The 71,892-nt window shown below is 42.1% G+C and overlaps 1 protein-coding gene across 3 annotated transcripts; it reads left to right on the forward strand.

Moving 5' to 3' along the window:
* The first annotated feature begins 20,798 nt into the window (after window positions 1–20,798).
* AZIN1 (antizyme inhibitor 1) lies at window positions 20,799–48,579 on the forward strand. Of its 3 annotated transcripts, XM_032467530.1 has the most exons (13): window positions 20,799–21,153; window positions 25,360–25,497; window positions 32,070–32,215; window positions 37,329–37,526; window positions 39,021–39,194; window positions 39,998–40,170; window positions 41,644–41,778; window positions 43,161–43,242; window positions 43,679–43,753; window positions 44,346–44,508; window positions 45,365–45,480; window positions 45,805–46,019; window positions 46,246–48,579. In XM_032467530.1, exons 4-13 carry the CDS (start codon window positions 37,425–37,427, stop codon window positions 46,355–46,357), a joined length of 1,347 nt encoding a protein of 448 aa, XP_032323421.1. In that variant the 5' UTR covers window positions 20,799–21,153; window positions 25,360–25,497; window positions 32,070–32,215; window positions 37,329–37,424; the 3' UTR covers window positions 46,358–48,579. The 3 variants fall into 3 exon arrangements, with proteins under 3 accessions (XP_032323421.1, XP_032323420.1, NP_001278680.1); XM_032467529.1 differs by lacking the exon at window positions 32,070–32,215; NM_001291751.1 differs by lacking the exon at window positions 20,799–21,153 and having other exon boundaries at window positions 46,246–48,565.
* The last annotated feature ends 23,313 nt before the right edge of the window (window positions 48,580–71,892 follow it).

Raw genomic sequence — 71,892 nt, forward strand, 5'->3', positions numbered from 1 at the left:
CAGTGGCCCAGCAGCGCCTAGGGTGACCTGTTGTGCTGACATCAGGACTGGAGCAGTTACAAGACTATGGGTGAGCATCAGTGTGTCAGGTCCCTGAGCCTGCAGCTCCCTAGTGAACAAGCAGCACATAGCTGAGCCCAATAGAACTGGAAAAGGAATAAAAAAGGAATCCAGAGTCTCCCCATCCACAAGTCCTTAGGGACCTTCCTTAAGAGGTGGGTGAGTGGGAGCTTCTCCCCAAAGAGGGGCTGGGCTGCATCCGACAGGCTCCCTACCTTGAGGGGAGACACAAGTCCCCTTGGTATGCAGGGAAGCAAGATCTGGAATTTCCCTGGGCCTTCTCCTGGGTCACTCAGTCTGCCTTGGCTTTGGCACAGGAGGGGAGACCCCAGAATGGTGTGAAACCCCTTCCCCGCCTCCATGGGGTAAAACACCTCCTCCATGCATGAAGGGGAAACCTTTCCTTCTCTTACCTGCGGGAGCCTTGGACACGAGAGGTTTTAGCTTATCTGTCATCTTTGTTTTTCTGTAAGTGCACAGGAACCAAAATAAAACAAAACCAGCATGGTTGTTATTATTGCTATGGAAACTTTTTTTTTAAGTTAAACAAAGGCATAGAAAGATTTCTCTAAATTGTTTGCTTAGAGGACCAAACTTGAACTTCTACTTTTGAAGGATTCCTGGAATGCTGTTTAGGTGAGCACAGAGTCCCCGCTTATCCCACAGGGGTTTTGAATTTTGCTGCCTGGCCCCTCCACACATGCCAAATAGACAACGTGTCCTAACCCCAGAAGCTGAAAGTCTCGTGAAGCTCGGTCAGAAAATCGTCTGAAGGAGGCTGAGAAGAAACAGAGAGTAGCAAGGCCGCAGATGGGCCGTGAAGAATCTCACCGAAGGTAGCTCACATTGTTTTGCCTGCAGGCACCGTGCCGCTGCAAGTGTATTCTCCCACTTGAACATCACCACACCCATTACATTTTGCCCATTTAACAATTTGTGAATCAGAGGCAGAGAAAGATAACGGCCCAACAGTCAGTTCCTAGAGTCACACAGCCAGGTTCAAATCCTGACTCCATCACTAACCAAGGCAGCGTGACTTCAGGCAGACCACCTAACTGTCCGTGCCTCAGTTTCCCCATCTGTACATCGGGGATAATAAAAGAACTTATGAGTTGCTGTGAAGAGTAAGTGAGATAAGAGACACCCTGAGCAAAGTTCACAGTGAATGATGTTTTATCATTGTGACCTTTTTCGCCCAGCTGGGAGCCAGAATTAGACCCAAGTTATCTGGCCACCAAGGCCTCTGGCTCCAGATTGTGCAGGTAAATTCTAGGAAGCAAGAAGCCAGGGCCCAGCTGGCAAACCCTTGAGGCAGAGCCTGACTTCTCCAGCCTCAGGTGCCTCCTACTCAGGCAGGCCCAGGTTTTCCCTTTCACACGAAGGCTGAGCAGCAGCTTAGACACCCTCTGACACGTCCACCAGCAGTGAACCTCGAACACACAGACAAAACCTACAAGTACCCATCTTTCCCCGCAGCAGCTAGTTTGTGATGCAAAACCCTGCTCTGAGTACCGATACTGAGAGGCCTTTGCTGTACCTTTCAGCCCCAGTGTCCTGCCAAGCCCTGTGCTTAAGGTGGCCTCATTCTCCAGCTCTGGCCTCTCAGGCACCACTCTTTTCCGTGAACAATTCAATGAGCTCTTTCTTCAGCCCAGCCATGCATCAGCGAGGCCCGACGTGGGCTTGGCACCACCTCCAGTCAGTGGGATTGCTGGACTCCAGTCACCAGTAGGGGTGGCCCCCCTCCCTCTGTGGGCTGCTCTTTCTTGGGTCTTCCCTGGGCTGGTACCCTCACCCTGGTAACTATTCTGAAGGGACTTCTGTGATTGTTATTAAAGTAACTGCCCCCACTACTATCCCCACACTCCACCATTAGGCAGTGCCTCCCTGATCTTAGGGAAATAGACCCAGACTTCAAGCTCATGTTGCTGCTTCACGGAGAGGCTTGAGGGACTCCAAGGAAAACACAGCCTCTCAAGGTGGTTGTGAGGCTTGGGGATATTTCTGTAAACTGTTTAGCACAGGCCCAGCAAATTACAGACTTCCGTTAAGTAACCCATATGCTATTGTTATTATTTGCCATGCAATCAACCTAAAAGCAGTCCCACTAAAACCGAGCTGGAAGATTTGGAACTGCAACTCCCAGTGTTGCTGTCTTACTGTGCTGGACTTTTCCTCCTGTAGGCTGCCTGTGAAGTTCAACGTCAACTGGGCTCTTGGCATGGGAGGGAAAACACACAAGGTGGTTTGTTCTACAACTCCATTCGGGTCATCCTTTCTTAGAAAATAAGGCAAATAAATCGAATGGGTTGGGGGCAGCACTAGCTGTTTGGGAAGTGTCTATCATGTTGCTGACTGCAGAAAGTGGGGGTGAGGCAGAGAGGTGGCAGAGCAAACATGAAAAATGGGAAGGATGTCCCAAGGGCACCTTCATCTGCTTTGCAGTATTGTGCATGATCAAGATGACAGCTCCAGTCCCTCTTTCATCCTCAGAAAGTCCTTTGAAGTAGAGTATTATTAACTTATTTTCACTTGAGAACCCTGAGGGGAGCAGTCGGATAACTTACCTAGGGTTCAGCAGCTGTTGGCTGAGACGCAGCACTGAGCGCTGGGACTCCCCTCAGCTCTGCCTAAGCCAGAGCTTACTGCACTCTTCCCAGCTGGCTGCCTTTACCATAGTGGTCCTGGGGTAGGGAAAGCAAGAAAAATCTGGAATGAGGTAGCCTGGTTTCCATTTCCTAACCCAAGCTAAAAGAGGTGGGACAGCACTGGGATCCCCCCGTCCTAGGGCCTGGCTACCGTAGGCTCCCAGGGGACACTGAATGGGGCCAGTGAGGACGGAGGTCAGGTCAGTTCTAGCCAGGCCGTGGCTGTAGGGCAGACAAATACCCAAACTGGAAGTACCATTTGCATCATTCCTAAATGTTCTTCACTTGCTTCTTCCACAGGGATCTTGAATCAACAACCCAGAGAAAAACATAATTATATATTTTGCTTGGGAACTATTATTTTTCATTTATTCATCTATTTTAAATAGTGTAGACAATATAAGAGTGCCCATGAGATACTTAAAAAAATAAGGTTGGCCTAAATAATGTATATATAATTTATAATTCATGCTTAATGACTTTTCTTTCATTCTAAAATATTTAGAATGTATTCTTACATTTGGGGGCTGGAGGGGATCTTGGCATTTTTCTGATCAAATCCCCCATTTTTCAGATGAGAAAGTTAAGACATTATCTTGTGGCTTGTCTAAGGCCAGGCTCTATGGGGCAACAGGGCTGGTTGGAAGGCCAGGGCACTTCCTACAGGCCATAAGTTTTCAAACTGTGGACAGTGAACCATTAATGGGTAGTAAAATCAATTTTGTAAATTACAACCAACTTTTATTTTTATTTTACTTTTTAAAAATATTTTTGATAGATTTCATTTTTTAGAGCAGTTTTAGGTTGACACAAAAATTGCACAGAAGGTACATCTGTGTACTTTTGATGAACTGATACTGATACGTGGTTATTAAGCCCACAGTTTATGTTAGGGTTCATTGTGCTGTATATTCTATGGGTTTTAACAAATGCATAATGTCCTGTGTCCATCATTACCATATCATACAGAATAATCTCACTGCCCTAGAAGTGTCCTGTGCTCCACCTATTCATCCCTCCCCTATTCCTCCTGGACCTCCGGTTCCATTATTTATATATAAGATAGAATAGAACAAAAAATCATAGCGCCTACCTCACAGTATGGATACTTTTAGATATTTAGATATGAAACTTTTAGATATTTATAAACATATGTGTATTTAGGTTAAAATGTAAATATATTTCTTAGTATGAATTGGAGAGGAAAAGAAAGTTTGAGAAACACTGCTCTAAGCTGTCTCTTACTTAAAATTCTAGGGAATAAATCCAGAAAATGAATTCACAGATGGAACATTGCATATATGAAACCAGAACAAGAAAAACACATAGCCAAGAGACATTAAGAAAATAAACAATACAAAAATGCCTGGAAGAGAGTACAAAGAGGTCAGAAAGTTACTGTTTTTCCCTCAGATCAGTTTTGATTTTAGTTTTTCTGTTGGGATTGCAAATCATTCAGATTTGAAGACTTCAATGTTCTCAGAGTATATGATATGGAATGTGTGTGTGTGTGTCTGCGGGAGGGGTGGGAGCAAGGATTTCATCCTTGCAAATTGATTCTGTTCAAAGTTTCCAAAAATATTATCTCTAAATGGTAATCAACAATAAAAAATTTCTTTTCAGGAGGGTTTTTGAGGTTTGTTTGGCTCTACAGCTTCACACTTTTTCATCAGAAACATCATGGAACTAACAGGGATGCTATTGTTTTTAACTTCATGTCATGCCACATGTCTGAAGATTTCTAAAAAAAATGAACTTATGCTTTCCATCCATTGATATTGATGCTTCATCTGTCCAGGAGACATGTGGAATCTAGATACACCAGAGTGTCCCAGAGAAAATCCTGGTTTCAAACTTGGAATCGCATTGGCCAATTATGTATATGGCAGGTGGACGAGGGTTTGAATCCTAGGTTCTACTACTGATCCATGCATGAGCCTCAAAAGGGATTCTCTCCTAGGATTCTTTTTCAAGAATGATATATAAAAATTCCATGTTAAATGATGCCAAGGCTATATTAAGAGCTTCTCCTTGTATGAATAATGTGCTGGGATAAGCCCTTTGCACGTGCTTCTAACACCATCAAAAATTCTATGACACAGAAATTACTGTACTCAATTAACAGGTGAATAAATTTAAGCTCGGAAAGCTTAAGGAGCACGCCCAACACACCTGGAAAGAGAGTGGTTAAGCTAGACTGGAACCCATGCCTGAAACAGCAGGGGCCTCTTCTTCTGTGTGTCTCCAGAGCCTAACCAGTGTTTGGTACATAGTACATGCTCAGGAGATGTTTCCTGAAGGAATGACTGATGGAAGAGCAAAGGCTTAGCAAAGATTTTGGGATGGGATAAATAAGATACTACCACTACTGCTGCAATATTACTTAATTAAATAATATACTACTACTACTTCTATACCTGTCATTCACTGAACCCTTCTTTGTGACAGGCACTATGTTAAAGGCTTTACATGTGTTCTGTTATGTACACAATGTACGTAAAAGAATTAACACAAAGTATGGCATATAGGAAAACAGTGCTCCTAACATTATTACACGTCTCTGTAATGGTAGCTAACATCATGTAGCAAAAGAGCTGAAAGGTATGATCTCTTCCCACCCACACACTCAGTGCTCCTCTCAGAGCTGTATGGAATAGGTCCCACGGAGGGTCCGCCCTTTCAGCAGTGAACCAACCCCAAACCTGGTTTCTTCTTCCATCTCTCTTTCAGGTGGGTGCAATTATAAAATGCTGCACTGGTGAATTCCTATATTTCATAAGGAACCCCCAGTGTGCCTTTTGGTGTGAGGAGGAAGAGGGTTCCGTTTCTGTGCTCACACCTAGTTTGCATAACGGGCTCTTCTCTTTCAGGCTGAGCTGAGAAATAAGCCACGTGGTCTGGTGGCGGCAACTGGGAGGAGTGGTGACTCAGCAGGGCCCTGTGTGGAACAGTGCGGGGCAGCTCTGGGGAGCAAGATCAGCCTCCCCCTACCCACATGGGGGTGCGAGCTCTGAGCAGAATCATCTGACAGGCAGCCCTGGCAGGGAGGAAGGAAAGGAAGACAGTTGCTCATGGGGGCCTCTGGTGAGGCTGTGTCAGTGGCCTTGGGGACACTGTGAAAAAGTTCTGGGGAACAGGACCCTGTGGCATCATCCTAGTACTGAAAGTTCTCTGTGACCTGAGCTAGCATATTTCACAGTGAGAAAGTACCAGGTATTGCTCATGGGTCTAGATAAGTCTTAAGCCCAGAGCCTTGAAATTCAACTTCCAGACGGTAATTGGAATCCTTCAAGAAGCACATGCCTCAGGCAGGAGTATTCTGCATATTTTTAGAAATAGAGCTCTTTATCACAACAATAGGTCTTCAATCTAGTGGTCCTACTATGGAACTCAGTATCAATATATTTTGAAATAAGACTCATATAAATAGAATACAATAGAAGTTATTGTTGCCTCTAATGGCTTGAAAGTCTTTCACAAAAAATTCTTAAGGAAGAGAACTTAGAGTTCATTCATTCCTTCAATCTACTGTTTAAAATTCTTTAAAAATACATATATTCTCTGATGTAAAACTGATGGTGATGTGAGTAGATAAAGATCTTGGGAAAGTCTGTAAAATGTGTATTAAAATTCTTTGTATTCTAATAACTTTAAAAATTCACATGAGACAATGTACGGAAAGTGATTAGTAAGTGGTAAAGCACCATATGAAATTATTGCGTTTTACCTATTAAAGAAACTGAGACATGGAGTAAACAAAAAATTTACCCAAAGGTATAATTAGCTAGTTAAGGGAGGACCAAAGATGAGATGTAAAGTCAGGTGACTTGACACATTGCAGGCTGGAACTGACTCAACAAAACAATTTCCTTTTTGTAGTCAGGATGTGCGTGGTTGTAAGAAACATTAGTCCAACTAAGGGAAAAGGAGTACTTACTGAGAATACACAGGATCCAGGGACAGAAAACAAAGTGTTCCTGGGCTTCACTCAAACTGGCCAGAGAATTGGGGAGCCCTCAGGAACAGGGTGGCTCTCTCCTGTGTCTGTCTTTGCTTCTGAGCCAGCTTCAGCCCTTCCTCTGTTTTGCCATCCTTCCTCTGCTCCTTCACTCTGTGAGAGGCACAACATGGCTGATCATCCTGGACCTAAACCATGAACACTAGCTCCGGCATCCACCCTCAACTGACAACGCACACTTAAGTTCTGCAGGGAGGGAGGAAACAGCCTTGCTCTTCTGAGAGAACCTGGCCACAAGGCATTTCTGAGCAAGTAGTTGTTTCCTGCTGGGTCAGGTATCTGCTCACCCCTGGTCCAATCAGCTATGAGTTTCCCCGCCCTCATCAACACCACCACTCATCCCAAGAAGTCACATTATCTTACATTAACTTGTGCAGCTCTATCTTCCAGAGAGCTGTGGGTGGCAAGGGTGCTAAATTGCCAGGCTGGATGTTATCACATAAAGACAGGAACTATTTATAGGGAGACTGTATTTGAAATGATTTTATGATGCATTTCAGTTATGAAATCTAAGACCCAAATTTCCTGATTCAAAAAAAAATCAATTTAATAAATATTCTATTGGGCTCTGAAGATAGACATATATATCCAGAAGACACATCCACAAATAATTGTAATACAAGACAGTCTCTGAAAGTTTCTTGGAAAACTTTCAAGAAACTTGTAAAGTTACATAAAGTTACATGGAAGCATATTCAAGGACTGCAGGGGTTCAGAACAGGCCTCCCTAAGATGCGCTGCTTTGGCAAGTGGATTATTTTGAGCTAAACGCAATGGAGACCTTGCAGGCTCGAGAGAAGTCACTACCCATCCCTTAAATACTGGAAGAATGAAAATTGGGGATTTTTCTCAGGAAAAGAGTTATTACTAGAGATAAATTTTATCTAAGTGGCCCCATCTGTAGGGCAGGGTAAGCAGCTAATCCCCAAATGTCTTCTCCTCCTCTTATCATCCTGGAATGACCCTCCTGTCCTTGGAAGCTGCAGGCCCCTATCCCACTCTTAGCTCAGGATGGCGTCTATACCTCATTTTATCTTCTGTCTCTGAACCTCTCATGTACGTGGGGTTTCCGTCTGTACAGATTAAAGTTTGATTTTCTCCTGTTCATCTATCTTATGTCAATTTAATTCTTAGACCAGCCAGAAGAACCTATAAGGGTAGAGGTAAGCTTTTCTCCCTCCCTGACAGTTTTAAATCTCCTGGGGGTGGGGGTTTTGGGGTGTCAGAAAACTTTCACTGAATAAGTGCAATTTGAGATATGTCGAAGTGTATATTTGTTTTTTGTAGAGGGAGGTTGCAGGAGGACACACGTGAAGCAGTGGCGAAAGAATGAGCAAAAAACTGGAGGAGTGAAACTACGTCTATGCGCGCAGGCAGTGAAACCTCGGGTGTGGCTGAAGAGCGGGGTGCAGGAGGGAGCAAGAGGAACCAGCGTGAACTGACTAGTCTCAACAATATGCCAGACATTTTCAGATGTCTTCTCATTTCATCCTTTCAGCGACCCTTGAGGTGGTGTCTATTGCCCCTATTTTACCAAGTTTTCAAAGGCAGAGGCCGTTCCCTCCATTGTCCCGGGGGCAGGATGAGGCAGAGACGGTGGCAAAGAGCAGAGGGAGGGAGGTCGCCCACCATGTGACCAGTCTCCACTCAACTCAGAAGGCACGGGGAGGGAAGCCACCCAAGAATTCTGAGCAAAGAATGGCATGATTGCCTGTGAATTCTAGAAAAATAATGCCGGTGGTAATAGAGTATTCTTTCTCTCTCCTTCATTCATTTAATTAAAATATATATATTTAAAACTTACTGTGGGCCAAGACTACCTACCAAGCCTGTGGGAAAAAAATGTTTGAGGCCAGACACAGCCCCAAATCTCATGAAGTTTCCAGTCTCTGGGTGTGGGCATATAATACGTAGCTTATATATGCCTTTCTCTATGTATATATTTTATAATATACACATATATGGGATGGTACATAACAGGAGAGTAAATATACAATATATAACAGGAGAGTAAACTTTTAAATTTTAACTATCTTTTAGCTCACAAAAATAGTATGATAACATTTTTTCTTTTAAAATATTATCTGTATAGTCTGGATATTAATCCCTTATTAGATATATAATTTGCAAATATTTCCTCCTATTTTGTGAATTGCCTTTTTATTCTGTTGATAGTGTCTTTTGATGCACAAAAGCTTTAAATTTTCATGAAGTCCAATTTGTCTGTTTTCTCTTTTTATGACTATGTCTGGTGTCATATCCAAGAAACCACTGCCAAACCCATTGCCATGAAGATTTTTCCTATTGTTTTCTCAAGAGTTTTACAGTTTTAGGTCTTTGGTCCATATGAGCTATTTTTTTTAAAACAATCTTTTTATTTTTTCTTTCATTTATTTCATTTTATTTGATTCTATTTTGAGGAGGAGGTAATTTATTTATTTATTTGCTTATTTATTTATTTATTTTTAGAGAGGTACTGGGGATTGAACCCAGGACCTCACATATGCTAAGCATGTGCTCTACCAGTTGAGCTATATCCTTCCCACCATTTGAGCTAATTTTTATACATGATGTAAAGTAAGGTCCAACTTCATTCTTCCTCAGGTGGATATACAATTTCCCCAGCAATATTTGTTAAAAAGACTGTCCTTTCCTCATTGAATGGTCTTGGCACCCTTGTTAAAAAATCGCTTGACCATATATTCAGGGTTTATTTCTGGGCTCCCTATTCTCTTCCATTGGTCCGTATGTCAGTCCTAGGCCAGTACTGTATTGTTTTGATTACTATAGCTTTGTAGTAAGTTTTGAAATCAAAAGATGTCAGTCCTCTGACTTTGTTCTTTTTCAAGGTTGTTCTGGCTACCCCCCACCCCGAGATTCCATATGAATTTTAGGATGGGTTTTTCTACTTCTGCCCCAAAAGCCACTGAGATTTTGAAAGCGAATCTGCAGATTGCTTTGGGTAGTATGTACACAGCATTTTGAATGCACTAATTGCCACTGAATTGTACACTTTAAAATGGTTAATTATATGTTATGTGAATTTCAGCTCAATTAAAAAAAAGATTGGGCAGTGACAGGTATGGGGGACACTGCATGAGGCAGCTGAAAGGCAAAGGAGGTTGTGATCAGAGGGAGGAATGCTGGAGTTGAAGACCCCAAAAGCAAACACTTTAGGGTAGGTAAGGGCCCCTGGAGTAAAGCCGCAAAAATGCTTGACAGCTAAGGTGATCCAAAGGTTGTCTACAAAGACACTGACATTACAAGAAGATTCAAGATTACAATTTCAGAAGGATACATGCCCAGCTAAGAATGGTGATTATCACTGGAATGGGGTGGGTATAGCTAGAATTACAGGGGAATTTTATTATTATGGTATCTTTTTAAGAAAGAAGAATTAAAGTTGTTTTAAAGTTGTAATAAAGGAAATTTAATTTAGGAAAATAAGACAATGAACTAAGTGCCTTTTTTTTTTTTTCAAATCACCGTGGGAGTGGCAGGAAGGTGTTAAATGATACAGGCACGGATAGGGAGTAGGCATGCCAGCTGGCTTAATCTCTTATTTATTTTCAGAGTAATGGTCTGGCAGTAATATTGTAGAGCTGGGAAATGGCCAATCCTGCCTCCCAAACTTGAAGTATACGAGTCCTGGTAGAGTAAACACCTCTCAATTCAAGACTGAGGCAAGGGAAGCTCTGTTCCTGTATGATAGCCAGGTTTCACTTAAGGCAAGGAATGGGGAGTCAGGCTGGTGCCAGGGAAGGATTTGTTCATCATGAAATTGGGGTTCCAGAGAAAACAGAAAAGTGTGAGAAGGAAAGGAACAGCTGCAGAATGAGTGTGGAAAGGCACAAGGCAGCCTGGGGACCGGTGTTCAGGATATGACAGAAGACCAGAGGCATTTACATTTTAGGTACTTATGTAGTATGGGAATAGGTGGCTCAGTGAGGAATAGTGGCCTTAAGGGCCCAGAAAGACCTGTGTTGTCAAGATTAATAACAGTGGAACAGGCCTCCTGGGGTCTAAACAGGATATTGGACTTTAGCAGACCACTATGGGTAGTAGAATTTGGGTAGACAAGAAAACAACAGTAAGGAGTCCCAGAGGCAGCCAGTAGCACGGATAACTCAAGGACGCATGAGCAATCCAGACAGACTAAAGTTGAAGATTTGTGTGGGGGATTAGAAGGCTGGCTCCCAGGGGTGGGGCTGAGTTCTGGAGAACCTCATAAGCTAGCAGAGGAGTCCAGACATGATTTGTAAGAAACAAAAATTCATTATGGGTTTTTATCAGTGGAAGGATGGACAAAAACCACATTTAAGGAAGATTAATGTTAGAAATATCCATGCAAAGTGGACCAGAGCAGGAAAAATTGGGCTTGCTTCAGATTCTGCAATTATCCAAACATGATGTGGGGTAGAATTAGACTAGGGAGGAGAAAAAGAGATAATTGCAAAATAAAAACAAACAGAACTTGCTTTACATATGGGAGAGAGAAAGAAAAGAAGGGATTACAGTTTTTCAAAAATTTGAGCCTGGCTGAGAGTTGTATCAAGCATGGGCAGGGGAGACCTGAAAGAGGACAATAAGTTTAGGGTGAAGGAGTGGATGGTAATGAATTTAGGTTGGGATCCAGATTCCTTTGAATCTTACACTAAATGAGACTTTGCATCTAGATAAACAAATCTTGAGTTTGAGATAGACACAGGACATCCTAGAAAAAAATGTCCTAGAGGCAGCTGGCCACTCATAGCTGCACTTGAATGACAGAACAAAACTAGTGATACCAATTTTGGAGTCATAGGAATAATTTTGTCAAATAATTCTGTAAGAATGGATGAATTATCCAAGCGAGAGGAAACAGAGTGAGAAGACTAAAGACCTAGGAGGAGATCGCAGAGAACTGAATCAAGAGGCAGAAAAGAGCCAGGAATTTTGGCTTTGCTATTTCCTAGCTATATGAACTTGACAATATATTGATCCTCTCTGGGTCTCAGGCTGAAGTCATATCAAGGCTTGATGGGGTGGAGGTAGGGTGGGGGTGGGGTAGGATCTGCTTCCAAGCTCACTCACATGGCCTCTGGTCCTTGGCTTTGGCTGGAGATCTGGGTATCTTACCATGTAGGCTTCTCCATAAGGGCACTTACAACATGGCAGATGGTTTCTCTCCAAAAATGGGTGATTAAGAGAGGATGTTTAAGACAAAGCTACAGTCTTATAACCTAATCTGAGAAATAACATCTCATCACTTTTGCCAAATTCTATTCATTACAAACAAGTCAGTAAGTACAGCCCATATTCAAGGGGGAAGCAGACAGGATGGAAGAGGGCAGGGCACAACCACTCAAGTAATGACAGCAATTTAACACCAAAATGGTGGAAGATTCACCTCCTTGCTGGCTTTAAGGATTAAGACGTTTAACTTCTAGTAAACCTTGAGCTTCATTACATGCTCATTGTAACAGTGTGATCAAATAACATGCCCGCAGGCACCATGACAGCCCCAAGGCTAACCACAAAAGGCCAAAGAGTGGGCGTGGCCCAATTCCTGGTAATCTCAGCACCTTCCCTAGGGCAGTTAGAATGGTTTTACCTATAGGGGTGTGAAGCTACTGAGCCCATAAAAAGTGGTAACACCATGCTTAGCAGACTTTTCGCTCCCTCCTCTTTGGAGATGGCCCGCACTCTGTCTATGGAGTGTGTACCTACTTTTACTTTAACCTGAGCACCTAATTCCCACACCTCTCTCCTTGCCTTTCTCTTGCCTTACACTTTATGCAGTATGTTATCTCTCTAAATAAATCTACATTTACTCAATGGTGGCTCGCACTTGAATTCTTTCCTGCACGAAGCCAAGGACCCACACTTGGCGTGGCACATCCCAGGGGCTCAACCGAGACCTGGGACACTGCCCTCTTCATGCCCCACATCCGTTTTCCTGCATTATCTGGGTTATACAAGGGTGTGAATACCAGGAGGCAGGTTTACTAGAGGCCATTTTACAGACTGTCTGCCATAATATCTAACATTTATGTTCTTAGACACTTATACTCGTTTCTTTACTTTTGTAGCTAGTTCACCTACATTGGCAATTCAATAAATACCGAATCCACTGCCCTGGCCACAGGCACAGCTGGGGCACAAAGAATGCAAAAACCAATCTTACTTAGAGGGAAAGACACAGAAATTTCCAGGAAGGAAATTATGCTTGCACTGATTCATAAAGAATAAACAGGAGTTTATCAGGAGACAAGATGGCCAAGGTAAAAATTACCCGATAATTATAATTTTGACTGTGGAGTTCTTACATAGTGATTTTAAAGCTGAGTGGAAATTGGCAGGCATGAGTAAAATATTTCATAATTTGAAAAATCTCCAATCTTATCAAAATGTAAAACACTGAGTGAGTCACAGGATTTTATCATTTGATTTCAAATACATCTTCAGAAACCCTAATAGTTTCACTTCATCTCCCAGAGCTTGATAGCATTTACAGAATCAGCACTCTTCAGCTTCATCTGTTTTCTAAAAATATTTTTATGAGCATACTGATCAACTAAAAACTTGCATGAAATAGTTCAGAAATTTCTTTAAGATTACAATTTAGAATGCACCTAGGAAAAACACAAAGGCTATTCTCCCATTTTCAATGCTATTATTCTTAAAAATAAAGCTGAAATTCTAGTTTTAGTATTCATTGTTCATCTTGCTAATTCTGGGAACTCTGTGGGGCCTCCATAGTTGACCCACATTCTAGTACCTTCTTGCTTTCTTCACCTATACATTCAATATTTTGGATGCTTAGGGTGAGGAGTATGGCTGAACTTCAAATAAGCTGGTTTGGCAGTTTCCCAAAGTGGCAAAAATGACAGAACACTAAGGAAGTTTCCCAAGGGCTTCTCTCCCCATGACTAGGGCCGTCATTGTAGAAGAGGTACTCCCATATTCTTCACTGTTAAGTCTGGATTTACTCTCTGGGGCTGTCTGATCACCCAGCCTTTGGCCCAGTCTCATCCGACTCCCCCAGATCTAAGTAAGTAATGAGAGGGCAGAACAGTGATGGGCGGCCCTAAGTAAGGCCAACTCATCATATTTGGAAGAATATTGATTTTGCTTTTCTGACCATTGTTCTCTAACAAGTGAAAGGTTTGGTTCATCATTTTACTGTAGTATCAGCAACCAAATGTTGGATCCCAGTGCTTGACAGTCATGTGACTCTGCTGCCAGTGGGTACGGTGCCTGGGAAGCAAGAAGCATGCCACAACACAGACTCTCTGTGTTCAGTCATCTCCCACTCAAGGGCTGCTGCTGGCAGCTGGAAATTTGATTCAGGAATCAATGCTCTGTTAAGCACTATTGTTTTCATGTACAAAGAACAATGGCTGAGATTGTTTTTTCTTTTTAAACCACTCTTGATGTTATACTATTATAGTGTCCCTCGTTTTCTATTCCTTCACTCTCTTTGAAAAGCAAACACTCTTTTCTTGGTAATTAGGCACACAAATAAACATGAAACATTCTGTTTTTGTTTGACAGTTATCTCCACTTTCATGACTACAGTTTAAAAAAATACTATTCATTCCTCTCAAATTAGATACAGGCATTTTCTTTTTCTTTTCTTTTCTTGTTTTTTTCCTATTGTGGGCTATTGATTTCTGTGGGGAGGAGGAGGAATCAATAATGGCCAATCACAGATTTTAAAAATCCTAACTTTAGTATGAACAGGTAAAGAATTATAAAGAAATAGAACGTTTTAATATATTAATATGCAATCATCACATTTAAAGTTAAAGTAATGCTAAATTTTGCTAGTTTTAAAAAATAATATTTAATGACTAGAAATGAATATGTTTCACCTTTCATTGTGGTTAAAAAAGGAAAGTGTCTAAGAGGTCCCTCTTCCCCAACATCCTCCCAGGGCAGAAATCCCCTCTCTCTGAGCAAGTCCAGTGACAAGATAGCTTTCTGCTCTATGAGACAACCTAGGCATTGCCAGTTATTATATTGATAGGAAGTAATTAGAGGTCTATTGCAAGGCACCGTGCTGAGTATTCTGTGAGATTAAAAAAAAAATAAGAATCAAAATCCTTGCCATAAAGCAGCTTAGTATCTTGTTCACAAAGTTCAGACAATAATTACAATAACATAAGAGAAGAAATTAAGAAGACACAAACCAAAGCTTGTGGAAGCTTAAAGGGAGGAATGAGACAGCACATCTAGTCAAGGGAACCCACTGGTCCTAGCTCTGCCATCTGGACTGACACTGTAGTTTCTCTCGTCTACTTGTAGAGCTGGACGTAGTCTATGGATGAGTCCAAAGAAGCTGAGGGGTCTGAAGCTGGGTCTTGGGCATTCAACATTTTTGGGTATGAATCTGGACCTTCTCTTTTTTAGCTGGGTGATCTTTAGCAAGTTACATTCTTCACTGTACTTCTGTTTTTTCATTTGTAAAATGGGCATTGTCAGAACTACATGAAAAGCTTTTTGGAGGGTTAAGCAGTAATAGAAAAGGCTTTAGCATAATGCCTGGCACTTAGTGCATTAAAAAATAGTAGCTTTTGCTTTTACTTTTTTTTCATTTTCCGTCTTTTTTTCCCCCCTAATCTATCTCTAACTTTTTTTATCATTCCTAATAATACATGGTTTTCTAGACCTTCTCACCTTTATGGCTATCCTCCTCCAAACTATCTAGTTTTCATTCTTCTGTACAATGTGCTACCTCAAACTTTATAACAAACCTTTCCCCCAAACAGAAGACTACAGTTGGTGTCTGATCAAAATAGTAAATAAAACTGTGACCTCCCTCTGACCTGTACTTTTATTAATGCAGCCCCAAATTATTGCATTCAAAATTTTTTTTGGTTTTGATTTTGTTTTTTAGCAATTCCATGCCTTTGTTGGTTCACGGCAAGTTTGTGGCCAACTACCTTCTCTAGGTACTATTCAGATAATGAACAATCAGGCCTCTCCTGTCTTGTGCTTGTGCAACTGATTTTCTGAACCTAAATGAAGATCTCCTCCTTTCCCTCTCCTGTGGAGGCCTGGATTCTTGGCTGCAAGTAACAGAAAGCTAGCTGAAACCAACTTAAATAAGAAAGACGAACTTCTTTGTTGGTATATCTGAAGAGCAAGAAAAATGGGACAACTGGAATGCTGACTCTCTCTTCTTCGTGATGCGCAGTGGCTTCATTTTCTCATAGAGATCTCTTTTGGGACCCCTATGCTGGCAGCTCCTGGCTCATTCTGTCATAACTTGAGCCACAGGAGAAATGATTCCCTCATCCAGTCCTCCTCCTTCCAACCAAGGAAAGAGTGATCTGAATCAAGCATGTACCAATCGTTATTGAGCTGCCTCTGCCCCCAAGATAGGGTGAGAAGTTGTCAAACCTTAAATCGGTTACTGTGTCCAGGGAAGCTACGGTTGAGAAAATGGTGGTTCCCAGCAGAATTCAGGGTATGGCAGGGGAGACATTCTCCCAAAGGAATGAGGAATACATTTTCTAAAAGAAATGGAGGTTGCTTAGAGTTAAGTGACTTAGCCAAGTAGGGCCAAGACAAAATGAAGGTTTTCAAACTACTATTAAATTATAGATTGTTGAATGACACAAAAAGCTTAATCATTTTTGTGAAATCAAGCAATTTATATTTCTTCTCCCTATTTTAGTAAAGAAAGAACTAATCTTTTATTGTCTTTACTGAGTGCACTTTTCTCCTTTTAGTTAATATTAGGTAAAGCAAATTTAGATTGATAAAAATGTTTATAAGAGAACTTGTAAAACTTCAAATTAAATGACAAAGAAATCCAAAAATTCACATTAAATAAAATGAACCCCAAGTTACTGTTACTAACAATCATTTACGTGCTCATGTGACAGCACTTAGGCTAGGTTATTTATTAAAACAAACAAACAAACAAACAAACAAACAAAAAAACCAGAGCAAACCGTGATTCAAACTGGACAAGAATAGATTTCAGAGCTCCTATTTTCTATGACCAAAAAGTTTAGGATATCTGCCAGGCAGTTGTTTTGGGATAGAAGAATACAAGCCTATCTTGCCATGTATTACCCAACATACAAAACACTACTATCTGGTAATGCCTGGCAGCAAAATGAAAATGAGGTTAATTTTCCAAGGATTTCCAAACTTCCAAGGATTAGATGAAAATATAAGGGAGCAAATTCATGGGTTATATCATGTTTATTCTAGTCATGCATGTTATATTTATTTGTAAAACTGGATCATTGCTTTGCCCTCTTACTTAGGTTTCAAAATAGTCCTCCTAAATTAACAGTGAGTAATCTGTTATTTTTCAAAGTAATAAAGATGTCAGTGTATTGCTTATGACTTGCTTATCTAAGAAATCATGCAAATACCAGCGAGAGGTAAAATGTTGACCTATATATTCAATGACATACAGAGGCGGTGAAATGAAAATAGAAAACAAATCTTTTCCCTTATACCTGGGTTTGTATCTGGGCTCTATCACACCTCTACTTGCCAGACATACCACTCTATAGTTCAAATTATCCTGTGGACAAAGATAAGGGTGATAGATGTGAGCGACTTCAGGTCAGTGCTGGGATACAGGGCACTTTGTCTGGAATGTTGCATTACCCTGCTGACCTAAATTTTGTGAGAAGAAGAATTAACCATGACAATAAAAAGTCTCCTTCCAAATAAAGTGATACCTCATCTGAGGTGAAAATCAACCTAGGTAAAGGAATTACAACTCTAAAAGGTTATAGCAGATTCTTAGCAAATAAAGGATAGCCCTTTATATCAATTCTGTTCAAAGAAAGAATGGTATATAATCTGAACTCTGTACTTAGCAAAGTAATTCAAAGACACTCATTTTTACTAGCACGTGAAAGTTATAGCAGCAGATTCCTGATATGAAAGTTAGGTTTTTGGAAGATTATTAGTGCACAAAAAGATGTAGTGGACAACTGAAATACCACAACATTTTAAAAATGTGAATGTTTTAACTATTCAAAACCTATATATTTTGGTTTTCTATATAAGGAGTACTCTAAGAATGTACTTTAGTAGTAGAAATTCTTATTAAACTCTCTTTAAACATTCTCACTAAATTAGGGTTTTCTCACTCAATTACCATTGGACTCTATTTTGTCACATTTATATATGTGACTACAAGATATTTCTATTATAAACTAGTGATTTTAGGTTTGCCTATTGTCTTTTGAGTGACTTTATCAACAATCTAATTTATTCAGGCCTTTATACCTACTGGCACAAAAGCAAACAAGTTTCAATCAATACATCAGGATGATCTAAGTGTAAATGGTATTATCTCATTTTATCTTAAAGCTCTCTGTTTAGTGATAATACTTCCTCTGGCACTACCTGTGTTTTTGTGTATGAGTAACCTGACTTGGCAAAAGAAACAAAACCTCAAACCCCAAGCACAATTAAATCTGCTGTTCTCATTAGGAAGATATCACTCTGTTAAAGTTACATACTATGTTGTCTAGTTCACTGCAGTACAGTTTTTAAGATTCAACTGTATTCATTAGAAGCTACCATATTCTTTAAATCTGAATAACAAATACTAATTGTGAGGGCACATAGTTCAAACAATAAACTGTTGAGTTGCTTTATGGTGTAGTCCCATACTCTCCCCTTTTCTAAAATCTAAATCACTGGGAGTTTACCCAGGACTTGCCATTTGCCAAAAACAAAACCCTCTTTTCAGCCCGTTTCTGGCGTACGACATCCTGATCATTCATTTCATCTTAGAACATCCTCCTTGGATGGCTTGCCATTGTACTACTCTGATTTTCCTTCTGCTTCTCTGGCTGGTCCTCTTGCTGGCCTCTTTTCTCTCTGGCATTTCTCTAGGTCCTGTGCTTATATCCTTTTTCCTGTAGACCTTAACATTTCCTTAATTATCATGTCTGTAGGAAAGGATCCCAAAGTCACAGCCAAAAGGGCTCCAAATTTCCCCATTTCCAGGAGCCTATGAACCATCTTTACATGGGCATCTCATCAACAGCTCAAACTATGCTCAAAGAAGGCTCATCTTCCCTCCAAAATAGGTCCTTCTATTTCTATCTCTGTCCATGATTCCAGAATTCTCCCTGTTGATTACTTTGATATCCCCAAATCATGACACCTTCTCCTCTCCCTTGACATTCAAGATGACCTTTACCTGTTCTATGCCTTTTCCCTCCCATCCATTCTGAATCATCTTGTACTCTTCTTAACTGCTGTTAAGAGTCTCCTTCACTATTTCTCTCCCTTTCTATCTTCAATCGTGTTGATGCCAGAGTAATCTTTTAGAAGTATCTTTGAGTGTATCATGTCCCTGATTAAATGGTTCCAGACTGAAGTCCAAGCTCTGACCCCTTCTTGATCTCACCCTAACCCACCTTTTCAGTCTCATTTGCAACCATGCCCTATGTTGGAGCCAGAAAGCTCACTCACAGTTCTCTGCACTTCTCTCACCTATTTCCCTTGTCTGGAATATCTGCTGTCAAAATCATTTATTTCCTATGTCTGTAACGTCTGCTCTCAAAATCTATCTCTATGTTTCCCTAGCAGCCTTTCTCTCACTTAGCTGCAATCATTTCCTCCTTTACCAGGTTCCATGCAGCATTTGATCTATTTATCTGTCAACAATTTAGTTATTTTGTGTACTTGTCTTATTTTCCCTGCTAGACTGTAAGCAAGATTTCAAGTGGTGTATTCATTCCTAGCCCTCCTCTCTCCACCAGGGGGTCTAGTAAAGTGCTGTGCTTATAAATGTTCTGAATTGGAAATGATTTTTAAGGAATGAAAGAGAAAATTAAGAGATAGCAGAGTGAAAAAAATGTAAATACAATAGCAGGAATAGATTTCACAGCTCCTGATTTCTATCTAATACTTTCACCCCAGGTTCCCCATTTCAGCGTTGCTACCTTTCCACTCAGGAATGCTCTCTCGCTTCCTTTTTAATTCGATGATTTATTAATCAACCATAGTGCTGTCTACAAAGTAAACAGACGGTGGGGAAGTATGAAAGTGAAAAAGTCAGGGTCTTTATTTCAAAAGATCTTGATTTTGATCTCGACGGGTGTGTCAATACACATTTCGTTTGTGCCGCTGAGTCTCAGTCTCAGTTGCAAGGCATTAGCCCGGGAGGACTAAAGGTTTCTATCAGCAGTGCGAAGACATCTTAAAAACATGAAAATAAATTAAAATCTATGTAGGTCGTCCTAGGTTCGCCAGTAAAAATAAGTTTGTTATAGAGTAGTAAAATTAAAATGACCACAAAACAAGACGTAAGGGGATTAAAATAATCCCCTGGTAACATCAGTAATGCCCTCTCCAACACAGGTCCTTCACCAATAAGGACTGGGTCTGACTGCACCAACCCTTTCAAAAACGAAGACATAAAAAAATTTCTACTGCACCATACTGCAACGTTCGAGCACTGGGGACATTCCCACGCGGTCACGAGCCTCTGCAACACCCGAGCTGTCCTGGCCATTAGGAACTCACTTCCAAAAACGAGCGCCGCATCCCGTGGGGGATGGAGTCTCATCCTGGGAAGGCAGTCCCCAGGCGTACCCCACAGAGTTCTCACAAAGCAGAGAGCTCTCGACAGGGGAAACTCCGAAGATCGCCCACACAGGCCGCCCTTCTACCCTCTCTAAGCAATGCACGCGTCGCGCCGCCCCTAGCCCGGGACTGCGATCCGCGCCGCGACCGCTGGGCCCAGGTCCTAAAGCGCCCAGGCCGGCCTCAGGAGCGAGCGTAGGCGCCGGAGGAGCGGCCGCGCAGGCAACACCGCGCTCCGTGCGAGCCACCTCCCTTCTTCCCCGCCCGCCCCCGACCGCGTCGCTGGGGAGCTATGGAGGGCGGGAAGCCGCGGGGTGGCGGGCACCTGCACCGCGGGGTCGCCCCGCCCCGCCCCCTTTAGCTCCCTCCGCGCCGTCTACCCTTCTCTTCCGCCCCCTCTCTTTCGGAGCCGCAGCCCCGATCCCTCCCGCTCGCGCGGCAGCCCGGCCGGTTGTGACGTCCCCAGACCCCGCCCCCTTACTATAAATACTGGCGTCTCCGGTGCCGCCTTCCCACACTCTCTGGCTCTTTGCTAGGCTGCAGTGTTTCCTTTTTTTCGCCTTGTCTGCCTCTTCTCATCCTTTCTCGCTCCTCTGCTCTGCGGTGTGACGAGGCCGAATCCTCTCCCCACCTAGCCCTCGCCTTTCTTCTTGTACCCGCGCCGTTGTTCTATTTCTCTCCTTCGGCTGCCGCCGCCACTGCTGCACAGCTGGTGTCGGTGCCGCGTTTTCCCCCCTACGTCTCCCCGCAGCCTATGGCCCAGGCCGCCTTGGGTATTTCTGCTCAAGGTAACCACATCCCTCTTTAAAAATTCCGCCGAAAAAGAGAAGACGCTTTACCCGACTCTTTGGGCCGTTATCTCACGTGAGTACCGATCTGACGGGCGCGGGCGGGCCGGGTCGCGGGACTGGCCTCAGGGAGCCGCCGGGGACCTCGGGTTGGGCCCCGCCGCCCGGCCGGAGTCCCCTCAGCGACCCGGAGCCGGCCGAGTCGAACATGGCGGACAGCGGCGTGTGTGGCGGCTGCCGGTGCCTCGGCGGCGGCGCGGCGGCGCGGCGGGCTGGGGCGGCGAGCACGCCTCGAGCCCTCGGGCCGGACCGAGCCCGAGCTGCCGCGGTTGGGGCGAGGGGGCGTGTGCGTATGGGGGCGCGCGCGGGGGTCTCGGCGTCGCCTCTGGGAGGCGTGCGGCCCCCACCCCGCTCCCGTGGTGCATTGCTGTTTCCGGGGAGGGGGCCAGGCCGCAGCCCTGAGGGGCCTCGGTCCCGCAGCCGGGCCCTGAGCGGCGCCTCGCCTTAGCCTCCGGGAGCCCGGTGGGCGGCTCGACCGGCTGCAGCCGCCACGGCCTTAGGTTATGAATGGAGCGGGGCGGGCCCGTCGCCGGCCTCCAGTGACAGCTACGGGAGGAGGACGGGTTCTCGAGGGTGCGGGTAGTGCGGCCCCCCTCTGCTGGAGGAAAGTTGACGCCGCAAGGGGCCCGGCGGCGGGGAAGCCCCGGTGTCAGGTAGCGAGCGAGAGGCCTTTGGCCCCTTCTGGAAGCCTCGGGGCTGCTGCTCCGCCCCCTGCGGTGCTCCTGATTGGGCCGAGTCGCCTTCACTCACCGCAGCCACCTCCTGGAGCCCGAGGATTAGTCACCATGGCTTCGTTTTCCCGTCCGTGCCGCGATTCTTGGGCTAAGAGGGAGAGCGGTAGACTTGGGTGGCTTATCAGGTTCTATTTTGGCAGCTAACAGTTAATGATGGTGTCGTGTTCTACCCAATATATTATCCTGAACGTATGTTTCTTCGGCTAAGATGCTGGCTTGGAAACCTGAAACGGTTGGGGACACAGTTTCCAGCCCCATGATGTTTCAGCAGATTGAACTGGATTTTGTGGCGGCATATTGGATACATTAAGATGTTTTGTCTCCATCGTATTTCCACCGTTGAGCCCCCAGGTTGGATGGGAACTTGAGGACTCTTAGAAAGGGAGAGAGAATGAATTGATGTGTGATCAGGAAAGGTGGTTGTGGCCGAGCCTGGCAGAAATACAGCTAATGGCTGTGGGGCGAGGCCTTAACAGTCCTTTGATTTCTTTTGCAAATGTAGAAGAATGCAGATGCTGGTTATGAAGACAAATAAAGCCTGAGGAGTTTACATTTAGTAGAAAACATAGGCTTCTAATAATTATAGGTGATGTGGTAGGTGCAGCAATAAAGTGCCCTCCCTCTTGGCACTCAGGTTTAACTTTGGATTTTCAGATAGAAGGTGAAAGAATTGTTCCCTCCCCTAGAGTCTACTAATTTACATTTCGCTTTATTTGCCATCTATCTAATCCATCTTCTGTACATGTCAAAGTAAGTTGGAGACACCAGAACACGTCATTCCCTTCAACCTAAGTTTGCACACATTATTAAATAGAAAACTATTTTTTTTAAATTTTGGGTAAAAGTCTCAGAACAAAATGCACAGATCTTAAGTAATCGTTTGATGAGTTTTGACAGAAATACAGCTGTGTAATCGTTTGATGAGTTTTGACAGAAATACAGCTGTGTAATCCAGACCTCTGTTAAGGTGTATAACGTTGCCATCAAACTCAGAAGGTTCTCTTTTGCCCCTTCAAACTCCATGCCTCGCTACCCACAGGCAACCACGGGTCTGATTTTTTTTTAATTAACCGCTGATTAGTTATTTTATAGAACCCTATTCTAGAACTTACGTATAAATGAAATTGTACTGTATGCATTCTTTTATGTAAAAGGGTTCTTAATTCAGCATATTTTTGATAGTCATCCATGGTGTATTCATCAGTAGGTTGTTCTTTTAACTAATAGCCCATTATATAAATATCTTGCTTGATTTTTTTTTTAAACAACTTGATTTTGGAATAATTTTAGATTTACCAAGAAGTTGCAAAGTGCAGAATTACTTCATACTTATCACCCAGTTTATCTCGTTATAAGAGGTGGTACACTTTTCAAAACTAAGAAACTGACTTTGATACATTATTATTATCACCTAAACTCCAGACTTTTTTGGGATTTTGCAAGTTTTTAATGTCCTCTTTCTGTCCTGGGGGCAGTCCAAGGTACCACATTGTTGTGCCACATAGTTGGCATGTCTTCCTAAGTCATTTCTGATCTGTGACAGTTTCTCAGTTTGGTTTTCATGTCTGACAGTCTAGAGAAGTGCTGGCCAGTAAAATGTCCCCCAGTTTGTGTTTGTCTGATACTTCTCTTATGATTAGACTGTGGTTTTGGGTTTCTGGAAAGAATACCCAGAGCACTTTGAAAAGTTATTGGTAAAGGCAATGTGAATTTTCAGAGAAATACTGATAATTTGGGGATACTATCACAATGATTGGAGGTCTTTTTATGACTTACCGGCCAACTGCTGACTCAGTTCTAGCTCTCCTGTGCTAGTTACCTCAAGAGACTCTAGCGAGAAACATTATCTTCAAACAAGGAATTTAATTACAATGTTGTACACAATCCAACTTACATACCATTCTAAATGAGAATTTATCTTTTCCTGTATCTCCTTTTTCATTTAACATCATCTCTTGGTTGATCTTAATTGTACAAATGAACATTCTATTTACCCTGTATATAAATGGCCTTTTACCCCTTTTATTTTTATTAAAAATGTGCCTTTCAAGGTTTAGGGCCCTCAGTTTCCGACTAGTATCTTTTTTGTTAGGTAGAAATGTTTTAGAAGTCCTGCTGAAGAACTTTCTTGAATGTCTGAGAATTAATGTCCTGAACATTTCACAGCACTGCTGTTGCGTTGCACTGAATAGCAAAATAGCTATGTGTATATAGTGTGTGTGTGGAGGGGGAATGAAAATGTCTCACCCAGGATAATTTCCTATTCCTTTGGACAGTTGAGTATAAATTCTGCGTGTCTCCAGCATGAGTCAGCTTTCAGTTAATTTTTAAAATTACATTGATATGGGAAGAACTGGAACCTTTGTTTTGGAGCACTTACGTGGAGTCTAACAACATTATAGTCACTGTTGTGTGTTGGTATGGGTCCTCATCATCTATAAGTGTCATGTTAGCATGTGAGCAGATACCTCTAGTAGACTGAAAGAACATTTTATCTGCCCTAAGAGTGCCTCCATCCTAATTGACATAAGATACGCTGACAGTATACCTAAGAGTGCTTCTGAAATCTTAGATTCTTATAATTAAGTTACATCATTTTCCTGGTTTCCTTCTTACCACCTCTTTTCTAACAACTACTATCAGGTTGTATTACTTTAAAATAGTAATCGCTGAATTACAAATAGAAGTATAGATGTAGTGGTTTAGATTAGAGGTGGTAGTCTATCCAGTCAAACCATAATAACTTAAAAAAAATTTCTAAAACTTATTTAGCATTTTGTAGTGCACTAAGCACGTTCACTCACATTCATGTTCCTACTGGTAGTAGGGTGACTTGACTTAGATCTAGATAGGTTAGGTATGAGCAGGAGGTAAATCTTAAGAGGTTACTTATCTAATACATAAGGCAGATCTCAGAAGTTACTTCACATGTATATATAAAGTATTAGCTAAGTCACAAGATGTTTATCATTTTGATACGTAGTAGGATTTTACACCTAAGTAAAGAACTTGGAATTTGGAGAGTAGAAGCAGTAGTATGGGATAGTTTCAGACTACTTGATCATGCTAGAACATTATACATAGAAAGTCTTGAATACACACCAGGTTAGAGAGGGTACTTGGACATGATGAAATTTTAAACCACTTAGAATTTTTTTTTTTTTTGAGGACAAATAAAAGCAAAAATGAAGTTAGGAGAAGGCAGGAAACTGAGTAGGTAGATAGAGCAACTTGGTAAGATGACCATGACGTCATATTCTGTGAATTTTGTACTCGGCAGCTTAGAAATGCTTACTACATAAAAGAATACATCGTACTGTGGTAAACCCTTCGGAAACATTATTTTGTGTAATACTACCTTAATGAAACACTCTCAAAACCGAAACAACTTCTGGTAGTTAGCCTTTAAGTCAATTCAACCTTCTTGAAGCCCAACCTAAAGTTTTAAAACATAGGAATTAACATAGTACTTTTATTTTCTTCTTTAGGGCGAACTTTCTGACCAAGTATACAACTATCCAGAGGGCCTAGGAGAAGTGCTGTATAGAGAACAGTTCGACTTCAACGCCGAGCCACCTTGGGAACCTAGCTGATGATAGGGGGGTTCCATCTCCTAACTTGTCCATGTAAGTATTTTTCACATCTGTGCAGGGGTTGGAGAGAGTCTTGAAAAATAGAAATAGAGTTCTTGTTGCTCTGTCTTTTTAAAAACCTGACATTGTATTTACCACTTCCAAGTACAGTGACCCTTAAAGCTCTTTTAAAAGTTTTGAAATAGCAGCATGATGGATACATTGATTCAGTTGTATGCATTGTTTACTAGTGACTGGATCACTATGTATTATAATAAATACATACTGCAGGCTAAGTTTCAGGAAATTTATTAGTCCACTTTTTAATATAAGTTGGAGAGTTTTGTTGTTGTTTTTTAAAATATGGGCAGTTGTAGAATGTGGCCATTTAACTCGGTGGATTCAAGTATTTGTGCTTAAAAATCAGAAAAGAAAAAATCAAAAGATTCTGCTCTCCGTTTCACTCACTGAAGCTCTACCCCAGAGCCTGGGATATGAGAGGTGAATCTTAGTTCTTGTTTTTCTGGTTATGAGCATCTTGACAGATACAATGTGATTTCTGGAGTTCATATTCTTTTTCACAAAGTGAGTTTGTATAATACTAATCTGGTGGAAAAACTGGTTGTTTTTAAGGGACTTACTAAGAGGTGATATGTGCTTGACTCCCAACTTGCTGCCTTCCCAAGAGATTTTTCAGGGATAGTTTTTGGCTATACTTCTGTGTATGGATTTGACTTTGAATTAAATCTCTGTGCAAAATGCAGTTTCACAGTAAACTGTTGTTTGAATTTGTGCTGCTAGATTTGTGTGGTTCATTTTAAATTTTTATTTGTAGATTTCTTGCTATTAAAATTTGGGTTTTGGTATTGAAGTTTAAATGTTTTTAAGTGGGCCAGAGATTTGGAGGGGGTAACAAAATTTCAGGAAAGAGAGCTAACTGGAGAGTACGTTAAAGCAAACCTTTTCAACACAACCTCAAATTACAATTTTAGACTTTGTTTTCATAAGTCTAAAGAGAAAGGGGGGGACCAGTTTAAATAATAAGATAGATTTCTTGAAAGTTCTACTGACTTAGGAAGGTTTTCCCATATTGGCTCCTCCTAGTTATAGGATATTTGAGCAAATTGCTTTTTTTAATATCACAACTGTAAAATGAAGTTGAACTAAAACAGTCCTTTTAGCCCTAAACTGGTAGAATGATTTCTCTTTTATTGAGTGTTTTAACTTTCCTTTGTTAATGCAGTGTGGTCTTTGGAACAGTAGCATTGACATCCCTTAGAACAGAAATGCAGACTCTCCATCACACCGAAACCTGAATCAGAAATCTGTATTTTAACCAGGTAACTTGGATGCATATTAAAGAGATGTACAGTTGCCATCAGTTCAGTGCCAAGCCAATTATCTCTTAATTTTTGTTAGTTGCCTATTCTATTTCCAACATATCTGAGGTTTCCTCCCAAGTTGGCTTGAAGACTTAAAACTTTTCTGAGTGTAGTGTAGTTGACTTCATAGTCAGGAGTAGATTCTAAAATGGAAATTTAAGAACAATCTTCATGTTTTAAGCAGGACCCTATTAAAAGATAAAGCTTCTTTTATTTCAAGTCTCTTAAATGGAAACAATTTTGCATTATATTTAATATTTCTAGATGTGTTTCATAGACTTGAGAAACTATCAATTAGCTGATACATTAATGATTCTAGCAACTCAGGGAAAAGTAATCTTTATTTAGAATAAATAGTATTGTAGAACTCAAAGTCTATAGTATCTCTCCCTTTTTTGTGTATGGAGGTGTGATGAGGACGGACACAAACAGAAAATGCTAACAATTTTAATTCTGCAGGTTCTGGCAGCCAAAGTGACACTTATTATGCCAAGGTACAATGTATATTATGTTAAGGGATATTTTAGTTCTTCATGCTTTGCTGTAAAGTTAAGCAACAATCCCTTATTCATACAATTCTGAAATCTGAAAGTTATTTTTAAAAAATTTTTATAGCTTCCTTGGTATGACCTAACCTGATTTGGGAACAAAAAGTTGACCTGAATCTAAGCTGATTTGAGGCTATTTTTATTTAGACTTATCCCATTTAGTGCTAATATTCCTAAATCTTGCTGCAGAGATATTATGATGGGTGTTAACTAATAGCCCCCTGGAGAGTATTACATAATATAAAGTATATATACTAACTTACCATTTTAAAATCAGAAATTTTGAATTCAGAAAGATACCTGGCCCCATATGTTTCCTGACTAGAATTAGTAAAGATGGCAAGAGAAATTCTACATTCCAAAAATGTCCTTAGATATTGGTAGCAGTTTGGGATACTGGACATTGAAATCCTGAGGTTTTCTCTGGAGCAACAATAGTATTTGGAAAACTAGAAGTCGTTCAGTGAACTTAACACACTGGCCTTCGTGGAAAATGCTTGGTACATAGCATTGCAAAATGTCTAGTTACATGAGCTGTATTAGTTACATGAGATAGCTCTATTTGAATCATGTTATACTCCAGTACTTCAATAGAATTTCTCTGCAGGTGGTGTAAGCTCTAGGATGTGGCTTCAGAGGTAGGTTTCTAAATCAGGTAACCATTTAAATTTTGAGATAGTTCATTACATTAAGTGTTTGGAAACTTTGTAACTTGCTTACATAGTAAAATTTTTTTCTTTTGAATATGTGTGTGGTGTAATGTGTGAGCACTATAAAAATACCTCAACATGCTTAAACCAATAAGATCTCAGATTAATGAAGGGTTCTTATTGTGGAAACGTTTTTGAATGCTTTTGAAAAAATTTACTAGGCTCCATGTCTCAGTATTTTTTCCAGTGGACTTGGTTTTCAAGCTATTTTAGCTAGAGCTCTGATTATAATTAATAGATCAGCCTAATGAAAAATTTAAATACTGTTTCAGAATAAATTCTCTTCTAACCAACTACTTCTGTTAGCAGATCTGCTTTGATGAAGTCAGATTGAGTTGATTAGCACATCCCTTTTAACGTTTTGTATCTAAGAATGCAAAAGGCAATTAATGATTTTTTAAAATGGACTCTTAAATTTTTAAATATTCAGATTCTCTCTCTTGATTGTTAATATTTACGTATCCATTAATAGGGCCTGCCTTACCTAGATTGGGATTATTTTAGCTAGGGAAATAGAGTATCTTGTATGAATTTACTACATAGTGCTATTTCTTTCATGTTTCACAGTTAATTGTAGAAAAGGCAGGTTTTGGGCTCATTATGGAGACAAGTTTGGTAACTTAGATTCTGGGATGCAAGCAGATTCAACAGAACCTTTATTAATGGTGGTATTCTTTGACCACAAAGATGACAAAGATGAATAAAACTATCATTGAAATACACAGATTTAGGGACCAGTTGTTAAGGTATGTGTATCCCCTTGGCATGCATAGAGTTGCTTGTGTAAAATTGCAAAACAGCTTTCTATATAAGCCCAATGAGAATAATAGCATGTTAATGTATAAAACAGGGTTTAGGGGACCTGGTATTCTTTCTTTAGGCAAATTTAGACTCTTTTCTGGGAGGGCCAAATAGAATGGATAGCAGTGTAAATCATTTTTTAAAGGGGATAAAATGGTTTTTGCATTTATTATGGAAGATGGTTGAGCTGGAATACACAGAAGTCCCTACCAATCTGTGTATTCCATTATACTTCCTTTGCCAGAGTTGAGTTTGGGGTTCTTCCTCTCTGCCCTCAAAAAAAGCATTTTGAGACACTTAATTCTGATTAGGAGTAAATAAAAGTATTTTGTAAACTATATCTTATAAACTATAAAATCTAGGAAAATGGTAGGCTGCTGTTTTAGGCTGTCCATTGTGCAGACAAGCTTAGGAGGCCGTTGGAAGTGAAATGCTCTCACATTCTGGTAAGGCCTAGAAAACGCTAATACTTTTGTCCTTCACCTCCATTCCAGGGACATCCATGCACACTTAATTAAGCAATTTGTCCCAAGCTAACTGAAACAGATTTGCCCATCCTTTTTTCTAATCCAATGAATAATGTGTAGAACATTATAACTTGAATAGGAAATATTGGTACAGCATACTGAGTTGCAAGGATTAGTCTGGTGAAACCCTATCTAGCCACCATGCAGTCTTAAATGCCTGTAACTGAGTGACTTGCAGCAGGAGCCAAGATGATAAACTGTTGGAATGCTCTACTCTAATTGCCTTTCCTTCATTATCTTAGGTAAGCACACATTTTATCTCTAGGATTTACTTGGTGTGGAGTTTTGTTATCTTTTGTTCCTTTACTTTCTAGTTTTATAACCTTGTGAATTGATCTTTGTTACCTTGAGCAAAGTTATTTGGAGGTAGTGGGGAGCACAATGTTTTTTGGTTTTTGAAATCTGTAATGTGTGGGGACGTGATCCTTAGACATTCAGTTGCTTGAGACATTTTGAGTGCTTGGGAACTATGTGTGGCTAATGGCTATTGTTTTGGACAATGACAAAGAACATTTCAATCATCATGGAAAATTCTGTTGGACAGCATCACCCTATGGTAATTGTCATCACCCTAGGATAATTATTATTGTGAATGTGATTAGTATTAGCCATATCGATCTTTTTTTTACTGCAAAGATTTTCTGATGCCCAGTTTATAAAGAGCTTCTAAATAGTATCTTTTTAGCTCATCAACTAGGTTCAGCATGATTAGCATGTTATTATTTGTCATGACCAAAAGTAGGGTGGGCTGTCCTAATTGTTCAACATAGGCACTATAAATAACAAGATAAATAATACTCAGTTGAGAGAGATTTGCTATCCTAAATTCATGAAGAGCACCTACGGGTCAATAAGAAAAAGCAAAAAACATGATAGGAAAATGAACAAAAAGCTTGAAAACCATTTTTCACTAACAGTGTAGCAGTTTCACTCCCAGGTATGTGGCCCTAGACTCCGGCACTTAGACTAGTGCTACCTAAACTGCTAGTCAGCAAGATAGACTCTTGTGCCTGAATGTCAGGTAACACGCTGCTTGATTTTAACTTGTGGATCAGCTAGTTTGCAGATGACAATGTGAGTAGTGCTGCCTTTTGGTACATAAATAATAATAAGAAATGACAGTGTTTTGTAAAATGGCAAAAAAAAAAAAAAAAAAAAAGAACCCATAGGTCCTATTTGGGCAAATAAACGTGGTACATCTACAAAGAATACCACGCAGCAATGTAAAATAAATGGACTTCAGTCTTATCTATCTGCATGAAGGAATTGAAACTGTAAGGCTGAGCAAAAGAAGTCATGGTAAGAAAACAATGATTCCAGTCATAGATCAAAACCAGTAAAGCCAATATTTTAGGGGCACATAGAGGAATAAAAAGATTAAATAACAAGAGAATGATGATTAGAAAAGTCTGAACATGCTTCTTCTAGGTACCACTGCTACCTGGTGAAGATGGGTAGAGGCTTCTAAGGTTTCAGCCTTCCTTAACCTGGTGTTTTATTGCAGTAATTGTAATACACACATGCTTTATATAATAGAAATAAGTTTTCTTCTTGGGGAGGTGGCAATGAGATTTGCCTGAAGGTAATCAAAATAGTAGCTAAGTGCATTTGTTTTAAGGGTTATTTCTTGTGCTGCACTGGGAAAAGTAAAAAGCTTGTAAGGTTACTACTTTCTAATTATCAAAGGGATTTATTTATTTACTTCTGAACAGGTACATACTTCCTCGAGAAAAAAAAATTATTTAGTCTTCACTTCAAATAGTCAAGACACTTTTTTTTTAAGGGAGCCTGATCTTGTCCCTTTCACTCACAAACATATTGCTATGAAAATTCTGTATTTCCATTTTCTCATTAAAATGTATTTTAGAACTGTGAATTATTTCATTGGGCAGCCTTTTACATGGGTATTTCAAACTTAGCCATGTTGGGCTTGTTTCCTTTGGGATTTCACTGCCCTGTTATATTCCCTATTCATTCTTGTCTATTTTTTTTTAATTTTTTATTTTTCACCTTTAATATTATTCCTTTAGAGTTAGTTTTTTTTTCCAACTTTGTCACCTAAAAAAATAAAACTTAAGGGTGTCTATTGCCATTATTGGCTTACCTCTTAATTGTCAATTGACGTAACCCCTGTTCTGATTATCCTAAGTTCTCAATGTAGGTTATTATTATCCATCACTTATTTTTGATCCAGTATGTCAAGAGTTTATATGGTCTTATGATCATCACACAATTTCTACCTACCAGTTCTGGTGTGTACCTTCCTGAAACTACTTTCCTGGAGGCCTGCTCCAGATCTCATGTTTGCAGTACCAAAGTCATCCTTCTGTTCTTCTGGCCAATTATTTCTAAAATATTCTGTGTGGTAAGTAACATTTTTCTGTCAGATGTGGAATGTAGAGGTGACTCTAATAGCATTGTGTCTGTTTTTAAAGCTGTGAGCTGAGTTCTAAGTCATCAAATGCCAATGTAAAAAATAAAAGTGGAAATGCCCTTAGGCTTCTTCAGAGTAATAGTAGTGTAAATTTCAAAATATTTTAAGTTCTCGTTTTTAATGAGTAAAAATCCTTTTAGAAAACTGGTGTTGGTTGGGTTTCCTGCTTAGATGTCTCTGAAACAATACTCTCAACCTTTCAGCTCTCCCTGTTCTACTTCCAGGGAGGTCTTCACTTCAGAAATCCAAGACTCATATTCATCCAGCTTGGTGTCAAGTGGGCTGTTGCTGCCAGAATTATCTTGTGATTATTTGAGAGATGTATCAGTTTCTTCTGAAGTACAATCAACTGTAGAAGCCTTTGTAGCAGGTGTGTAACAAGGCAAGTGCCCAGCTGCTGTAGCCACTCCTCTTGGAGCTGCCCTCTTGATGACATGAGGACTCACGGCCTCATGAAAGGCTCCAGGGAGCAGTGTGCAGTTCTTGGGAGGCTTTTCTTTCCTTGGCAGCTTTTCATGGAAAATGTATTATCAAAAACACCAATATGAAGCTGTGAATAAGGAATGTTAAACAATTATTTTCTTCCCAGCTATGATGTCCAAGAGGAAATTACTTATAAAAATAGTATAGTGATTGCAGTAATTGTATTGGTGTAAAGTAAGCCAAGCTTTCTTTCACCATATATTAAGGTGTTTGGTTGTGAAAATAGCTTAAAGGCTCTTGTGGTGAGTAAGAGGACACATCCTTGGTAAAAATAAACTTTGGAGCTTTTGTTAAAAATAGGCTTGCTTTTAACTTCTAATGCATTGTGAAGAAACTCTAAGATTAAATAGGATTTTCTTAAGTTTAATGTAAGTCAGTGTTAAGCAGCAGTAGACAATAGTATATAGTGGTCCATAATGTGTTGGAGTCAGTATATCAGTCCTGTTTCTGATTTATAAGCCATAAAAGAAAAAATGGTGCATTGTCTTAGGAATTACACCCAGGATTGGAGCATGGGGGAAAGTTTATCATCACCTGGGTTTGAGTCTGCGTTCTTAATAGAGAGGTTCCTGGAAATTCCCTGTGGTGTGGATTGACTTGGTAGATCTGGCATACAGTATAGACTCTCCTTACCCCCAACAACACTTGCACACTTATTTTCATTCTGACTCCCTAGAACATGCAGTGTGTCATAGATTTTTGGCTTAACATTATCACCAAGTGACTTCAGATGCCTTTTAAACATTTTAGTCAAATTATTTCTTCACTTCAGTGCATTATAAAGCAGAAATGTAGAACATAAACCTTTTTTGCAACAGTGGAGCTTTAAAGTATTTTTGCTTACATGTTAAGAAAATTGCAAGCAAAGCCTTCTAGGGTTATGGTTATGAACTGCTTTTTAGGACTCTGAGATATTGGGGGTGGGAAAGACTCAATCAAGATCAGCCTACGCTTAGCCACCTGCTTAAACCTTTTCAGTTGTTCGGAATATTGGGCTTTCAAGTGACATTTCACTTGAACAAAGGGTTTATTGGCTCAAAACTCTGTTTCCTGAAGATTTTTTGTTTTGGATTCTTTTGAGGAATTAGTTTTTTCTAGGCATAACTTTTAATTTTTAACTGACAGTTGAGCTTTTTTGCATTTACATGTGGCTCACTTGTGTATCAAGGTTTGGGGCTACTTTTAAGGATGGACCATCTTTTTCAACACACTTCAGGGAGTTCTTTGCTGTTAACCACTCCAACTGTAAAGAATTCCCCATTCTTACAATCATCCTCGTCCTCCTGTTTCTCAGCACCTACTATGGGCTAGGAATTATGGGAATCTCAAAGCCTTCCCAGTGAGCATTGAAAAAGATGGACCAAGATAGAGCTCACTTATCTCCACATTTATATATAGACTTTATTAGTATCGGCTTTAGTCAACTATTGCAGTGCTCAGTATAGTTAAAGTAAAAAATACCACGTTTACATCTGGTGGTTTCAGGTGTGTTAGTCCTGTAATCCTTTTTGTCTGATATTACCAATATAATACATTTTATTTTTCTATCACAGTCCTTTTGTGCGTCAGCTACAAATTGGTAAACTAACCCTACCGTTACCTCAGAAGTGAGACCTCCAATTCAGTGATGGTAATATAGCCACCCTGCATGCATTATAGCTCTCCTTTAGAGCAGGGCACACTTTTGCATGTTTTTATTCATGTTGGTAGTACACTTATTTGTCAGCTGTTTTAGTTTGGTCCTCAATGTTTAAAATTATTTCACTTCTACAGAAGTCTAAAAATTTATAGTGATAGAAAACAGATAAATTGTTACCTGAGGTGGACTTGGGGGTTACTGCAAAAGGGACTGGAAGAAATTTATGGTAGTGGTGGTTACACTGGTGTGTACATTAGTCAAAGTAGGTCCACACTACTTACTGCATGTAAACTGTTGATAAGATAGGTGAAAAAGGAAAAAATAATTTCAAGTTTAGGGTTTACCTGAGAATTTAGACAAAAGATTCAGAAGGAACAAGGTTGAAGTGTAAAAAATAGTCATAAGAAAAATTGAAAGGCTATGAGTAGGCACAATAGGACGTTTTGGTGCCATGTATGTTTATTTAAAGAATTTTTTTGTTAATTGGTACCATATGTGAATAAACTTTGTAGAGTTTATTAACAACTATGGGAATTTATGTGTAAGAGAAATGGTTAATTTATTATGGGAGTTTCATTAAAGCTCTGTCAAAAAGACTGAGAGTGGTATTGTATTTCCAAAAGAGGACCTGTGTTTTCTAGGGGACTGCTGGGAGACCAGTGTTTCCTTCTAACATATAGGCATACCTCATTTTATTACATTTGGCAGATATCACAAAATTACTTTTTTTTTTTTAATAACAAATTGAAAGTTTGTGGCAACCTTGTGGTGAGCAAGTCTATTGGTGCCATTTTTCCAACAGCATTAATTTTTAGTTAAGATATACATATATTTTTTGCACACTTAGTAGACTACAGTGTTGTTTAAAACATAACTTTCATCTAAGACTGGAAACCAAAAAATTTGTGTGACTCAGTTTATAGCAATATTCATTTTATTGCAGTGGTCTGGAACTGAACCTGCAGTATCTCCAAGGTATGCCTATAATTTGGTCATCAGCATCTCTCGAGATAGCCTAATTAGTTGTTCTGTGCTGTAGTGTCTTCATCCATAAAATGAAATAATACCAACTTTGTGGTTTTAAAGGTTTACAGAATATTATATAAAGTATTTGGTACACTGCTATTAAAAATAAAAACTTGAATTTAGATTTAGGCTAGTTTAGCAGGCAGTGGGAGTTGAACTTGTACATTAATTTGCAAATTGTTGGAAGGAAAGAATATCCTTATCCCTGTGTACTATTCTAGAAAAAGCTCTGAAGAATGTGGGCATTCAGTAGTTAAGATTGGACTGAAATGGGCCTGATGTTTTTGTAACTATTTAGAATCCTGATAGTAGAGAAAAACTAGCCTTTCTGTAGACCCTGTAGTTGTAGGAAATTGAGCTTCATCTTGTTCTGGCTTTAAAAGCTTGTCTTTGGGGCGGGAGTGGGTGGTGTCTATAGGTCAGTGGTGGAGTGCACGCTTCGCATCCACGAGGTCCTGGGTTCAGTCCCTAGTACCTCCATTAAAAAAACAAAACTAGAATTTGCGTTTAGTAGCAGTTGTCTGTGACAGTTTATAATTGATAACCCAAGGTTCCCTAGTAAATACTGCTATATATAAAGTAGAATATACTCTCGTGAGCTGAAGTACGAGGCTAAAGATCTTAAGTATTTTTCATCATTAATAGAATAAGTGATCTTTTTGAATGACTATCTTTTATCTTTCCTATTTGCTTTAGTGCATAGTTGAATATCCCCCTAAAATTGATGTTCTAGCTGGTCTTAACATTGCTTAAAATATATATCCTCAAGCTTAAAATGTCTACTTTCTGGGCACAGATTTTTTTTTTTTTTTTTTTTTTTGGTGGTGGGGGGTTAAGTAGGTTTTATTATTTATTTTTAGAGGAGGTACTGGGGATTGAACCCAGGACCTTCTGCATGCTAAGCATGCGCTCTACCACTTGAGCTATACCCTCCCCTCTGGACACAGATTTAAATCATTTCTGGTATAACAACCTTTAGAGAATGTCCAGGCTATGATTTGAGTTTACTTGCCGTAAATATTAGGTTTCATGCAGATGTGCCTAAGTTAACTCCTTTGATAAAGTAAAAGTATCTTCACCTTTTGTAGTGTCTACCATTGCAAGAAAGAGATTTGCTCAGCTAAACTGAATGTAGTTGACTTCTTAGAAATAAAGCTGTTAGTGTTTTTAAAATACTGTTTGTGTTTCATGAAATCTGACTAATGCTATAGCTTACTGATGAGTTTGTTTTGGTGCAACCAAAAAGCTGACACTTTTGAGAAGGTTGAAAAGGAGTGTATTTTTAGGACAAGGGATGTTACCCAAGGTGAACTTCCAGCATAGAGCAGAGGGAGGGGAAAGGAGAGGAGGAAATCAAGGACACAGGAAAAGCTGTGCAGGTTTTAAAAGAGGTTGCCGAAAGCAAGTCTATGTCCATTGTTAATGTGGCAACCACAAATCAGTACCAGGCAATGAGTGGCATCCTGTCTGGGGGACTTGTTTTGTTTATGGACTTTCTTTGTGTTAAAAGAAATCTTTGCCTAAAAGTAACCTAAGAACCAGTGAATTCAGCAAAGAAGAGATGTGAAATATGTGTTGCTCCAGAGAACAGTGGGTAATCTGGAGAAAGGGGGAAGGTTTGTTTGGGGGAAGGATTGGATTTGGTCTGATGCCTTTTTAAAAATCAGAGTTCTTAGTACATAAATGGTTTAGGATGTATAGGTCTCGTAAGAGACTTAGATTATTAACTAGTTCCATTTTAATTTAGCTTGTGGTGGGATCTAGGCAGTCTGTGAAAGCTACTGGTTGTCCCCTCAAGTTGGCCTCCACTTTCACCCATTTCTACTACTTACATTTCATATGTACTAGAATTTTACTTGGAAGGCGGTTGTCTGCAGTTACCTGGTAGCACGCTGTTATGTGGCTGGCAGTGTATTGAAGTTCAGACTATTTTGATTTCTTAGCTGAGGATAGTTATTTCACTATCTTTCTTTACTTAAAATGAGTAAAATTTTATGTGTTAGGAAAGAACTACAAAACGAGATGAATAAAACAGACTGGGCCTGCAAATATGTAAATAAGGTAACCATGTTGACTTGTATTAAATTGTGCGTATGTGATGGCTACCTTCTCAAGAAATTGTCATATTGCGCTTGTTTTTAAATGTATGAGTACACATTTGCTTTACAGTGGGCACTAGAGGAAAGGATATCAATGATCCAGTGTTTCTGAAAGTGTTAAATGATCACAGATTGCTCACTAAATTAGGTACTTCTTATTAGCACACATGACAACTCCTACATTAAGTTTGACTAATGAAATAATACTGACTTTGAAATAACTTCTGTTTTGACAGTTTGTTGCATATTCTAAGGACCCAGACATAAGGCTTGGTGGCCCGTCTCTTGTTTTTCCTGGTTTATGACTTTCGGCTTTGTGGAATACGGCTGAGATGAAAGGATTTATTGACGATGCAAACTACTCCGTTGGCCTCTTGGATGAAGGAACAAACCTTGGAAATGTTATTGATAACTATGTTTATGAACATACCCTGGTAAGTGTGCTGTCTCACATTTTTCAAAGTACGGTGTTCACAAATTTCCGAATTCTAAAGCATCAATGCTCTGTTTCCAAGATCTTAATCGAGTAATAAAAGTACTTTGTTCAGATGTTGACTTTTCTAGATTGTCTTAACTTGACAACTCCCCATACCCCTTACATAGTGATGAAGTTTTCTTTCTACCTTTTTTTTTTTAATGCTTCCTGACAGTTCTTTCTCTGTGTGCACCTGACTCTCTTAATTTATATTTCAGATAATCTTGGTTGTGAATGTTCGCTGAGAATTTATTCTGAATGCTTACTCTCCACTCTCCTCCAAGTGTCAACTGATTGTTGAAGAATTGTTTTCATGTTACTGGTTTCAGTAATAGGATACCCAAAAAACTTCTCTCCTTCTTTTGACCTTTATAGATATGCTTCAATTTCCTCACATACCAGCAAAATCCTGTTATTTTTCTCTTGTACTGTCAAAATTCCTTTTTAGGAAGTGAGAGAGAGTGACACTGTCATATTGTTCAGTCTATTCTACAGCCAAGCCATTCTAGTTTTCTCATGTCACTAGGAACCTCCTAGTGGAAGTATGGTGACCTGTCTCTTAGTCACTTAACAACACTCTTCTTGGGTCACAATGTTAGGGATGGCAGCTTGCCTTTTAAGGACAGGGTAACTTCAGTACAACTGTCCTTTATATGCTACACATAACCTGTAATTTCCAACATGTCTGTTTCCCGGTCAGTATGTTTCAATAATGTACATTTTCAAGTGATGTGGATAAAAAAGTAGAAAACAGTAATATCTTCATGGCTTTTCAAACAATATTTGAATATTATATATTCTAAATAAGATTATTTTGTCTGCCATCTAACATTAGGTAATTTATGTTCTGGCTGACATGCAGTCATCTCTCTATCCTTAGAGTAGCCTCAAATTTGAAATCATTTACTGATCTCTCCCAGATCCCTAATTAAAATCAAGTTTTCTTTCTTTTGAGGGAAGAATATGCTTACTAAGGTTTATCTGACATTTAGCATACTTCCATATTTTAAAATTTTGCCATCTCTGTGCACAGAGACTTAACCAAATGCATCTCTTTAAAAATGGGTTTCTTTTGTTACCTTGTTTTACTGTCTTTAGGTGCAATTCATAATGGAGATAGTTCTTTTTGTTTGTTTTTGCATTCCTGGTTCTAATTGTAGGTCTATTTTAAACAGTGGAAGAAAGCATGGAGCGAAATAGGTCTTTCCCTCCCCTCTACTCAAAAAGTGAAATTGAGGCAATTCTGAAATAGAAAGTCATATTTTGAGAAAATGTTTAGATTCTCCTTTGTTTGCTTGATCTATCTTAATTGGTCTTAAAAAGCATTAAATGTGGTAATATGTAAATGTTTATGTTGGCTCATTTGTGGAGGAAACCAAGGGAGTTCTTCCCTACTCATTATGATGCTCTTTTCAATAGCTCTTAATGTTTCTTTTTTTCAAAACCATAATAGACAGGGAAAAATGCATTTTTTGTGGGAGATCTTGGAAAGATTGTGAAGAAACACAGTCAGTGGCAGAACATAGTGGCTCAGATAAAGCCATTCTACACAGTAAAGTGCAACTCCACTCCAGCTGTACTTGAGATTTTGGCCGCTCTTGGAACTGGATTTGCATGTTCCAGTAAAGTAAGTCATTTTCATTTTGTTAAAGTGCAGCATTTCAAAATTGACTAACTTATGGTGACCCCAAACAGTAGGAGAACAATTGCAAGGAAATTTGACTTTTGAATGAGTTTTTAAACTCTTGTTGAAATTTGCAGTCTAATGGAAATCTACAAACTTTTAAGTGTACCCATGAAAGGAAAGTTTCAGTGAAATGAGACTTCATAATCTTTCTTTATCTTTAATCAACAACTTTTATTTCTCATTCTTAGCCTATAGCTTGCTAAAGTTACTTCCGATTACAGCAAGGTAATAGCCTAAAATACGGGATTTCTCTGATGGTAATTACAGGCATACCTCTGATGCTGCAGGTTGGGTTCCAAACCACTGCAATTAAGCTAGTCACATGAATTTTTTGGTTTCCCAATTCATATAAAAGTTATGTTTATACTACCCTGTAGTCTGTTAAGTGTGCAGTAACTTCATATCTTTAAAAAAAATACAACATACATAAATAATGCTGTTGAAAAATGATGCTGATTGGCTTAATATGGCTTACTCAACACAGGGTTGCCACAAATCTTCAGTTTGTAAAAACGCAGTGTCTGCAGGTTGCAATAAAATGAGGAGTGCCCGTATACCTTTTTAAAGGTTTTAAACAGAGTAAAGTGTGGTAATCATTACCAGAATCTGAACTATGACATTATGTAATCCTAATTTAACCTTATATAATTTGAATTTAACCAAAAAAAAGATGTATAAGGCAGTAATGGAAAAGTAATAGAAATTTTGCCTTTTAGATGACATTGTTTAAAATCTATTTTTAGACGGAAATGGCTTTAGTGCAAGAATTGGGTGTGTCTCCAGAAAACATCATTTACATAAGTCCTTGCAAGCAAGTATCTCAGATAAAGTATGCAGCAAAAGTTGGAGTGAATATCATGACATGTGACAATGAAGTTGAATTGAAGAAAATCGCACGTAATCACCCAAATGCCAAGTAAGTATAAAACTAAGTACATGGGAATTTATTACTTAGGGTTTGGGTTTTTGACTTTAGCCTATAGGGAGGGGGGCATTTATGCAGAGCAGTGGTATATGTTGTAATTATTTTAACTTATTTGAAGTTCCAATATGGAAAGTGCTAGCATTTTATAGGCTGCCTGCGTCTGATCCTTCATGTGGAGTTCAGATGAGATAAGGGCATTTGGGGATATGAATTTATAATCTTTAATTCAAGGAAGAAAATTTGGTAGGATAGTCAGATTACGGTCACAGCTACATTTTCATAATTATTAATCATGCTAGTTATTTGTCATATTGGGAGCAGGATGTGTTTTGTTGAGCTTTTTTTCCTGGTTAGCTAAGGGTTTAAACTAACCTTGGCCATAGTTTCTTGAATGGCCATCCTTAGTGTCAGGAGTTTTAAGAGGCTAGTCCATAGATTCCAGAGATTTCTTTAAGGCCCATACCTCTCTTCAGACAGGACGTTTAATGATTTTACTCTTAATCACACATGCGTCCCAAGATTTTTTTTTTAATGGAGGTACTGGGGATAGAACCGAGGACTTCGTGAATGCTAAGCATGTGCTCTACTACTGAGTTATCTCCCTTTCCCCCACCAAGATTTTTTTTAATTAAAAACTTGTGAAAAATTTTAAGGCAAAATTCATGTTGTCATGCACTATCATGAGAACTTAAGACTATACTAAAAGTATATTAATACAAAATTGTTTACTTTTTTAAGTGAGTCTTTGTGTATGTTACATGTTTCTGAAAATGTGTTATCATGTCCATATTTTGCTAATATCTATAATTTTCTTACTGACTTTAATGATATTCTTAGAAAAATTGTCCTGATAGGATTTAAGATTGCCTAAGTCTTGATCATTTTTGTCTTGATTGTCATGATTTGGAAGGAAATAACCAAATAGATTTGAATCAGTAGTCTAAAAGGCTACTGTTGAGACACATTAACTTTAAAAAAACTTCCCAATTTTTTTGTTAGATGTATAAGGCTAATGAGAGGACTGTTCAGAATAAGTGGTAGAAGTTCAGTTAGCTAAAACAGTTCAGGTAATTTGAAACATTTAAAGCCCCGATAGTTTTTACTGAAAGACAACGATGGCATTGCTGTTCAATTTAGTCTTTCTAGGTGGATTTATGGACTGGTGGACTTCATTTGAAAGTAATGTCTTTCATTACAGAGCCCAACCTACTCTTGCTGCTACAAAAGAGTCTTAACTTCCTGCATTTTCCACATTCCCATCCTTGTAAGCGTCATTCTTTAGGCCCTAATTGCTAGTTTTTTCTCTATACAGGATTGTTTTTCATTAGGTTCACTTGATTCATCCGTCGCTGGATTTTGGAGCGCTGACAGCATAGTCAACACACTTCCTACAATCTTCAGGCCTCACATGTGCTGATGATGATGTAAACCAACTCTGCCCCAATCATCTTCCCCTTCTCTTAGGGTCTTACTACATATTGCAACAGAAGATAATATTGGAGGTGAAGAGGGTAACATGAAGTTTGGCACTACTCTGAAGAACTGTAGGCATCTTTTGGAATGTGCTAAGGAACTTGATGTCCAAATTATTGGGGTTAAGTGAGTATTTGTTTTAAACTTCATTTTGTGTGATAATCTTTGTCTTTATGCTTACTGATTTAGGGTTTCATTTGCATAAACTTCAGTAGATTCAATTTTCAGCTTAATATACACATTTTATTCGTTTAGGAAAATAAATATGCTTTATCATTCGTATTATTTTGTGCCTGCCCCTCCCCACCCCAGAAAGAGATTAAAATAGTCAATAACAATTCAGTTAGTAATTTAAATCACCTCTTTTTAAATTGAATGCAGGGATTTACTAGCATTCTAATGAACACCAAAATGACATTCAACTTCTAAGTTGTAGATGTTATTTCATTTTTTCTTTTTCGTATCCTGAAACTTTTTCTCTTTTTTTTTTTTTTTTTAACTTTTTGTTGTTTGGTTTTGTTTGGGGTTTTTTAGAGGGAGGGAGGGAGGAAAGTAATTAGGTTTATTTACTTTTAATGGAGGTACTGGGGATTGAACCCAGGACCCCATGTGTGTTAAGCATGCACTTTATCACTGAGCTACACCCTCCCTGCTTCTCCTTTTTAATCCCTCAGGGGCACTTTAAAAAATTAGTAGACTTTATTTTACCCTCTCAATTTGTATATGTAAGGAAACTGAGACCCAGGAAGAGTTAATGATTAGATGATAGTTTCAGAACTATGGTCTGTCACATTTGGAGCACAAAGCTCCACATTTTTAAATTGTTCATCAAGATGGTCAAGAATAACTACTTTTTGAACTTCCTGCCTTAGTTGACAACATTGACAATATTTGAGAGTTCTCGTATTTCAACTAAGTTTTAACTTTTTTTTAGTTAACATAAAGGAAGGTTGACTGAGGGTGTATTCTTCTGTGAATTTTAACATATTTGTGTAAACCACCACCATAATCAGGGTGCAAAAAACCGTATTTCAGTTAAACTTACATATTTGAGTTTTTGAAAAGTATCACTACTGATAAGTCATTCTAACTTATCACTAGTGCTCAGCTGACTTGATGTTCACTTGTATTTTATTTCACAATAGATACATTTTATACTTTTTAGATAAAACATGTATCTAAAGATTTTGTCACCCAATTATTGGTGATGCTTGTTACTTTACCATACACGCATAAAGCGTGTTCCTATCTGATAGCCATGGAGCATGACTGATACCTTATTGTAAAAAAGATTGTTTATAAAATTGTATTATCCAAACACTGCCTTTTCTAAAAGCCTCATGCTATAACTTGGATGATTAGAGGCTGTGCTTCTAATGCTTTAAATATTTGGTAAGGTTAATGTGAATATTTTTTTGTATCAGTATGGTGAATGAGAATTGAAAGAAGTTATAGAAAGTGCTCTAAAACATGCTGTGACTTCAAATTTATTACTCTATTTCTTTCAGATTTCATGTTTCAAGTGCTTGCAAAGAATCTCAAGTATATGTACATGCTCTATCTGATGCTCGGTGTGTGTTTGACATGGCTGTAAGTTTTTCCCTTTATTTTAATATATGTATGTATATGTATAACTGAATCACTTGGTATGCATAAAACTAATATTGTATATAGACTATATGTCAATAAAAATAACGTTAAGTTATTTTGATATTTTAAGTCAGGATGTTATTTTAAGACTAAGATTCAGTGGTTTTCTACCTCTGAAGTACTCATTTGTGACATGCACATTTTTTAAAATGAGTGTGAAGGGATGATAAAGTAATTTACTTGCATATGTCTAAGGTAGTACAGACAACATAAGACAGTATAAATAACACTGAATTAACCTGCTTCTGTTATTAGAAAACAAAAAATGAAGGTCAGAACAGATACTATTCACCTCCCTGGTTGGGATTTTTTGAAATGTCCCTGTATGCATTATGATTTGGCAGAGCATTTAAAGATTTTCCTCCCCTTTCTCTAGGGAGAATTTGGCTTCACAATGAACATGTTAGACATTGGTGGAGGCTTCACAGGAACTGAATTTCAGTTGGAAGAGGTAAATGTTCAGTAGATGGACATAACTGGAATAATCTCCCACTCTTGGCTACCTACGTGGTAGATGCGTGTGTAGTTTTTATAGAAGGAACTAAAGCCTGTGGCATCTTTTTAAAATTTGATTCTAAGAAAATGAATGGGCAGTGTAAAGACCTAGCCATCTTCGACAATTTGAACTCTGTAGCATGATTTTATCACAAAAGTTTATTTCAGTACTTGACGGCACAAATGAATTCATAACTTGGACAGCTTGAAAACTGTTTTATCCAGATACACATCACTCTTCACTTTTCCAGTTTGGAAACTGATTTGAAATTTTGGTCCTTGGTTGCTAGTGACTGAATATAGAAACATGACTTTAATCACCAGTAGCTCTTTGCCATTGGAGTTAGGAATTTTTTTTTTAGGTTAATGCTATTCTGATAGTTAGAAAATAAACTTTGATGACTTGAAAGCTTGCTTCAATGCTAAGCTTCCTGGCCTATAATTCAACTACTTAATTTTCCTAGAAAATTTAATAGCTGTTAGTCTCTTACTGTTGTGAATTATCTAATCCAATATTGAAACCTTAATGTGGGGTTTAAAATCCATAGGTTAATCATGTTATCAGCCCTTTGTTGGATGTCTACTTTCCTGAAGGATCTGGCATTAAGATAATTTCTGAACCTGGAAGCTACTATGTGTCTTCTGCATTTACACTTGCAGTTAATATCATTGCAAAGAAAGTTGTTGAAAACGATAAGTTTTCCTCTGGAGGTAAGTTACAAAGTTTATAGTTTTGTTTCTGTTAGTAGATAATTCCAATTAATTTGAAGATGAATTTATCAGATATTACTCAGGTATAAATTATACTGTAGGACATTTTATGTATTATAAAGTTGTAGGTGGTCTTCATCCATTATAGGCAACAGCAAGGGAGCTTTTCAAAATGCCCTAGCCAAAGTCCCACTCCTTAAGACTTTCTGAATCCAACTCTTAATGGTGCTGATGTTTGACAGGTGTATTTTAGGTAAACTTCCCCAGGTGATTGATTTTTTCCCCTTAAGAACCAGTACAATCTTAAGCGTATAATTTGACAAGTTAATGAAGGCATACACCGACATTCCTATAAAAATATAAATTTCTTATCTTGGAATTTTTTCCCATTTTTGTTCCACTGCCAGGTAATCACTATTCTGATTATTTTTCTACCATAGATTAGTTTGGGCTGCCCTCGAACTTGTGAATGAGTATACATTTATCCATTCTAAAGTGGCCTCCTCTCCACTGTGCAAGTTGCTCCTCACCTTTACTGATTTTGTGTGTGTGTGTGTGTGTGTTTTAAATTTTATCCATTGAGCAGTTGTGTGGTGGTGGTACCTCATTGTAGTTTTAGTTTGCATTTACTTGGTAACTAATGATGTAGAGCATTTTTTTCATATGTTCAGTGGTTGTCCTTTGTGAAGTGAGTTCTGTATTTTAGGCTATAGTTTTAAAGTATGTCAGTATATTGGTGTTTATGTTTTGAGGAATGTGAAACTGAGTCAGTTGATAACTACTAATTCAAGCTATTTGATACGCCTTTTAGATGTTTTACTATAAATTCATCTATACTTTCCCTGTTTTATTTCAGTAGGAAAAACCGGAAGTGATGAACCAGCCTTCATGTATTATATGAATGATGGTGTTTATGGTTCTTTTGCAAGTAAACTATCTGAGGACTTAAATACCATTCCAGAGGTTCACAAGGCAAGTTTTATTACAAATAATATTAAAACTGCTTATTTGGCAGTTTATGAACTGAGCTGTTACTTCTAAGATGCATCCCAATTTTGGAGTAATACTTTTGGGTGGGGAATGTAGTTCCTTTTTTGAGGATTTGCATTCCACTGGCTAAGTCCCTTTAGTTGCTGCCTCCAGTGGAGTTAAGGAGGAGCACCACTGCCCCTGACTCTAGGGCTTTCTTTCAGTGACACATTGGATCTGAGGTAGTGAAAAATGCTCTTATCAGCCTCAAATTCAGTGCCTACCTGAGTAAAAATTTAATGAACAAGAACTCCTTTTTCCCTACAGAAATACAAGGAAGATGAGCCTCTGTTTACAAGCAGCCTTTGGGGTCCATCCTGTGATGAGCTTGATCAAATTGTGGAAAGCTGTCTTCTTCCTGAGCTGAATGTGGGAGATTGGCTAATCTTTGATAACATGGGAGCAGATTCTTTCCATGAACCATCTGCTTTTAATGATTTTCAGAGGCCAGCTATTTATTACATGATGTCATACAATGATTGGTAAGATGGTGTTGTTTTATTTTAAAGCAGTTTGGGTATTTTAGGTGACATAAAATGCTTGCTAATTTTAATTCTGTAATGAATGCATAACTTCGTAATAGCAAAATGATCTCTTAAGAGTGATTGGAAGACCAGTTATTTTATAGTCCTATTTCATTATTCATTTGTTACGTGGTTGTGTGGTCTTTGTACTTAAATTCAAACGTGTTAATTTTTCCTTATGTAGGTATGAGATGCAAGATTCTGGAATTACATCAGACACAATGATGAAGAACTTCTTCTTTGTGCCTTCTTGCATCCAGCTGAGCCAAGAAGATAGCTTTTCCACTGAAGCTTAAGCAGGCATTAATGCTTCTTTAGATCTGAAGTTGCAGGTTAAGCTTGTCTGGTCTACATTCCAGTGTGGAAAAAATTTGAACAATCTTATTCTGTTAATTCTCTTGGAAACAAAAACTATTAGTAATAGCTATTTGGGACCAGACGAAATCAGCTCTTATCTATAATTCATTGGGCATAATTGGGAGATTTAGATAATGTATCCAGATTTAAACTTACCAGTTTGCCCTACCCCCTTAAGCATTTAAAATAAAATATGCAACAAAATGGATGACTTAGTGGAGATGGAAGCCCATGAATTGGGTTCCCCATTAAACCGTTTACATACAAGTACACAGTTTTTATACTAAGGATTCGTGTTAAAAAGTCTTGTAAAGTTAACGTCTTTCACCCAGATATATCAAATGTCAGTGGAAGACCAGTGTGACTTCATTAGATACGTTTAGTGTATTTAGAATGTGTAAATTTGTGCTTTGAACTGTAGTTTAATAAATGTAAAATTGCATCATAGTATTTGTTGTATTTGACCTAATGTAACCCTTGTATGATTGCAATAAAATTTTGTGTAGATTTTACTGTTTTTTCAGGCTAAAACTTTGGGAAGGGGGCTAGCTAGCAAAGGTAGTTTTGAAATAGATGTGTATATGGACTGTTTTGAAGGTTATTTTCCTTTATAGCCATTTAAGTTTAGTTTGGCTTAGTACTATTTTTCAGTTATTTAATTAGTAATTTAAGTAAATTGTTTGGTAAATCATTGTGAAGTTCAGATTCATTATGGAGAGTTGATGTTCAGTAAGCATGATGTTTAACAATTTTAACACCAAAAAATGTTAATTCTGCATAAACCAATTGTAATAATTAATAGGTGTTTCTGTATAGATAGAATGCATAGAGTACCTTAGTAAATCTCTGAATCAAATCTTTTGGCTGAAATGGAAGATTCTATTAAATACTTTGAATAAACTTTGGGGGAGGGAAATAAAATTGCAGAAAACTGCAGCGCACTAAATCTTAAAGAAGGGCTACATCTATATTCAGAAACTGATGCTCTTTTGCACGGAATATTATTTAAATTCAGAGTTGTGAGGGGATTGGGGTGAAGCACACCTATTTTCAATTTCTCAGTTGCAATGATTTCAAACTTAGGGTTTGTTGTTTTAGCTATTCATTTAGTTTCTTATTTCCCATTTTTTCAGCTTAGTGTAATTAGTTTTAATTCTTTTTCATACTAAAATTTTATGGTGATTGGGGGAAGGGAGTTAGTCACTAACCTGACAGTTGTTGCCAGGAATTCACATTGTTCACTGCTAGTATATTAGTAATCCTAGATCTCAGAATCACAATAGTAATAAAATAAACAACAGGGGTCATTTTTCCTAACTTACTCTATGTTCAGATGTGGAATTTCTGTCTCCCAAGAGGAAATGTGACTTCACTTTGGTGCCAATGGACAGAAAATTCTACATGTGCTACATAGGAGAAGTTTGGAATGCACTTAATAGCTGGTTTTTGCACCTTGATTTCAAGGTGGAAAGAAATTGATCATGAATCTCTAATAAATTTCAATCTCTTAAACCAGTAGGTGCTTAATATTTTTGATTTGATTAATTCCCACTTGAATTTTATGGGTTCTATTAATAAAAAAAAAAATTAGGACCCCAATCTGTTGTCATCTAATTACCCTTGGACTTTCCAAGGTATAATGTGGAGTTTTATGCAAAATTCCAAGCTACCATGCAACTTTTTTTATCTGTAACCAAGGAGGAGGAATTGTTCCCAACCTTCTTTACATGTTGTGCTTTTTGGTCCAGAAACGCCAAATCTTTTAAAAGATGGTACAACTTTGAGTTCTTGGCTTGACTGTACAACTTTGAGCTTCATGGCATGTCAATTTTGCCGTATTTTATAGGAGAGCTATTCTGTGCATAACAGCTCAGAGTTGCAAGTACGACATGTGAATGATAGGGTAACTTTAAAACTGTCTGTATTGTATTTGAAGACTGTTTGCCATAAATTTGAAGTTTGAACTAATGTATTTCAATTTGGTATGCTAAAAAAGTACTGAATTACTGTAACAATCTTTTTTTAAAACAACGTTGTAATCTCAGTTCAGAATTTAACTGAAAATATAAAACCCAAATGATTTCTATATAGTAAATTGAACTGTAAAGGTAACTTGTGTGTGATTCTGAATACACAGATAAAATGTTTTTATTCCTCCTTATGTTTTAGTTTTACTTTGTGTCATGAAAGAGTTGTAATTTTACACACAACTTTTTGTATATTAACCTGCATTCTTTCAGAATCTTTTTTAACATAACAAAGTGAATCTGGTAAAATGATTCTGGGTATTACATAATGGAACCCTGAAGGCTTTGATAAAGTCCAATATATATGTGAGTGCAAAGATTTTTCTAAGGCCGTGTTTTCTAGACACGGTAATTCACCAGCTTCCTAACAATTTTAAACTTAGACTTAAATGAAATAGTTCTGTATAAATTAAGCTAGATATTCCAACTGAAGGTGTGCACTGGTACCATTCAGTGCAAATACTGGGTTAAAAAAAGCCACAGTTCTCTTTGTTGTTAGGGAGTTACTCTCCATTTCCTCACTGGAGTTAATAGCAACTGGACCATAATGTAGTAAAGAATGCTTGGTTAATTGGCTTCAAATCAAAAATCAGAAAAAAAAATTAGTCTTCTACATTCAAGTTGTGAATAAATCCTGCAAATACTTTAATCCCTGCCTTGTCCACCTTGAAGTAAGGATGGAAGTGTGGTATAGTATGTATGGATGCAGGATTTCGTGGGAATAAACCTGGCCTAGAGGTAAGAAACAAAAAATAGTTCTCGTCTCTACCTGCTTAAAGCAATAAGCTACCAGCTTTAGGATGGCTGTATTTTTGTAGCGTAATTCACAGCTATGATTTCTGGAACCCTTTCCAAACTGCTGGAACTGGAATCAATTAGTCAACTACAGTTTGGATTGGATTGTTTTTTAGCTCTTTGTGTTGCTAATTCGAGGCAGAGGAAGGTCTAGAAATGGGAGCATTTTATGTCTTAAGTTTGAAGAAGCTCTAGTGATGTACAGTCATCCACTTGGGAAGTAAAAGCTAACCTGAAAAGATTTCCGAAGAGTGGCTGTTACCTATTCCTAAAGATAGGAATTTTGTTTTCCTTTGATTAATTGTGGGAGCTGCATGTATCTTACATATCGTCCCCCAGATAGGAATACAGAGAAACACAAACCCATTCCAGACTCAAAGCGCTTGGACTTCAGTGTTAACAGTTTTAAGAATTTGGGTTTTTCCTATTGGAAGCTGGGACTGGGCAAACTTACGTGTTTTTTTTTTTTTTTAATGGCAGTGAATAGAAAACTTAATCTACTCAACATGGTCATTTTGTGTGTTGTCTTGGAGCAGGTAAGCACCATCTTTCTTACTCCTGAATTTCTTGACCTAAATTTGACTTCAGGAATTCCATTTTAAATGATGTCACATCTACTGTAGTACTGCTTATGCCTGTCAAAACTCTTCATGGTTGATGGTTTAGTGAGAAGATTAGCACTGCATTAATTATGAGAGGTTGAAAAGCTAGTCTACAGTTGACTAACAGATGAAGTGATTGTACATTTGGCAATACAGGGGTTGCATGAGAGTGCAAAAAGAAGGCCCTGCGGTAAACTAGTAGGCTCTTAACGCTGGTTAAATTTAGCCCTAGATTCCAGTTAAAGCTTTTCCTAAAAGATCGTGCCAGACTACATCCTGTGTGCCTGTGCCTGCAACTTTGTCACCACTGAAGTTTTTAGTATGCAGAGGAAGGGGGGCACTCCTGGGCTAAAATTGAGATTTTAATTATTTGAATTCCATTGATTTCCTCCAATCTATTTTCTGTTTCTCAATTACTTTATGGGAGATTTTCTCAGCTCCACATTCCAAGTCTATTTTTTACCTCTGCAACTTGTACAAGCTAAGGAAGAGTGCACTATCTTATCTCCAAGAAAGCGTTTTGGAAGTTCCCCCAGCCAATCCTTTCCCCAGTCCTAGATAGTATTTTTTTTTTTTCCCCTAAGTTTCTGTTTTGTCTGTATCTTTCATTATTAGAGTCATTCCTCAAATGTGTGATAACCTTTGTGTCTGAGTGGGAGACTAAAGAGCTAATAGGAAGCTTGAGTGCATGATTGCAGTTTGTCAACTGAGTGTGCTCTGTCCTAGTGGACCAGTTGGGGAACCTGTTAACATATTTGGAAGTCCTTACCCTGTCTCAGTGAATGCTTTTCATATCTGCTGCTTGGGGGATAATAGGCCATCTGCTAGCACTGTAGGAGACATCTTGGGTGAGAGGGTTGGATTTCTGTATTCAGTGTGCATGCAGTAGAGTACCCTTGCCCTCAGTGATGCTCAGTGGCCATTCCAGAGGCCTGTTTACCCTCTTGAGAGTAAATCTTCAGTCTTGCCAAATGAGAGAGGACCCTTGCCCAACTGTTTAGCATAGAAAAGAAGATCTGGAGATTGGCTGCTTAGACTTAGAGAATATCCTTATGTTGCCCCTACATCCAGATGTTGGAACTGCTGCAAATTTCTCTGCACCTTTTAGAATTTGAGTTTTCTGTTTTCCTTGCTGCTTGGCACTCTCCTGCAGCTGCTAAATAATTTACCAATCTGTCCACTTTCCAGCTTCTATTTTTTCCCTCTTTTCTTCTGATTTTTCCATCCTTGTGAATTTTCACCTTTATAAATTATTTGAGCTCAGGAAGAATCGTGTTTCCAGTCCACTGATGTAAATGTACCTCTTAATATATGCCACAGAGTCAAATTAAGAGATGTTTTACATTGGGGGTGACCATTCACACTGTCATTCCATGTGTCTCATGGAGCTAAAATTGGGAGGAATTTTAAAGATATTCTGGCATCCAGAATGTAAAAATTCACAGGAATGGTCATTTTAACATTTGACTTGAGTCCACTCTAAAGTTTCATATTTTTATGGATTGTTGGTACACATACCAATAATAGAATAGAATTTTAATTTCTGCATTTATCTAAAATTGTTCTTTTTTAAGCTTAGTGGGGTGCTTTTAAGTTGTGATTGATGCAGCAGTCAGTACTCTGAGCTTTTGCTACAAACCAGTCTTAATGCACTTAAGGCAAATTTATACTTTCTACTGCTCAGTAATGCCCCTCAGCTTTAGCTACTTCTTGTCTATGACTTAAACCTCTCCTCTTAAAGTCGTCTCTCTTACTGTTAAATTCTCAACAGAAATAAAGGCAGCGAGAGCATTTTCAAAGTTTGTTTTCTCTTTTTCTAATTCTACAAGAACATAAACAACACATGAAGAGCTTGTTAAACCCATTCCAATCATTTTGAAACTTTTATTTCAAATAGTGCAGTGAACGGCCTTCAGGTCCTGCAGGTGCACTGTGACAGTGGACAACATACAGGGAGACCGTCTGAAGTCGCTTCCCTCAGGTGAGCCCTCGAGTACACCTGCAGTGCCTGGAAATGGCAGGTTCAAACTACCTTCCAAAGGGATTTGGCGACTGCCACCCTCCAGATGGTTCTCTAGCGGGAGTGGGTGCGCCTGAGTTCAGGCCCAGCTCAGAGGGCAACTGTAACTGACAGCATGTCCGAGAACCAGTTCCCTCATCCTGAGTGCTCCCCCACCTTTTAAAAATTTCTTTTTATTATTGCATAACAGTTGATTTATAGTATTGTGTTAGCTTCTGGTCTACAGCATACAGTTATACACACTACACACTACACACACACACACACACACACACTCTTTCATTATAGGTTATTACAAGATATTGAGTATAGTTCCCTGTACTACACAGTAAGACCTTGTTTGTCTATTCTGTATGTCGTAGTTTGTATCTGCTAATCCCAAACTCCCAGTTTATCCTTCCCCCACCTTCCCCTTTGGTAACCGTAAGTTTGTTTTCTATGTCTGTGAATCTGTTTGTTTTGTAAATGAGTTCATTTGTCTCAGTTTTCTAGATTCCACATATAAGCTTTATCATATGATATTTGTCTTTGACTTACTGAGTGGCCCCTTTTAATTTTCAACATTTTAACCTCTTCCCAAAACTCAGCCGCCAGACCAGGAGCTCAGAAGGCCACCACCCACTTCCCTGTACCTCACTCACCCCCCCTGGCTTCAGCCTGCTGACTACCCACACTGTGTGACCCAGAAGGTCTGCAGCACCAAACTGTCCTAACAGAGGTGGCCAAAGACCTGGTTCCAGAGCCTTGCCTCCTCTCTCCTAACCTGGACTATTTCAGTGGTTTCTAACTAGTCTCTCTGCTATCAGGGTCTCTCCTTGGGCCACCATCCTTAATGGATACAGAGCAAGCGTTTGTTTCTGATTAAATCACTAGTTGGTTTTAAAATTTCCCTTCACAATTCTGTCTGGGATCTGTGCTTTCTAGGCTCAGGTCAGCCTTCAAAACGTAAGTCTCGTTGCAACTCATCCTGTGAGATCCCTCAGCTCCTCTCAGAGAGTGTGGCTCCTTCACAGCAACAGCTGAAGAAGAGTTCAGCTTTATCGTTCATTCATTCATTCGATTGTTCATTTATTCTCCAACAAATATGTTTTGATACTTCGAGGCCAGGTGCTATTCTAGCACTGGGAAAACAGTAAACAAAATAGCCCCAAATCCCAGCCCATGTGGCAGGCCTCTTAGAACCTTCCAACTGACCTTTGGATTCTGAGAGACAGGCCAGCCCCCACTTGATCTTTAGGACTGCTACTGTAAGTGGTCTGACCCTTCAGGTCCCCCATATCCCTCGTCCAGGATGCTGTGCTGGGCAGGAGTCAACTGTGTAGTATCCACACAACTCCAAATACACACCAAGCAACCGCAGGTGGTTCTGTGTTACAGAGCTCCCCAGCTGTGTCTGCCGGTGAGTTCCTCTTCCAGCTTGAAACAGAGACTCCCCTATTCTGTCATCTGATGCCCCACTCAGAGTTCATGAAGCAGCAGCAGAGCCTAGTGGTTAAGGACATAGACTTGGGCTTCCTAACTCCATGTCTACCACCTACTAGCTGTGTGACCTTGGATGAGTTATTTAACCTCTCTGAGCTTTAGTTACCTCTTCTGTCTGTGTAACAAAGTGCCCTCAGACTCTGAGCTTCATTTTTTCACCTATAAAAAAAATAGGATTTTAAGAATTCAATGAGTTTTAACATTTAAAGTGCTTGGAAACTGGTCAGCATATAATAAAGTTTCCATATGGGTTTGCCATTATATTTCCTGGACTCCTGCTCCTTGAATCTCCCTGGGGTTCTGAACCCTCTCACTCCTGATGACACCTGAATAAAATGGCTTTGTAATGGAGACTGGAATTACTGATGACTTACTCCTTCCAAAAATTCTTTGAAATACCTTTCAGAAACTAGATAAGAAAATGGCAGTAAAGTGGAAAACAACTTCAAATATTAGAAAAAATATTTTCTAATATTAAGGTAAGGTAAAGTTAGTCCAAAAGTGATTATCATAAGGTCCTGTGAAAGTCTGACCCCATTTTGCCTCTGGGGTTCCTAGCAGCCAGGGTTAAAAAGGAAACACTTAATTCAAGTTTTTAAAATGTCAACAAAATCCAAAGCATCCACAGGATATAAGTAAGGCTTTCCTTCTACAATGAAGATAACAGTACCAGGGCAATGAAGCTCAAAATGCGTTTTCTGGCAAGGGCCCAGATGCAGGTGGCTGGCTTCCCTGTTGATGCCAACATCTCACGAGGCTGGCTGACACTCAAGAAAAGCTCAAGGAGTGGGCGGCAGTGGCAGATCTCGCCACTAGATGGTGCACGTGGATTACCTTTACTCATAATGCTCGAAGTTGCAGCAATTGTTTTTCAGTGTACTTAGCTTTCACTTAGTATTAAACCCTTAGATTCTATCATGTTTCTGAACGACACACAAGCCTCCGCCTGTCTGTCCTTTGCATCACTTACGTAGGTTTTGAGGTGGTGAGAAGCCAGGAGAAAGAGAGGATTCTGCCTCACTTTCCCTCCCCTCCTCTATATAATCGCCCCCCCCCCATCAGCAACAGCTTTTACCACTGCAAATCCCAAAGTACAGTTTTCCAGTAACCATGACAACCGCTGGAGCTGAGCCTAATGACAAGTTACCATGACAACTCTAAGCCCAAGGGGGACCCTTGTTCCTGGGTGTGAGACAATATAACTGAAGACTAGAAGTCCTGGATGCTGAAGGAACGTAGTGGTTAAACTTTTGAGTGTGGCTTTTTCCAGATGGGTTTTGAACTCTTTCAAGTTGGGATGTCAGGCCCACCAATGACATGCCTATGGCCACACAAAGCCAAGTTTACTTAGCTTGATGCATCCAGTGAACTCACAGACCAGGCAAGACTTTAGAGCTTCTCAGTCTTTGAGGGTCAGGATGGGCTTTTTGTAGCATCAGGTGGTGGAGGCAGGCTCCAAAAGCAGGGAACAATTATGACTGGTTGGCTGAGAGAAGAAGGACTCTAGTTGACTGGATCAGGTTCAAAGAAGGGATTTTTTTTATCTCTGGGGAACATTCCCTGTGTAGCTGTGGCTTTGCTAGATCCATGGGTCAGTTCTTGTGACTTAGAAGTTGAGATCTTGAAGGCAGTCATCAGTTAGCTGGTTTCTCAGTCTGCCATCTTTCAGCAGCTCTTGAGGGCACGGCTGTATCATCTCATATCCCCAGAGCCTGGTGCATAACAGATGCTCTTTGTTGGGTGGATGAATGAACTCACAGACGCCCCCTCCTTTCTGTGCTTCTGGTTCTCCTGGGCTTGTCCCCAGATGGGTGAGCACACAAGGCAGAGGATTCATGGAACACGTATTTCTGAAGCACTTACTTCATGCCAGGCACTGGGCCAGGTGCTGGGAAGATCATGATGGGCAAAGCAGACACGACAGCGTCCTGAGGGAAGCTGGCATGGATCGAACCAACAAATACCTGTAGGACTACAAAAGAGTCGAGGCTTTGAAGGAGCAGCACTGGTGCTAAGAGCACATGATGGGGCACTAGTCTGGGTCAGGAAGAGTTCCTGGTGAAAGGATAGTTGCACTGAGATGTGAATGAAGAGTGGGAGTTGAGTAGGGGAACAGATGGAGGGAGAATGTTCCAGGCAAGGGGTACAGCAGGTACAAAGGGCAGGGGATGGATATTCAAAAGTCTGAGAAAAAGGCCAGTGCTCCTGGAGGGAAGAGACTCATAGCACAAGCACATGCAGGACAGGGGCAGCCCAGGCATGGCTCTGCAGGCCTTTTTATATATTTCTATTTTTATCCCAAGAAATATGGGGGAGGCATTACTGTTTATAGCTAGGGGTTGGGTGTGTTTCAGAGCTGTCAAACTATTTTGCAGAAATCCTACGTGAAGCCATAAAGCTGGGCAGCTGCTCCTGGTGGTCCTGGGTTTGTGTGTGTGTGTGTGTGTGTGTGTGTGTGTGTGTGTGTGTGTGTGTGTGTGTGTGATGTAACTGAGTCTGTGTTTCAAAGGGATTTGTCTGGCTTCATTGTGGAGAAAGGGTGAGAATTGGAAGTGGCAGCCTGGCTAAGGCTCTGGCAGTGTGACCAGGTGGTGGTGATGGAGTGGAAGGCCATTTCAGAGGTAAATGGGCAAGAGGTTATGAGTTGGATAAGAATGGAGAAGGAGGAGGTGGAAGATGCCTTTGAATTTCTGCCTTGTGTAACTGGATGGATGGTGGGCTGGGTCACAAGAGAAGAGGACCAGGTATTGAGGGGAGGGTGGTGAGTGTGGTGTTGGATATACTGCATTAGAAGTGAAACTGAGGTGAGACTAAAGTGGGAATGTCAGAAGGAGGCTAGGCATTCAGTCTAGAGTTCAGAGAGAGGCGCAGCTCAGAGGGTGCCTTTGGCCCTATGCACCTGGGAATGGCACAGCTAAGGACTGTTAGCTGGAAGGGTGCCCCGGTTCCCGGGCCCGGCTGGAGAGGTCACCGTGGTCCCTTTTTGGTCGCAGTGGTGCTCTAGGTGGTTGGGGGTGTTTAGTGGGGAGTTGGGCTATTCTCTTTCAAAAATCCCCAGGTGGAGTCCACTGGGACAAGCATAGCCCTGGAAGTGAATCCAGAAAGGAAAAAGGCAACCACAAAAGGTTTTTGTGCAGGTTGCTGAAAACTCATTTGGTCTCAAAACCTGACTGAACGGACATGAAGCTGTTTAATAGTGTTTATTTCTCCTGCTTGGTGTGGATAGTAGTACATTTTGCTGCAGGAATGCAGTGTGTTTGATTACAGGGTGTTGTTGCAGACCCTGAGGCCAGTGGTGGTGGTAGTGGTGTTACCTTCTATGTGTACTGTGAATTGTTCTGAATTCCAAATACATTCCTTCAGATTCTAGAAGGGGGCTGGTGGGCCATTTTACCATCAATCTTTTACATACTTAGGGGAGCATGCAAGAAAATTTAGCATGCTAGAAATGACGATCTTGACAATGTGAAAACCACGATTCCACGTTGGTAGGAACAACAAATGGTTTTTGAGCATCCAGAACATTGCTAAACAGTGTTCTAGAAACTGACGATGGAATAGTAACTGAAACAAGATCTATGCGTTTACAGAGCTGACAGTATCGTATTTTTAAAATTCTATAAGGAATGCACACACAGTAGATTTGCAGATATGAAGCACTGAAAGGGCAAACAATAAAATTCTAGGAGTGTTTATGTCTAGATACAGGCATTATGAATAAGTTTTTCTTTTTTTATTCTCCACATTTCCAAATTTTCCTGCAATGCTCAGGACTCATTTTTGAATTAGGTTTTTTGTCTTGTTTCGTTTTTTAAGAGAATGGTGATCTTTAATTAAACGGTAATTGCTACAAACCAGACCAGAACCCTTCCCAGACTCCGCAGTCCAGTGGTCGCTGTAAGCGAGGGTGGAGTCTCCGTGAAGTTCTGAGGCCTCGCCAGCAGAGGGCGCCGCGAGGCTCGGGGCGGGGCCGTGGCGACGCTTTTCTCCCCAGCAACACCGGCCCGAGCGCCGCTCGGGGGCGAGGCCTCCCGGCATCCCCCGCCGGGCCTCTCCTCGCCCCGCCTCCCGCACGCGGAGCCCCGGGCAGGGACGGCGACTGGGGTGCTACGACCTCGCTCGCGCCTCGCCCCGTGGGCTGGGGCCGACCCGGGCGCGGCGGGCGGGGCCGGGCTCCTCGCAGACCTGCCCGCGCCGCGAGGGAGGGAGGAGGGGCTGAGCGCGCGGTCCCGCCCGTCCGGGCCGCCTGCCCCGCTCCGTCCCCGGCGCCGCCCTCCCCCTGCCCCCGCCCTTCCGCGGTGGTTGGCCGGGCCGCGGCTGACTTGTACTTTGGAGCCGGATGGGGAGACGTGACCGGCGAGACACGGGCTGCGCCGGGAACAGGCGCGGGGGCGGAAGGGGGAGGCTGAGTTTCTGGGCACCTGGCGGCCGGGGCGGATGGGGAGGGCGGCGGCCGTCCCCTCCCCCAGCGCCGGGTTCCCAGGGTAGGGGGAAGGGAAATGGGCTCCTCCCCGCCCTCTGGGCCCTGCCCTGGGCCTCGGCTTGTGCGCGCGTGCCAGGACCGTTCCTTCAGCTTTTCTGCCCCGCCGCGCCCCGGGTCGCCCTGCTGCGGGGAGAGTCTGGCCTGGGAGGGCCAGGTTCCCAGTCCTGTCTGCAGTAGGTGGTCGGGCCTACCTCCGAGATGGGGGGAAGGAGTTTAAGCAGTCAGATCTAGCCACCGTCGAATTCCAGCCTCAGTTTCCTAATCTATGAAATGGGAAAAGGAATGCCGACCTCCCAGTAGGCTTGCAGATTTTCGCACCAGGAAGCTTGTGACGCCACAAGGAGAGGTGCTGTAGAGAACTCCAAAGGAGAGCAGAATTACCCACTCCTAAATCCAAGAAAGGGCCATCTCGAGGTGTGTCTACCGCATTTCCCAAGACCTTCGATAATGTCTTGCTTGCCCTCATTTTGGCCAGGGAAGACCTTAAAATAAACACTTGTTACCCTTCATAGAATTTCCTCTTACGTGATGGGGATTCAGAGGGTGAAGAGTGTGCGAGCATTTCAGTGACACACTTTCTCCTTGGGTTTAATGGCCGAAACCTAGGATTAAGTGTAGCGTTCTAGGGCTCTGATTGCCAGCAAGGCTTGAGATGAAAAACGCAAAATCCCAGGATCTTAGACTCAAAAGGCGGGGAGGGTTTGCCCCACTACTTTTAACTGCTGGTCTTCTCAGTGCAACTGCTCCTGGAGATCCTGCTGTGCCACTTGCTGGCTGTGGCTGCTTCACCAAATTATTTAATACCATTCAGCCTGTTTTCTCAGCTGTCAAATGGGAACGCAACATTGTTTGCTGGTGACAGGTTCAGGTGCCCAGAGTGAATATCCAGCTTTCACAGACTCTCATGGGCCCTTTAGGCAATGTTGACACTTGTCAGGAAATTCTTCCTATAGCTCTAGATCCTCCTCAGGCTCAAGATCATATTTCTGCTTCTCCATCCTGGGAGAGGACTGCTGGTCACCCCCTTGTTAATCCGTATCATTTTCCTTGCAGCAGGGAGGCCACTGCCAAAGCTCCTCAGCCTGACCTTCCCTACACTCGGTGTCGGAAATGGTTTCCAAAGCCTGTAGACTGAGGAGGCAGAGGTGGACAAGTGCTAAGAGAGCTGTGAGACCCAGACGTGGAGATTTTCCCTAAATCAGTTGAAGGGGTTACTAGCAAAATAGGAAGAAGAGAATGCTTGCTGAAAACTACCGCCATGCTGGGGTGATTTATCTCAAGGCCTTCATAAGGACCTCTGGGCAGGAATCATCACCTCCTTTTTGCCTATATGAAATCAGAGGACCTGTTGCCCTGGTCCCCAGTCTGTCCTTAGCTGGGTCCTCCACCTCTCAGAACCAGTGTTGCAGGAGACAGTGTCACCTAGGGCCCCTTCCAGGTAGGCGTTGTCGATGGGAAACAGCTGCTGTTCCTACTGACTCCTGGCTCTCCTGCTAGGGAGGTTTGTGGTGGTTATCACTGGCTTGAAAGGCCAGTTGGCTCTTGGGAAACAAACAGAAGCCTCACCCTCCCTTCCTGTTGGAAACTTTGGCCTCAGCGGCAGAGTGTATGTCTGGGAACCACGTTTCAAATCCAGCCTGAGGGAGTCCAACTGCTCCTGGAGACCTGCCAGGGCAGCTCTCAGGGGTTGTTGGAGTTGGGAAGTCTGAAAGTCAGGAGGCCTGACTCCGAGGGTGGGCCTCAGCTGGACACTGTCAGTGGTGACCATCTGCATTAGTGGTTCTCATCCCTGGCTGCCGATTGCAAGAATGCTGATGCTGGGGCTCCACCATAGATGGGTGAAATCAACACTTCTGGGAGAAGGGCCCAAGCTTCAACATTTTTGTTTTCTAAAGCACTCCCAGGTAATTCCACGGTGCTGTAGGGGTTGAGAAACACCGAGGGAGATCAGTACAAACAGACAGTGATCAAAGGACAGAACAGGAAAGTATTTAAAATCTGAACAGAAGAGAATTTGCATTAGATACCAACTAATGAAAGCCATCCAAGGCAGGAAGGCTCCGGCAGCTGTGACAAAGCAGGACTGTGGAATTCTTGGAAAGAATCCATTGTCTGGGAACTGGCATGACTCGATGCCCAGGGGCAAAGGACAGAACCCCATGGCTCCAGGTCCCTCTGGGCCACTGTGCCTACTTCTGAGATCTGCATGGGGCCAGGCCCTTGATGCTTCTGTGAGCCTTGGCTCTTCCAGTCCAACTGGATTGCTTGCTGTTCCCAGAACTCACCCTGCTCTTTTCCCCCTCTAGATTTTGGTTCCAGGCATTTGTTTCCGTCTGGAATGTCCTTTCCCCATCTGTTCAAATCATTCCTCTTCAAGGTCCCTGCCCTAATGACAGCTCCACCAGGAAGCCTCCACGTAGGGATCCCGTAAGCACCTTTACCCCCACTTCCCATTCTGTCGCTGCTCAAGGTGTGCCCAGGGTTGTGTCTCATACCCCTCCACCACCCGAGGCTGAGGTAGGATCAGACTTCTGTGTCCTCTTCCTCCCCAGCCTGTCACTGGGGGTGGGGGGCACCTCGAATGGAGGAGCCCCACACATTTCCTGAATGCTACAGAACAGATGTGTCCCTGTTCCAGGACAGGGTGGACAGTCACACAGATAAATCCTCTTTGCTCATGGCCCTTCCTGATACTTCCCTGGACCCTCTGCTCCATTTCCTGAGTGCCAGGGACCTTGTGGTTAGCCGGCAGTGACAGGAAAGAGCTGGGGCCAGGCTTTGACCCAGCACATGGTGTCCACAGCACCAGAGTAGCTTCCTCTGGGGAGGGACGGGGTAGAAATTGTGAGGCCAAGGATGAGAGCATTGAGGCCCTGGATGCTGGTCTTTTCCCACAGACAACCCAGTCTTAAAGGGAGGGGCACCACTGAAGCCAGTGCAGTTGCCTCAGAACCGCCTTCTCCCGTGAGCTACATGGTGAGGAGGACTCCCCCCCCCGCTGGGGTCAGCAAGATCTCGGAAGGGGAGTGTGCCCGGACGAGGCTCGCCGGCTGCTGGCGGTGGGGCACTTGTCCCCTCCTTTTGCAGCTCGACGCTGGCCCGCACCGCAGGTGACCCCAGCAGCTGCCAGCTGTCCCTGCTCTCCCCAGCCGTGCCAACCCCAGCGCCCCCGCCGCCGCCGCCTTTTTGGGGTTTTCCGGCTCCAAGCGCCTGAAACGACCTCGGCGGCCGCCGGGGCCGTTCCCTCGCTCCCCGCCCCGCCCCCCGCCTCCCGGGCTGTGCGGCAGGGTTTTCTGATGAGTCAGCGGGAGCCCGGGAGCCTCCAGCCGCCCCGGGCATCTGCTCCGGTGACGCACCGTGACTCACGGGCGCCCGGGCAGCCGCAGCCGCCGAGCGCGCAGCATCGAGCCGGGACGCCGAGCGCAGCCCCCCGCCGCGGCCGGTCGCCCCCCGGGCCGGCCCTAGTCGGGGCCCCGCGCCGGGCTCCTCCCGCGCTCCTGGCGCCTCCCGCCCCCGCCCGCCTCCTGCATCCTCCTCCCCCCGCTCCTCCGCTCTCTGGCCCAACTCCAAGCTGACATCAGAAGCTGGCCGCCTGGCCACCCTCTGAGTCAACAGTTTCCGTAGCCGAGCCCGCTGCCAGGGGCGGGGAGAAAGCACTGCCTCCGGGGGAGGCGGTGGGGGGGGCGGCCCGGGTCTGGCAGCCGCGGGAGGGCGGCGGTGGGTGGGGACGGGCGGAGCTCTTTACAAGAAGTCACGGAGGGTAGGGGGGGAAAGAGAGGGTGAAAACCACCCTGCAGAGCTGCTGGGGCGGGAGGAAACCTGCGCCCTAGAGCCACGTGCTGGAGCCGGCGCCGGGTGGGTGGCTTGCGGCGGGGTGGGGGAGGGAGAAGCCCTTGCTGGGAAAGGCCCCAGGCCACGTTTCTGGGGGAGGAGAAGAACTACCGGTGGACACACTCGGCCCCAGGCCACTAGGGAACTTTAGTGTCTGGATAACGCGACCCAGATCCCTTTGATGGGAACAATTCTGCCAAGCCTGGAGGGCTGGCCCTGCCTGCTTGGGGTTAGACCTGAAGAAATGCATTGGCTTAACCTTAACCTAACTGCCTCCGCCGACCGCGGTGGGATGGATGCTCCCCCACCTCACCCCCCCCGCCAAAGAGGATGTATATCCAAGAGTCCAAAAATTTAAGAGTCTGAGTAAACGGAGGGTGGGTTGCTGTCCAGTGAAGGTGAGGGGAGAGAAGGTAGGAAGCAGGAAGGAAGCATAAAAAGAGGGAAGAAGAATTTAAAGAACATGCCAAAGATAAAACTGCAGTCCTTGGAGAGGTGAGTTTAATACTACCTAAGAATTTAGGCCAAAGTCCCTTGAGGTAAGAAATGGATTCGCTGCAAGAAGGAATGAGACGGTTGTGAAGAAGTCTGGGCTTCTTCCTCTGGGTAAGAGGCGGGAGTCTCTGGGCACTATGGTCTGCCTCTGTCGGTGTTCAGTAACCACTTTGAGAGGCTGCATCCTGTGGTTCTAGGATGGTCCAGAAGGGTAAAAGGCCCTTTAAAAAGCGCCCACCTGCAGTAACCTAAGTAGCATCTAGAAGCTTCTTTAACCCTGACAGTTTTCCCTGCCCTTGTCAAACAGGAAGGAAGGGAGAGGAGAGCCAAGGAGACAGAAAGGCAGCAAACCTCCACAGGCGCCTGGGTTTCCTCCCCTCCCATTCCATCCCGCTTCACCCTACCAGCCCGTGACCCCCCAGGATGAGCAAGACACAACTGCCTTTGGTGGGCCTCCAGCTGGAATTCATTCTCAGTCTCTTTCCGGGATTTGACTTGCTGTTCTTTCCAAAGCCATGGCTCAACACGCAATGCCAGCCCAGGGAGGGGGTGTTCTGTCTCATCCTGCAGGCAGAAGTAGCACAACAGATGGGTGAACAAAGCCCATCCAGGTCCGTGCAGAGCTGTTGTCAGTACCGCCTCACAAGACCACGTGAGCTGCCTCTTGTCCTGTATGACCCTCATTCAAACTTAGGCAGAGAAAGAGCCTCCTTCCCCTCCGGCAGCCTTCTCCCAAGTGTGTGGATGGGTGTCTCATTTCTGCCAATCCCACCCAGCTCAAAATAGCATTGAGCCAGACTTCTGGGAAGCCCTGTCCTCCAGGCCTCTGTAGCAGAGTTAAAAATGATAGCTTTGGGGACACTGAGGGGTCTAATTTGCTGAGATGAGACAAGGTGCAGGGGCCCTGTGACATCACAGGGCAGACATTCTGGCAGGGGGTTGGTATGGAAAGTGTTAGCTAGGATCGGAAGGTCTTGGGCCCTGTGTGGTTGCCCTTCGGGGAAGTTGGTGGGCTGGACCAGTGGGGGTTATCCTGGGAGCTAAGGCCAGGTGCAGGAGGATGGCTGTGGCCGGATACTTAAACCACAAACACTGCAACCCCCAACTTCCACTTTTTTTTTTCATGCTGAGAACTCTCTTGGTAGAGGCTGCCTCTACCACTGTTTCAAATTCTGATTTCTCCTGTCTCTGTCATAGAGACAGTTGCCACGGTCTCCATGAAACTTTTTTCTCCCATCCCACCATCTGAGTGCTTGTGGCCTTGGCACCTGCACTGTAACCCTTATCATGCTTTGTTTGGCCTAGGAGGTTTTGCTGTCTTCGGCTTCCTCTCTACCCGGAAGCCTACTGGGAGGCCCAGAGTTGCATCTTTGCAGCTCCCTCTTGAAGGAACTCATGGGGAAGTGAATTAGCTGTCAACTCTGTCCTCCTTTGCCCCACGCTTGGCCTGAGAGGCCTCTTTTGTGTCCAGTGGCACATTCTGTTTGCTGTGTCTGCTTCCACGAGAGCCTCATCCTGGATTTTGACCCAGTCTGCTCTTTGCCTGATGGTTCAGCCAAGCCTTTGGGACCCCGGCTTGTTATCTTGATTGAGTCCTGGCAGCTGTTCAGCAGGAAGAGTCTTCACCCCTTCCCTTAGAAGTTGGAACTAGAGCAGAAGGTCGATGGAACCTAAAAGTACTTCACTAAAGCTGGCCAGCCCATCTCATGAACATGCACACCCAGGAACACAGGTGGACCCCACGAAGCTAACATGTCTGTCACATGTAAATCTACATGCATACAAAAAATAAATCAGGGGCTGCATCCCTTCACGAAACTTTTTGCAAAACAGATCATTAAATATGTGGTTCTTTTATAGGGCTCATTTTCCTTGCAACTTCTTGGGAACAGGTATATTGAAACCGAAATACAAAATTAGGAAATGAATTAGCAGAGATTAGACTATTTTCAGGGGTCATGTAACAAAATTCTATATTACTATGGATGCCAGAAATGTTGGAGATGAAACTGAGCTGAACTAGGAATATCTGCCTCAAAAATTTTGGCACAAACTCCTCAAAACATCTGGCATCCCTTGATAGCGTTTATCACTCCACTGAGAAGCTAACCTTCTCTCGTTGTCTTTGACCACATAGTGGAACAGAGAGCGGGGGACTCTGTTAGAAAAATCTTGGCTCCATCTCTGGTTTTGCTGCTCTGCTGTCTGAGCTCTGCTGCCCTGGGCCACCTGCTGATCTGTCTGCCTTGGTTTCTTTCCCTGTAAAATAGAGATCCTTAGACTTACCTCTTAGGGCTCTTGTGAGGACCAGAGGAAGGAAGTGACACCCAGTGGGCACTCAGTAAAGCGTAGCTTAAAACGTTTTGGACTAATTGTTGGGATAACAACATCCTTAAGTATACGGTCTGTCCATGAGGGGTTCTTTAGGTCTAGGTTCCGTGCAGGGTCAGGAAGGTCAAACTGGGAGAGCACCGAGCTTTTTTTCTGAAGCCATTGGAGAAAAGGCCAACATCTCCAGGAGAAGTAAGGAATTTAAGATCAGCATAATCTGCCAACCAGTCGTGGGTTTAGGGCCTGAGAGAAGCCTAATAATGCATCAGTCTGAGGCCCAATCAGTGACAAAGATGACCTTTGCCCAGGCACTAGGCATGTCTTAGCTGCTGAATGAGGCTTTAATGCAGATGTTGAAAGAGCCTCATAAATACTTATCCCATTGAGTTAAATGCAAGAGTTTGAAGAAAAATGCAAAGTTTCTATTTTGTGTGCCCCTCTACCATATGAGGTGTGATCCCAAGGGAAAACACTACGTCAGACCCTGTGCTAATGGATGTTGGGGCCTGGGGCTCCTGCCAGGCCCTGGACTTTTGCTCCTGTGAATGGGGACAGGTAATGTTCCCAGGAAGGGTAGATTAATCTCTGCACTGACCACCCTTTGGAGAGGAAGTAAGAACTGTCCTTTGCACCTCACCGCATCACTTTCTGGCCCAGCTGACACCAATCCAGGGAACATATGGCGTATTAGTCTCCTAGGACAGCATAACCAAGCACCACAGCCTGGGTAAAACAACAGACATGTATTTGCTCAGAGTTCTGGAGGCTAGAGGTTTGAAACAAGGGTATCAGCAGGGCCATGCTTCTTCTGAGACGTGGGGTAGACTCCCTCCTGGTCTCTTCCTAGCTTCCTAGCTTCAGATATCTGGCAATCCTTGGCATTCCTTGGCTTGCCACTACAGCACTCCAGTCTCTGCCTCTATTAGCACATGGCATTCTCCCTGTGTGTCTGTGACTTTATATGGCAATCTCCTTGTTACAAGGACCCCAGTCATATTGGCTAAGGGCCCACCCTTCTGGCCTCTTCTTAACTCAATTACACCTACAAAGACCCTGTTTCCAAATAAGGTCGTATTCACAGGTACTAGGGGGCCAGGATTTCACAGTATCTTTTTTTAGGGAAAACAATTCAACCTATAACATATGGAGAGAGCAATACCTTTGACAGACAGGCTGCGGCTGCCACTCAGTCAACACGGGCATTGCTCTCTGTGCCGGGGAGGGGGCAAATTGGGAGAGCAAGTTGGCAGTCTATCTACGGAGCCTCAAAGCATTCGTGTCCTTTAATCCAGTGATTCATTACTAGGACTCCAGCTGTAGGAAGTCATCAAAAGTGCTGCTAACACTTTGTGCACAGAGAGGTTCATCTCAATATTGTTTATAATAGTGAATTATTAGAAACAACTTCAACGTCCACAGTTAGGGATGGTTATTAAAATAAGCCACATCTAAAAGAGGGGGTGGTGTTATGTAGCCTTTAGAAATGATATTTCCAGAAAAAAAATTAGTAATATGGGAAAAGATGAAATGAAATAATATATTCAGTATATTGCCAACTTTATAAAAATATATATAAGGAAGAAAAAAATCAATGTAATGTAAACAGTCTCCCCTCTTCTTGTGACAGGATTATGGGTGATTTTTAAAAAATTATTATTATGGCATTATATACATTCTCTGCATTAGCTTTATCACCAAGGAGGAAAAAAACCTTAATGTTCTTTTAAAAATAGACATATAAATAGTTTCCTGGAATATACATTCCAGGAAAGTTCTAGCTGGGAGGAGAGTAGCAGCTGCAGGGTGTCCAGCTGATTTCTGGGTTTATAAGGCACAGCCGTAACCCCTCTAGAGTTTTCCAGCGTGTAGTTGGATTGCTACTTGCCTCAGAGTTACCCATGTTGCTTATTTTAAAATGCAGAATTCTAGGCCCCACCTCGGGCCTACTAAATCAGGATCCCTGGATACGGGGCCCAGGAATTTGCATTCTCACTGGCTCTGCACACGTGAGTTTGAATTCCCCTTGCCTTAGAGGCTGTGGACAACCCACTCATCAGTAATCCAGTGTGGTTAGCCACACCAGTCATTTTTGCTCAAATAAACCAAATAAACAGAGAAATTATTCTTTTTATAAAGCTTGTTCTTGGTTGTGCCTTAGACGGGAAGCTGCAAAACACAATATTCAAAAGAATAGGAGGTTCATAATTGTATTTTATTTTGAAATTCAGTAACAGCAGATAGTGTTTCTTACTTGATGTTAGCCTGATGCCTAAAATGAGTTAACATTCCCAGACGCTACTCCTAGATTGGAATTAAGAAAGGTAATTGCAGGAGGCCGTCAGACCACAAGGAAAGCTTTGCCCCATTGACAAGTGAGTATTTCGTATGCCGTTAGTTGAGAATCATGATTATAGATGTGATTACTTTTTTAAACTATTATTTTTTTAGCTGAAGTATAGTTGATTTACAATGTTGTATTAGTTTCTGATGTACAGCATAGTGATTCAGTTATACATATATATTCTTTTTCATTATAGGTTATTATAAGATATTGACTATAGTTCCCTATGCTGTACAGTAGGACCTTGTTTCTGTTTTATATGTAATAGGTTGTACCTGTTAATCCCAAACTCCTAATTTATCCCTCTCCCACCTGCTTCCCTCTTTGGTAACCATAGTTTTGTTTTCTGTCAGTGAGTCTGTTTCTGTTTTGTAAATATGTTAGTTTGTATCATTTTTTAGATTCCACATGTAAGTGATAGCATATGATATTTGTCTTTCTCTGCCTGACTTACTTAGTATGATAATCTCTCGGTCCATCCATGTTGCTGCAAACGGCATTATTTCATTCTTTTTTTATGGTTGAGTAGTTAGACATGATTGCTTTTAACTCACAACCTGAGGTTTCCTTTTTTTTTCTTTAATTTTTAAATTGAAAAGTAGTTGATTTACAGTTGAGATTTCCTTTATTGACAGGTTTCAGGGAGTGATATTGGAGGACAGTAGAAAGTTCTCCACTTTGAGGTGTGTGTTGGCTCCGGGCAGGGGCTGGCTGAGAAATCCCTTCCAGGTGCTGTGACTTGTCAAGACCGAGGGGAGCTGTAAGCATGTTTGGAGGGGGCCCAACAGCTGTGCAATTAGCCATCTCATCAGTAAGTGAAACTCAGCACCGCAAAGAGGTAGTAGCTCAAGGTATTAGTCCACACTTGTTGCTTCCGGAGTTGGTCAGAGCCTCCTAGGAGAAAACATGAGCCAGCCTGAGAATTAAATAGCCCAAGAATGAAGACAGCTACGTGTGGGAGCAATCAGAAAAAAGAACCAAGAACAGCAGTGGTGAAACCCTGCACCTAGCTTCCTGGAAAGGGCCATATACTTTTCTGTGCCCTCACATGGATGGCTTCAGGGAGCATGGCGCCCTGCCCCCCCCCCCCCCCCGCTGTTGGGGAGGGAGAGGGTGAAAGAGGTAGGCGAAGTGTGGGGCACCTTTTAATAACACCTTCCATGTGTGCTTTGTCATAATCCCCAGAGCCCTGGCAGGAGCTGGATAGCCCAGCGGTCTGAAATGAGACCTGGATGGGTAGGGCCATTGCCAGCTCACTAGCTCAGGGAGGCCTTGAGCAGCCAGGCTGAGGCCGGGCTCTGGGGAGCGCAGGGCAGGAGGTCAGGCCAGCTCCTCCTCCCAGCGTGACCTTCTTTCCTGTAGCACTGGGAGGAAGCAGAGGAAGGCAGCCAAAAGGGTCAGGACCCATCAAGGAGGAAAAAATGTAAAAGGAAGCCCTGTATCTTTCATACAACATGTAATTAACTCTCAGCAGAAGATGCCAGGGATTCATAATGGAAGCCTGACAGCGGGGGAGGAAGGCTCTGACAAGCATGAGATTTCTCGTGGGTTTTTTTCTTTTAATTTAATTTTTAAAGGAACATGAACGATTGTAATTTTAATTGTGGACCTTCAGTGATAGTGTCTCCCCACCAACAAGCCAGATTAGACAGTCGTCCACCCTGCCCAAGGCAGGATGGCCAGGAAGGGCTTTCTGCCTCAGAGCTCTCAGGGCCCGAGTGCCCCAGGGTGGGCCTGTCATCGGCTCCACTGTCAGACTGCGCGGTGCAGCCCCAGAGCCCTCTCCTCTCCAGGACAGCTGTCCTTGGAGTCACCCTGGTCTCTCGCCAGGGGCTTTCAGGGTCACCCTTCTGGCAAAGACTAGGCCTCCTCCCAAGTGCTCTGCCCTCAGTAGGGTGGCTGCACCCCATGAGGAAGGGAGGTGCCTGCTGGAGAGGAAAGGCGGGGAGCCCCGGGGTGGGGTGGCTGCAGGTAGGCAGTGCCTGGACTTCCGCCAGAACAAACGGGGCCAACCCCCTCCCAGGCACAAAGGGCTCTCTGTGAGGGACACGCCCAGCCCCGTGTGCAATCCAGGAGGCTCACGTTTCCTAACACAAAGGAGGCCCATTCCCAGACTGGCCTGGGTGTGGCCTGTAGGCTGAACCCTGCTGGGCAGGGCTCTGTGGACTCCTGGTGACCCATCTGGGTGACTTCAGTCCTCACTGTGCGCTGGTCTGTACATGAAGATGGAGGCGCTGGGGCAGGCTGCTCAGCTCCACAGGACATGGGCAGCTGCCTCTTCTTCCTCTGGGAAGAGACTCCCTAGGTCCACCACCAACACACACACACACACACACACACACACACACACACACACACACACACACACACTCACACACACACACTCTCTCTCATGTGCACACCATGCACTCAGATGCACACACTCACATTCATAGCCAAATGAGAGATCCCTACCTAACCATACTTAGATGAGTTAGCTCTGTTTTGCAGACCCTTCCCCCGTCCCCCCAGGCCATTGCCACAGAGAAATTGGACTAGGCCCCCCAAAAATCAGGCCTGGTAGTACATAACAAGAGCCACTGTATTGACCACAGGCATAATGATCACTTCTCTTCAGAACTCAAAGGCACTCCCTGCCAGGAAGTGCCCCCTTGGTGTGACCCTGCTATGCATGGGAAAAAAAAAGGAAAGAAAGGAGGAAACCCTTGGGGAGGCAGGACGGCATGGAAGACAGACGGAAGGGGTCAGAGCTGGTGCATCCTCCAGCCGAGCTCTGAGCTCACTGTGGTGGCTGCGCCATGCCATGGAAAGGAACCTGTCAGGGAGTTACTTAAACCTTCGCCGGGCCTCGTGGGCTTTGTGTTTTAAAATGAAAGAGTTGGAGTAGGATTTCTAAGGTCTCTTCAGCCGCCAGTCAGGCCTGAGAGCCACCCGCAGCCTCCAGCCATGGCCAAGGTCCATGGTGATGGATGAGAAGTGGCCAGTCTTAGAGTGCAGGCCCTTTCTCTGTCCTGTGCGCCCTGTGCTGTGAACTGTGAAGAACACACTCATTTACTGAACATTTATTTCTGGGCACCATTTATGTGCCAGAAAATAAGACAGACAAAGTTTCCTGCTCCCAGAGCTTACATTTGATGCAAAAACACAGGAGTTTCCCCTCTGTGTTCATTTCCCAGGGCTGCCGTAGCAAAGTGCCACAAACTGGGGTTGGCTTAAGCAGCAGATGCATCTTCTCATGGTTCTAGAGGTTAGAAATCCAAGATCAAGGTCTTGGCAGGGCTGGTTCCCTCTGAGAGGCTGTGAGGGCTGTGAGGGCTGAGGGAGAATCTGATGCAGGCCTCCCTCCTAGCTTCTGGGGGGTGCTGGTCATCTCTGGTTTTCCTTGGCTTATCGCTGCATCACCTCAGTTTCTGCCTGCATCTTCATGTGGTGTTCTCCCTGTGTGTCCAAATTTCCCCTTTTTATAAAGACACCAATCATACTGAATTAGAATCCACCCTAATGGCTTGATTATTAACTTTATTAACTTGATTATCTCTGGAAAGACTATTTCTGACAAAGGTCACCTTCTGGGGTACTAAAGCTTAGGACTCCAACATATCTTCTTCTCAAGCCATACCAGCCTCTAGAGAGGAGCGTAGGGAAGCCTGGAGGAGAGTCATTTGCCTCTGAGGTGCCTGAAGGAGTCTCCTGCTTCCTCAAGCTCTCACGTGAAGGCATCTGATTGGTGGAGCCTAGGTCATGCGAGGCAGGCTGGGAAATTGAGTTCCTGGCATCTACCTTGGGGAGGATGGACATCTAATGTGGAATTTTACCAGGTAGAGCATTCAAGGCATTCATGCAAATATATATATATGTTCATGTATAACTGAAAAATTGTGCTCTACACTGGAATTTGACACAGCATTGTAAAATTATTATAAATCAATAAAAAATGTTAAACAAACAAAAAAATGCACAAAAGATTCATGCAAATGTGACCACAAAGCACAAGAGAAATTTACTGTGCAGGTGCTTGGAGATTTTTCTCCAAGGGGACCCACGAGCAGAGAGTGAGAACGAGCGTCAGTCAGTGTGACCACAGAGGACACCTGGCAAGTCTAGATTATAGCCAACGAATAACGTTTGGTAGGCATTCACCGTGTGCCAGGAAGTTTTCTAAGCTCCTCACGTGCATTGCCTCATTTAATCCTCACAATAGCCTTAGGAGAGAGGGATGATCGGCTCCCTTTCACAGATGAGAAAACTGAGGCACAGAGAGGTTAGGTAATTTAACCTAGTAGGCAAGAGAGGCAGGATTAGAACGCAGCCATTTTAATCTGAGACTGAGAGCTTAGCCACTGTGCTTCCTAAGAGATGGAAGAAGATGATGAGAGATGGAAGGAAAGCCTCCAGCCAGGGTTCAGGGCAGGTGGGTGAGTGCTACTAAGCCATTGCCCTTCTGTCAACCTGGGAGCTCGCCAGAGCCGCCCCTGGGTGGCATGTACATTGTCTCACACTCTGAGCCACAGTGGGTGTGATGTTGGCATGGGGCACCCTGACAAAGTCCTTGGGAATCCTGAGAGGGAGGCGTGGGAGGAGGCAAGAGGGAGGAGGGAGGGGAGAATTTGCAGCTGGGGCGCTGCAGGGCCAGCCCAGGAGGCTCTGCCTGGTGTGGCTGAGGACAGCCTGCGTCAGAGGACGCAGCAGGCTGGGCAGAGGCTGGATCCCCTGTGAGCCAGGGAGGGCCCCAAGCTGGGCCCTTGCCAGGTGCTGCTCAGAGAGGGCGGGATGTTCCCAAGGTTTCTTCCCAAGTGATCTGGAGGAACACTGGGGCCTTGGAGGGATGAGGCGGCTGCCAGGGGAGACTTTCCACATTGAGGTGCACTTGGAAAGTGGTTCAGGTCCCTGCCACACATCCAGAAGCTGACACCCAGGACCTCTGTGCCTGCCCTGGGGAAGCCTTGGCCACATCCTACTCCTGTGACCTTGGACGTGGGAACATTGCTATTTCTAATACCTTGGGGGTGGGGGTGGGGAGGTGGGAAGAGGAGCAGAAAGAGACAGAAATAGATGGGACACATGTCC

The sequence above is a fragment of the Camelus ferus genome, chromosome 25, assembly GCF_009834535.1.
Source record: "Camelus ferus isolate YT-003-E chromosome 25, BCGSAC_Cfer_1.0, whole genome shotgun sequence".
NCBI classification, from domain to species: Eukaryota; Metazoa; Chordata; class Mammalia; order Artiodactyla; family Camelidae; genus Camelus; species Camelus ferus.

Coding starts and splice junctions, on each gene's coding strand:
- AZIN1 (XM_032467530.1), top strand. CDS start 37,425: ATGAAAGGATTTATTGACGATGCAAACTACTCCGTTGGCCTCTTGGAT. Junction 39,195..39,997: donor GATTTGCATGTTCCAGTAAA/GTAAGTCATTTT, acceptor ATCTATTTTTAG/ACGGAAATGGCTTTAGTGCA. Junction 40,171..41,643: donor CGTAATCACCCAAATGCCAA/GTAAGTATAAAA, acceptor CCCTTCTCTTAG/GGTCTTACTACATATTGCAA.